Source organism: Vitis vinifera, chromosome 15 (genome assembly GCF_030704535.1).
Source record: "Vitis vinifera cultivar Pinot Noir 40024 chromosome 15, ASM3070453v1".
In the NCBI taxonomy this organism is placed as follows: domain Eukaryota; kingdom Viridiplantae; phylum Streptophyta; class Magnoliopsida; order Vitales; family Vitaceae; genus Vitis; species Vitis vinifera.
This window is the reverse complement of record NC_081819.1, coordinates 2,044,995-2,117,083: the sequence shown is the minus strand read 5'-3', so window position 1 is coordinate 2,117,083 and position 72,089 is coordinate 2,044,995. Positions and strand designations below refer to the sequence as shown.

General features: G+C 39.1%; 5 protein-coding genes across 6 annotated transcripts; 3 read left to right on the top strand and 2 right to left on the bottom strand.

Moving 5' to 3' along the window:
• Positions 1-43,785: 43,785 nt before the first annotated feature.
• Positions 43,786-47,911, top strand: LOC100260952 (uncharacterized). Of its 2 annotated transcripts, none has more exons than XM_010662862.3 (12): positions 43,786-44,084; positions 44,738-44,854; positions 44,967-45,191; positions 45,291-45,373; positions 45,450-45,550; positions 45,673-45,796; positions 45,967-46,121; positions 46,261-46,397; positions 46,489-46,659; positions 46,823-47,047; positions 47,182-47,415; positions 47,513-47,911. In XM_010662862.3, the coding sequence occupies exons 1-12, from the start codon at positions 43,962-43,964 to the stop codon at positions 47,693-47,695; spliced, it is 1,878 nt and encodes a 625-aa protein (XP_010661164.1). In that variant the 5' UTR covers positions 43,786-43,961; the 3' UTR covers positions 47,696-47,911. The 2 variants fall into 2 exon arrangements, with proteins under 2 accessions (XP_010661164.1, XP_059599108.1); XM_059743125.1 differs by having other exon boundaries at positions 43,969-44,084; positions 44,743-44,854.
• Positions 47,912-58,610: 10,699 nt separating this feature from the next.
• On the bottom strand, positions 58,611-59,291 carry LOC109124022 (RNA-directed DNA polymerase homolog). Its single transcript, XM_019225512.1, has one exon. It carries the CDS (start codon positions 59,289-59,291, stop codon positions 58,611-58,613), a length of 681 nt encoding a protein of 226 aa, XP_019081057.1.
• A 180-nt stretch (positions 59,292-59,471) lies between these two features.
• On the bottom strand, positions 59,472-60,992 carry LOC100245342 (uncharacterized). Its single transcript, XM_010662919.1, has one exon. The coding sequence runs from the start codon at positions 60,990-60,992 to the stop codon at positions 59,472-59,474; it is 1,521 nt and encodes a 506-aa protein (XP_010661221.1).
• Positions 60,993-68,258: 7,266 nt separating this feature from the next.
• LOC104881743 (uncharacterized) lies at positions 68,259-69,488 on the top strand. Its single transcript, XM_010662920.1, has one exon. The coding sequence runs from the start codon at positions 68,259-68,261 to the stop codon at positions 69,486-69,488; it is 1,230 nt and encodes a 409-aa protein (XP_010661222.1).
• A 300-nt stretch (positions 69,489-69,788) lies between these two features.
• On the top strand, positions 69,789-70,427 carry LOC109124021 (RNA-directed DNA polymerase homolog). Its single transcript, XM_019225511.1, has one exon. It carries the CDS (start codon positions 69,789-69,791, stop codon positions 70,425-70,427), a length of 639 nt encoding a protein of 212 aa, XP_019081056.1.
• The last annotated feature ends 1,662 nt before the right edge of the window (positions 70,428-72,089 follow it).

Sequence of the window (72,089 nt, the reverse complement as noted above, 5' to 3'; positions counted from 1 at the left end):
TTAAATCTTTTTTAATTTGGATTTTATTTTCCTAGTGAAAAAAAAATGAAAAAAATATGAACCTTTGTAGAAGGAAAATAATAGAGTTGTTTTAGGCAAATTTTTGTCCAATTTTTTTTTGTATTAATTGGATCACTATTTGAGTTTCAAGTTATTTTTAAAATTATTACACTCATTAATTCAACACATTAAGTCTTATTTAATTTTGAGTCTATTTGTTTAGTGAAGAAAATCAGAAAAATATGGTTCTATGTATGAAAGAAATAATAGTCATTCTACACCAATTTTTGTCCATAAATTTTTGGTATTAATTAGATCATTATTTGAGTTTTAAGTTATTTTTTAAAAAATATTAGACTCGTTATTGAATTCAACATATTAAATCTTGCTCAATTTGGAGTTTATTTTCCTAATGATTTTTTTTTTTTTGCAAAAATATGATTATACGTAGAGGATAAACTAGACAAGATATTCAAAATGAATTTTGGTCTACGACTTTTTAATGTTATTGAGTTAGATGACTTTTAGCACTAATTAAAATCGATTTTCTAGTTTTAAATTATTTTTAAAAATAAATACATTTTATGTAATAAATATAGTTCGATTTAGAATTTAGTTGATTAATGCAATTTTTTTATTAAGTTAAAGGAAATTCATAAAATAAAATAAAATAAAAAAACATGTGTAATTTAAGGGATATCATATTTAAAGATTTTTCAGTATCAGTATTGGATTATAGGGAGAGAAGAAGAATGATATCATGTTCAATTTTATTTACATGTTATAGGTTTTTAATTTTTTTTATATTTTTTTTTATGTTTTCCTTTTGTTTTTATAAATTAGTGAAAACAACTTCTACTTGTTATCTAAATATTATTCTCTATTTTACTTTATTTTTAAAAACTATAAATAAAGAACAATGACCAAACAGTCTTTTGAATTTTTAAAAATAATTTTCTATTTTTAAAAAAATAAAAAACTACCTTTTAAAAATAAAAACTATTTTTTAATCCCACAACCAAACATGCTCTAAACTGTTTAATCCCATACGGAAAAAATTAATAGTCTAGATGCCTATCCCCATCATCCCAAGGAACACCATCCTAAACCACATGAAAACCGTATCCTAAAGATAAAGATGATACCCAAAACCTCAAAAGATGAAACACCATCCTATACCCAACTAAATGGAAACCATCATGAAGATGATAAAATGCCAAACCATGAAAAAAAAAAAAAAACACATTTTCCTAAATACCACAAAATGGTTGTCATCCCCATCAACCAAAGAATAAAAATAACCTTAAAAGAAAAAAACCCAAACCATCCCATCAACTAAAAAAACACCGTGAAAAAAAATGATCCAAACACTATAATGGAATAATCCAAACCCATATGGATCAACCAAACCATCTTCATCAACCAAAGAAGTACCATGAAAAAGGATTATCTTCGAGACTATTTTCGTGGCACAATTTATATGGGTTTATTTTATCAAAATGCACACAATTATAATTACATGGATATGTAAGCACCGATTATTTTCCGGATTGTCACAGAGCTAGATCTCAAATAACATATGTGTTTATCTATGGGAATACTATAATATCATGATGGCTAGTAAATCAAATAATGATAGCTACTTCTATAAACATGCATGCTATCTTCCATAAAAGACAATAGAATAATGTTGCATGAAGATAATGTTGTATGCATTGTACAGATTAAAGGAAGATATATTAAAGGTAATAGAACTAAATATAACTCCCTCAAGTTCTTTTTCACTCATGAACTTTAAAAGAGGGGTAAAATTAATGTTCAATGAGTAAGATCAAATAATAATTTAGTAAATCTATTCACCAAACCATTTTCAACTACAATACTTAAAAAGCTTATATATAACATTGGAATGTGACAACTCGAGAATCTTCATAGGGAAACAGATTAATGAGGATGTTGTTATATTATAGTCCTTTTCCTTTCATCTAAGTTTTATTCTACTAAGTTTTATTGGTAAGGTTTTAAACAAGTCAATTATAGTACAAAAGTATTAAAGAATATTGTATTATTTTTCCTCCACAATGGATTTTTTTCATAAAGTTTTTTTTTTCTAATATGGTTTTTAATAAGACATGTTCTAAGAGTTGTAAAAACTAAGTTTTTTAATGAAGCATATTCTAAGAGTGGTAGTCACAAAAGAGAGAGTATTATCAACAATTATAGTAGTTTGTGCAATACCATTAGTCTGTTTATATTATCCTAACCTATAAATAAGGATTTCGTATCACCCAAGCTTGTAAATAAGGATTTTTGGTTTAATGAAAGGTCACGAAAACAACTTACTCTCTCTTGTTATTTTCTTTTCCATATTATCTCTTAAATTTTATTTTTATTTTATAAAAAAATATATTTTTATTGTCTTTTATGATGGATATTTTTTTTATATTTATGTCTTATTTTAAAAAATTGAATTAAAAATCATAAGTGAAGATGAATTCAATTTGACATCTAAAAATATTATTAATCTAAACACTAGTTATCTTCTATTTAAATAATAATAATAATAGAAAACAAGTTTAAAATATAAATGAACTTTCCTTTGTTGTTTCCATTTTCTAGAAAATTGAATTGATTTTTTTTTTTAAATATCTCTAAGTGAAAACGATTTTTTGAAAGGTGTTTTCAAAATTTAATTTTTTAAATAAGGAAGTTGAAAGAAAATTTTCCATCAAAAAGTTAAAAATACTCGGGACAATAATTATTTATCTATTTATAAGAAAAATTATGTTTTACAAAAAGAGGTAAAGTATTAAGCAAATGATCTAATTAGAGATCTAAAATAAAATAAAAATGATCAAATCATAAAAATGGTTTATTTTTCTTTTTATAATTATTTAGTCCAGTCTCAATTAATTAACATAAACATTAATTGAACTTTTAAAATGAATTTTGAATAATTAAATTTAATTTTTTTTAAATTTTATACAAAAAGTAAATTATCATTCTAAATCTTCACTTAAAAACATTGTTTTTTCTTTCTTTGATACTAGGGTTGTTCAATAGTTTTTAATAACGAAAAATAAAAAAACATGTTTGAAAACATCGGGTTTTTTTTTCTTTGGTACTAGTTTTATAACTATTTTTTAATAAATAATAAATAAAAAAAAACATGTTTCAGAATAAAAAAAAAAAATAACTTCTTGTATTAAATAGTAAAGAAATCATTTTTTTAAAACATATTTAGTTGTTTTCATTTGTTTTATGAGGGTTGTTTTAAAAAACATAATGAGATAAATATAAATAATAATTTAAAATAAAATACTACATATAAAAATTATTTTTTTAAAATATTTGGAAACATATAAAACTAATGGTAAATATTTCAGGTGAGCCTTTTTGTAGACCCTCTTTTGGACCAATAGACATTTTTTTTTTATCACTGTTATGGAGGGGGGGGGGGGGTGTTCTTTTCCTCTCACTACCTTCTTACCACCCCAGGAGAGCTTGGTCTTTTGGGGAGAGAGGGCAAGATGGTGAAACACCATCACTACAGAGAGGAATGGGAGACGACTTCCACGGGTAAGCAAGCTGCATGGGACGCGTGACCAAGAACACTGCTACCTCGCCATGGTGGTGGTTAGGAAGGAGATGTCTTTGAATGGGAAACAGTAGAGCTAGTGGAGGCCTGGACAAGAAGCAAGAATAGAGGGGTAAGCTGGGTGTTAGGAGGGCTGAATAAAAAGAATGGAGTGAAGACCAGAAGAAGGAGAAGGAGATCTAGCGGATTAAGGAATGGAAAAAGAAAGCTGGAACTGAGACAACTCAGGAGGTTATGAGTGAGCATTCCAGGTAAAGCCACTATGAGCTTCTTGTCTCTGATTTTCGCACTGTTTCATTCCCATTTTCAGCTACTTTTCTAAGCATTGCTTTGTTGATTGGTGTGGACATTAAGGGCCACTCATTTGCTTTGTCGGGTAGGACTCTATACATGCATGCTCTGTTTTGGTTTATTTTGAGGATTTTTTTATGTTTTATCTTGTAAATATCTAATGCACTACTCCTTGAATTTTATACGTCAAAATGATGTTCTTGTTTCCTTTGGATTCCACGTGCTCCTAGCACTTTGACGGTCCATGACATAGAGCTAAGTTCATACTCTGTTTTTACATTTTTTTTTCTTCCTCTCTGTTTCGTGCTCTGTTTCTTGTTGATGGTGGGATGATATCATCAATGGCCAAGCTACTGGGATTGGAGGAGTGAGGCTATGGGGAAAGTGAACTTAATGGAGTATCCTCCATGCCTGCTGTACAAATCGTGTTCTCATTTGGGCAATCAACTATCTCATCAATAACTAGATTAAAAACACTAGTTGGGATTGCAAGCAACTACAACCCAATTCATCCACCTACAAAAAAATGCCCAGGGTGATTCCCGGGATGAAGAGAACTGATGAGCATGATACAATCAAGTTATTAAATCTGAAGATCTCACTCCCAATTTCCCGATTGTAGATCTATAGGATTGGACAATGATGTCAATTGGTTGGTCGGATGACTAGTAAGGCAATCCATTGAGCTTCATCACTCTATGTCTCTTAGTGGTGATTTCCTGAAAATTGCCAATCACATGAAGCTCCTGCTTGACTTGATGAATCTCATGCCATTCGTTGTTCAGTAACAACACCAACGACAACTGTAGAAGGTGTATTCAAGACTTTCAATAGCCCATCTTCAAAAGCATAAAAGGAACAATAGGCCCTGGAAGTCTCCATCATCTTGTGATTTACATGAAAATTAGCAATTGTATCACTCTGTTGGACCTTTTTACTCTGAAGCACTATATCTGCGCTCATAACCTACTAAAGCAATAAGTGGAAATACCCATGGGTATTGGATGCCCTCTTCTCCATCACTACATGCTTCTATGGCCATGAGGCTGTTGAATCAATTAGTTGGACATGGTTCACTCAGTCAAACTCTGGGTGTTTAAAGCCATAACGTGAGATTAATAGACTGTAAGATGAGGCTCTAATGGAATACATATTACATAGGTTAGCAGAAATCATCATGAATACCAGGTGATCGCGTCAGTAAGTCTAGAGTAGAATGATACAGGAAACAGATTCAGCAATGGGCAATTTTTTTTTTATTGAGGTTAGCAAGTGGGTTTTCCATGGAAGAGGTCCTCACAAGTTTATGAATGTTGGCTACCAACAAGGAAAGGCCACCTTCGATGTACAGTCTCGGGTAGTCCATTCATCTGTTTTCGGCTTCTGCATGGTTTTTATGGGCACATTTTAGTGTGCCACTTTCAAGCACCTCTTTCCGAATATAGTTCCTTGGTTTTGTGGAATGGTGCCTAAGTCAGAAATGAGTACGAGGAATCAATTCAGATACTGAGAAAGCTCATTTCCATCCATCCCTACGTGCATGTGACCCATGCATGAATGGCCACCCAAAGTCTTGGCAAAGCCTCCATCAAAATCCTTCTTTCAGCAAATCCAAACCTCAAGTCGGAAAACTCCATGCCGGAACCTCATTACCATGCTCACCACACCTTAGTCTCTCCTTCTCAGAACCCAAAAACCTGTGGGTTCTCTATCTGGGTTTACTATTTATGCTTTCTAGAGTGAGGGGTGCTGCTCCAAGGAAGTGTATTGATGTGCCATTTAGTAGAAACTATGTGCCTACATGGGTTTTTTATCACATCAAGTCCTATAATGGAGGCTCTGAGATTCAGCTCGTCCTTGAAAAATGCATTGAGATTTTTACTGTTTTCTATCTATCTTCTCAATACTTAGAGCATGATGAAATAGACTTTGAGTTCTCCGGGAACAAGTCCGGTCAACCCTCTATTTTACAAACAAATATCTTCACGGGAAGAAAATGAGCGAGAGAACAGAGAATCTGTCTTTGATTTGGCCCAACCAAGGCTTTCCACTCATACTCAGCTCTTTAGAATGTATATCTGATAGTATTCTTGGTGGATGATGTCCCAATGGCAGTGTTCAATAACAACACATATTTAAGAGTGAAGTTTATATTTCGACCAACCCATGAAGGTATACTCAAGCCAACAAAATGTCAGCAAACAAGCTACTTGCTTCAAGTTGAAATCACCAGCATCTACAGAGTAGCCACCTTGCCCCGGGCCCCACTCTTGTATGGCCATGCATGGGCATTCTTCAGTGCACCACCTAAAGGCGACGCGCCATCCTCTTTGTTTTCTATCTTTTGGTATAGAAATTTAATTTTCAAAACTCTAATTTTAAAAACCCAAATTTTCAAATAATTTTCAAAACTCCAGATTTTCAAATAATTTTAATTTCACTCCGGTTTTCAAATAATTTTAAGTCATTTCTTTTCTTCTTCCTCCCTTAGGGTTTAGAGTCATTGTGGACCCTCACCCGATCCACCGACCGCCGCGACTCGCTATTTTAAAGGTGAAAGGAAAAGCTGGTTTTCGAGTTTTGAAAAATTCGTTCCAGTGAGGAACGACTTTGTTTGGGGTCGCCACTTACTTTTTATTTTTATTTTTACATGGGAAAATTAAGTAAGAATAAAAACCCCAGCATGACTCCAGTAAGGAAAAAGCGGTCTGCGAAAACTAGATTCTGGGTCCGAGGATCAGGTTACCTATCGGGAAGGTACCTCATGCGAGATAGCACTCCTTTAGGCCCGAATCTCAGTCTCTACTAACGAACTGGGCATATGGGAGCATATGAGTCAAAGATCAAACAAACCTTAGGCTAAAAAAATGACATGAATCACATGGACACGCCTAATATTTAGCATACACATACACTCAACAAGTCAAAATCAGAGTGCATCCTTAAGGTCCCTAGCCAAGCGCTGCATAAGAGGTCAGTCAATAAGCTCAAATGCACAACAAATATACATAGCAATCATGCACCAAGCATTCATGTCTCAATCAAGCATCAAATCTCATACCCAAAAGGGAGGGAAACAGGTCGAAATGAAATAAATTGTTTGCTTTCTTTTGCACACATTCCTCTAAATTCCATCAAACCAAACCATGCTCGCTTGACCCACATTCTTCTCATCCATGAAGTGGGCTCACATGAAATCTAACCAAAGCGAACTCTGACCCTAAAGGTGGCCCACAAGTGTCTTGGAGCCTAAGGGCACAAGCCACGATAAAAATGGGAGTCAAAGCATGCTAAAACTAGGGCTGCCCAGCAGAACCTGTTGAACTAGTTCCCAACTGGTCCAACCGATAGGAAAATTTTTTGAAACTTTACGAGCAGATTCCTTGAAGAATAAGGAATCCAACAAAAGAAATGTCACTCAATTTCAAGCCCAGATGAGGGAGAACCGACTAAAACAATGCAACGTGTTTATTAAATGGGGCTGCCTAGCAGGACTTGTTGAATCGGTTCCCACCTGGTTCAAATGATTAATAAAAATTCTTAAACTTTAATAGAAGATTCCTCAAATAATAAGGAATCCAACAAAAAAAAACGACGCTCAATTTTGAGCCTGGATGAGGGAGAACCGGCAGAAACAATGCAATGTGTTCCTTGTAGAAGGCCAAGCCTGAGCCACCCAACCTTATTAAAACTAAGGCCACGGGGCTCATTAATCAACCAACAATGCAGCCCTCCTGAACTCAAGAAACCCATCTAAAAGTTCAGCCACATAGACATCCACATGCAGCCACTTAAATCCCATGAAACCGAACTGAAATTTCATGCACCTGAAGCCTCCCACCTATAACTACTTAAATCCCATGGAACAAACTGAAATTTCAGCCTCCTATAGCCTATGAATCCAGCTGAAATTCAGCCACCTAAAGTCCGCCCAATGTAGCTACTGGAATCACCATGAAGCAAACCAAAATTTCAACTACATGGAACCTCTACATGTAGTCACAAGACCTGGGGTTTAAGTTCAGATTATTGATGGGTAGTCCCAAATTAAAAAAAAAAAAAAGAACAGAGAAGGTCATGGAAAATGAATAAAAGACCTATCAAATGGAAACCCATTTCATGTAGAAGTCGATGAGATCCATGATCAGTGGCACAACTGAAGCCACATCCAAGCTTACCCTTTGATGAAAATAAAAAACAAATGGGAAGAAAGCATAATAGTAACATGATTTCACAACCAAACTATCCAGCAATGTCCAAGAACCACAAGAGCGGATGAAAAATAAAGCAATAAATGGAAACAAGTAAGGGAAACACAACAAATATACCTGCAGGTTCTCCTCTCAAGCAAGAACACGTTCATATGCTAGCTCTACTTTCTCGCTCTCCACTTCTTGCTTTCTCAGCCCTTCTCTCAAAACCTCCTCTGTTCTCAGACCTCTGTTTTTTTTCTTTCCTTATTTTTCCCGTTCTCTCTATTTTCCTCAAAACCCCTCAAACTTCTCTTCCCATCTCTGTTTTTTTCTTTCTCTCTAGGTGCCAAACCCTCAAAGACCTATAGAATCATTCCCCACACTTTTGTTTTTCTTCTACAGAGTCTCCTTTAGGATCTCTCCAAAAAAACCCCTTTTCTCTTCCCAATTTCCCCTCTTTTCCAAAAACCTCTCAAACTTCTTCTTCTCAGCATCCACACCACACCCTTTTCTTCCCATTCAGCTCTGGAAAGATCACCTTCAGCTTTGGAACTTCCCAACACATTCAGTTCCCCCATTTCCCAAGGTGGGCAGCTGCCCTCTCATTACTTCATAATTCCTTGCCCACCAAGAATCCTCATGGATTCAAGGTGGGTTGCAACCAACCCGAAAAATGGCCCAAATCGGAGATAAAACCATCCTCCTAACCCATCTGGAGCACCAGGGCACAAACTAGCCTGAACAAGGACACCAAAAATGCCAAAAACAGAGCCGTTCGCAAGCAGCCCCGAATAACCGGTAGACCGCCTAAAAAAAAACTTGACGAACCGATTGAAATGGTTGACCATCCGGTCGACTGGTTGAGGAAAATTTTAAAATTTTGATAGAATATTCCTTGAAGAATAAGGAATCCAACACAAAAAAAATGCACAATTCCGAGTTCGGATGAAGGAGATATGATCAAAACAAGCCCAAGTGCTCTGTATTCAAACTTGCTCCCATGAACTCCAACTGAACAAAAGTTTTAGGGAGGCCTCACTTCCTTTCTTTAGCATGATGTGAACAACTAGGGAATTGGCCATGACGACACTCTAAAATGAACTACACACTCTCACTACATTGGACCGCAGATGAACTTACACAAGACTCAAAAATCGATCAAACTCAAAAGAGGGCCATGGCAGTGCCATACGAAAAAAATTGGGTGCAGATGACACCCCTAAGATAAATGCAAGTGTCGAAGGACGAAATTGTGGTTCTACAAATATGCCCCTCTTCAGTAGAGTGAATGAATGAGTGAAACGCAAGTGTGAAGTGCAAGCAATGAATGAGTGAAATGAACTCTAGTGAAGAATTCAAATAACTAACAATTTTGTCCTCACACAACAATAAAGAAGGCTAAGGGAAATGAGTCATGCTGACCGAATGGACTAAGGGATCCAAGCACAATGTCGGAGAAAGCTAAAAGAATCTGGACATGATGCCAAAAAAGACTAAAGAAAACCGAATGTGATGTTGGAAAAGATCAGGAGATCTGGACATGAGGCTGGAGTAGACTGAAGGAAAAGGGATCAAGTCTAGGCGAGTACTAGAGAACCCAAGGAAATCCAGGCACGATGTCGGAGAAGAGATCATATTCGGGCAAGTACCGAAAATGGGTAGAATCCGGGTGAGTACCAAAAAATGGTAGAATCTGAGTGAGTACCGAGAAAATGGTAGAATTCGGGTGAGTACCGGAAAAGGGTCTGGGACAGTACCAGGAAATGGGTAAAATCCGAGTAAGTACTGAAGAAGGATCCAGGCGAGTACCAGAGAAATATATCACTAAAGACCCAATCGTTTGGATAAGCGAACATGACAAAGTATGGGGTATGCCCCAGTGTGCACACCCACTGGGTCGACGAATACGCATGAATCTGATCCCGAGCCATCTCTTAAAAGCAAGCTGTTGTATGAAGAAACCAAGCTAAATATGGGGGCCTACTCAAACACTAATGCCAAGCGTCACTTGGTGAAATGGGCTGCCTGTGTCCCAGTGTAAGAACTTATGCCATCATGCAAGGATAGGGGTATGCCCTAGTATGAATATAATAAACCAACAAGCGAAGGGGATCCTGGACAGTCTCGACTCTCTGCATCATGTGTCTCTGATCATGGACCAAAGGTGAAGAGACAAAACTGTAAAGCAATATGTGATCCTCGATATCCCCCAAGAAATAAAGCTCTGTCAGCATCTCGTACTTCAATCAGTAGATGGAGCCTATCCGATTGAAATGCGTCGAAGCAAACACGAGATCTCATGGCCTCAGGGTGGTCTTACAACTCGAACAGTAATGAAGGCTGGAGGTAAAAGGTGAATGAAACGACGGGAAACAAAGGCCCAAATACCCAATAGATAATGCCAAGCCTCTGTGTGCGCAATGTCAAATATTGGAGGACCATGTGAGTAAGGTGACTCAATCCTACATCCGAATGAACAATGTCCAACGATAGGTGATGTGCACCAAAGAACACATCGTTCATGAAGCGAGATGACGATCGACGAGGGTAAAAGAAGATAAAATGGGATAAGACGAATGATGAATGGGTGTAGAAGAAAATGATGAAACAAGTTGGGATAAAAGTGTAACAATGTGTGATAATGACGAACAACTCATCACATGAACGCCAAATCGAAGCAAGTCACTGTATGACGAGAGTGGTGATATAGATAATGATCCAAGGAACCTAGTGTAAAGGAAACCCAAACCTCACTCCCAATATGTCTCCTAGATCCATGGAGAAAAGGATCGTGCAATGCTCTTAACGACTCTCAGAAGAAGAATAAGTCTCTCAAACCCAAAATGACCTCTGATGATCAAGTCGTGATACTGTTGGCAAACCATGCAGAACCCAAGTATTAATGACATGAACATTGAATGAGCACAAGTCTTTTTTTTTTTTTTTTTTTTTTTTGCGGAACAACTGACAAAGTAAGCCAATGGCCATACCAGCATGATCTAACAAATGTACCTCAAATCCCAAACCCAAATGGTCCACTCAAACTAAAACTCCTGGATCAAAACCTAAGGGTGGAACGTAGGGTGTGACAAGCCTAACCTGCAGCTTCGGGACGAGAGCGCGTCATCATCACACAAGAGAAGATGGAAGCGAAAAGAATAAAAAAGATAGAAACAAAACTCAAAGACAGAAAAAGTGAAGATGCACAATGTAGGAAAGAAGAAATCATGAATGACCCAAAAATGAAACAAAAGAACAATGACACAATGGACTCACAATACTCACCGGTCCAAACAATAAATGCAAAGCGCACAAGAGGAGACCCCCAACCCAGGTGAGAAAAGGTATGCAAGGCTAAGTGAACGAATAGGTCATAATGAATCGTGTGAGGCTCAATGGGCTAGCAATCGGATATATCAATGTGTGGGTGTGCAATAGGGAATATGGCTACTCAAAACAATGGCCACCCATCCTTTGACCATGATCTCACGCATAAAACTTCTTCAACTGATCCACATTGACTGGCTACGAAAACTGATTTTCGTCCAGAATTGTCAACCAGGCAACTCCCTCTCAGGTCAAATCTCGGATAACATACAACTCGCTCCAGCTCGGTCAGAACTCTCTAGGGTCGCTGATCAATCCCATGAGGACCTTCAAAACTAGGTCACCTTTTTGGAATTTCTTGGGCTTAACCCTCTTCTTGAATGCACGGGTCATTTTCTTCTAATAAGCCTGAACATGATTTGCTGCCTTCAATCTCCTCTCATCTAGAAGGCTAAGCTGATCATAATGAAACTGAGCCCACTCGGTCTTGGATATCTGCTGCTCTAATGCTACTCTTAAAGATCCCATCTCAATCTCAATAGGTAGCACTACTTCCATACCATACACCAAGGAGTAAGGCATAGCTCCGGTAGAGGAACAAAAAAAAGTGCGATAGGCCCATAGCGCGAAAAGGAGCTTCTCCAACCAATCCCGAGAAGTCTCAACCATTTTTCTCAAAATCTGCTTAATACTCTTATTCGCTGCCTCAACTGCCCCATTAGTCTACGGCCTATACGCAAACAATCTATGATACTGAATTCCATACTCCTAAACCAATGTATCCACCTCGCCTCTGAAATCCACCCCTCTGTTTGAGATTAGCTCATGAGGGACCTCGTATCGACAGATAATATGTGATATGATGAACTTAGCTACCTTGGCCGCTGTCAATTTGGCGTAAGAAGCGGCTTCCACCCACTTAGTGAAGTAATCAATGGCTACTAAGATGTACTCGTGCCCGCTGGAAGGCTTGGGCGAGATCTTTCCAATAATATCAATACCCCACACTGAAAATGGCCAAGGGAATGTGAGTGCATGCAACTCCGAAGGTGGCATGTGAATGAGATCATTGTGCATCTGGCACTCTAGACACCTCTGAATGAACTGACAACAATCTGCCTCGATAGTCAACTAGAAATAACATGTCCTCATAATCTTTCGGGCCAACATGTGTCCTCCCATGTGTGGGCCACAAACTCCTGCATGAACCTCTCTCATCACTCGATTTGTAGAGGCACGGTCTAGACATAACAATAATAGGCCATCGGGCGATTGTCTGTACAATGACTTTCCACAAATCACAAATCTAGTGGCTAACTACCTCAAAGCTCTCCTATCCTTGACAGTGGTTGGCTCAGGGTAAGCGTCATATGACAGAAATTGATAAATATCATGGTATCATGGTAGTCCATCCTGATCCTCGATATCTCCAATCAGACAACAATAAGCTGGTACGAACCTGGTCTCAATCAGCAATGGTCACACAATCACTCCCGCAGGGATCTCAATCATAGAAGCCAAAGTGGCTAGCGCATCAACAAACTGATTTTCTGCCCTAAGCAAATGTATATATCTCAACTCCTCAAACCTATCAACCAACAAATCCAAATAAGCATGATAAGGTTTCAACTTCTCATCCCGAGTCCTCCAGATACCCTGAGTCTGCTAAATAACCAAGTTGGAATCCCCGTGGATTTCCAATTGTCTAACTCCAAGATCGAGTGCAGTCTCTAGACCTGTAATGCATGTCTTGTAGACAACAACATTATTCGTCAGCCGGTGATGATCAGAGAATGTCAACCGGACTAATCTGGGAATATGATCACCCTAAGGTGATATCAATAGGATGCCAATACCAAACCCCGACTGATTGGCGGCACCATCAAAGTACAACCGCCATCCTGCAATACTAGTCACTGAGACAAACTGCTCATCAGGGAAATCATCGTCAATCGGTCTGTCATCAGATACTGGCAAAAAAGGAAAATGATATGCAACAATGCTCTTTTTTACTGATTTTTGTGTGACATACTGAATATCAAACTCTGTTAGTAGCAATAACCATCTCATGAGCCTACCAGTCAAAACAGGCCTGTCGAACAGATATCTCAAAGGATCTAATCGTGAGACTAATAATATGGAATACTTGGTCACATAGTGTCTCAGCCTTCTAGTGGCCCAAACCAGTGCCAAACAGAGACGCTCAATCATAATGTATCTGCACTCATACTCGAGCATCCTCTTACTTAGATAATAAATGGCTCGCTCTTTTCCTGAATCATCAAGCTGAGCTAACATGCATCCCATGGAAATGTCCGATACTGAAAAATACAGAAGCAAATGGTGCCTTGGCGTAGGCGGTACTAAAATTGGAGAAGAAATGAGACACTCCTTAATCTTCTTGAAAGTGGACTGGCAATCATCATCCTAAACTGTAGGCTGGCTCTTCCTCAGAAAACGGAAGATAGACTCACATATGTTTGTCAATCTGGCAATGAAACGACTGATATACTATAATCTGCTAAGAAAGCCTCTGATCTCTCTCTCAATCCTCGGAGCAGGCATGTTAAGTATGGCTCTGATCTTCTCCGGATCAACCTTTATACCACGCTCACTAACGATATGCCCCAGCAATTTCCCAGAAGTTACCCCAAAGGTGCACTTCTTGGGATTCAATCTTAATCTGAATTGTCTAATCCTCTCAAAGAATCTCTGTAATGCTGCTAAGTGATCTGCCTTGTCTCGAGACTTCACTATCATGTCATCCACATATACTTCAACATCTTTATGCATCATGTCATGGAATAGAGTAGTAGCAGCTCTCTGATAGGTGGCCCCTGCATTTTTCAACCCAAATGGCATAACCCGATAGCAGTAAGTACCACATTCAGTGATGAAAAAAGTCTTCTCCATATCCTCTAGAGCCATTAAAATCTTATTATTCCTAGAAAACCCATCCATAAATGATAACATCAAATGCCCTGCAGTATTATCAACCAACATATCGATGTGTGGAAGGGGGAAATCATCCTTAGGACTGGCCTTGTTCAAATCTCGAAAGTCAACACAAACTCTAACTTTGTTGTCCTTTTTAGGAATAAGGATGACATTAGCCAACCACTCATGATATTCGACCACTGATAAGAAACCAACACTGAGTTGTTTTTGAATCTCTTCCTTAACCTGCAAACTCCATCGAGGGTGTAATCTCCTCAATTTCTGCTTAATTGGTCTATCATGTGGCAGGATGGGCAAGCGATGTTGGACTATAGAGGGATCAAGGCCTCGCATGTCCTCATATGACCATGCAAATACATCCAGGTATGACCTAAGTAGGTCAATCAGTCTGCTCCTCTCGTCAGGAGATAAGAAGGTGCCAATCTTCAGCTCCCTGGGCTGATCAGGGGTCCCGAAATCTACCAACTCAATGCTACCAAAAACAGGTGTTACTTTCCTTTCCTCCAAATCTGAATCAAAATCTGACTGATCACTCAATGGGCCATCTGGGCCTTTCACATCATCAACATCATGTATATATGCCATGGGTGTCAGTGGTATAATTAAAGGAAAATGCAGTGACACGGGTGAATACTCAAAAACACTCATATCATTATTATTTCCACCAGCCACATCATCAAAGTGGGTAACAAACCCGGACATAGTGTCAAAAGAAAGAGGTGGGTCCACAGAATTGGATGCTCCCTCAACAGTAATAACATCAAGAGTAACAACAGTAACAAAGTCATCATCATCTATCTCAAGAATAAAAGCCCCAAACATATCCAAAGTAGAACGAGGCCCGTGCGGGGCTACATCCAAAATACAACCAGTGTCAATCATATCCATCTCATTTGTGCAAGCATCATAAAAAGTCACATCATCAGTGTCAATCACAGAAACTCCGAACAAATTGAAATTAGAGTGGGGACCGTGTGAGACTGCATTGATAATACGACCTACCCCTATCATGTCCATCTCATTGGTACAAGCATCAGGCAGAGTCACTCCATCAGCATCAATCACAGTATCCATAAGTATATCATAATCAGAAACTACCTCTGGGAAGCATACGGAGAACATGCTGGCTTGGTCGGGTGACGGGGGTGCAACTATTATAACATCAGGTGTCTCAAGGATCCTGGTACCCAAATGCATCTGCCCCAAGGTCCATTGGAGGTCCTGAACGTCAATAGCCTCTAAAATACAAATGATCCCCTTCATGTGGGGTGCATGATCTGAACCTTTGACAAAGTAATCAGTCAACTGAAAGGTGTACGAGTAAAGGGGGTAATCAAATGGAACCCCAAACAAATGGGTCCTTACTTTGTTCTTGCGCAGTCGTGCCATGTAACGTGCATCCTCCTCTGTAGGAGTGTAACCTAACCCATAAGGTATGTCATGATCAACCGTGAAAGTAAACTTGTGTGGTCCATGCTGGCGGCGACCCAATCCCAAGCCGGGTGGATAAGACATGCCTCTCATCATGTTAAGCACCAAGGTGCTATTGTACTGGTCGAATGACATAGGCACCATATCTCTGTTGTCATCCTCTAAACTAACAACCTGAACCTCATCGAAAGTAAAGCCGGTCAAATGCAAGTCGTCCTCACTGTGACTAGTCTATAATACTGGCTCGGAATAAGTGACAACATCCCGGTCAGACTGTATCATGATAATGCGACCCTCGTGTATGAACTTCACATTCTGATAAAGGGAAGATGGTATGGTACCAGCCTTATGAATCCAAGGACGACCAAGAAGCAAGTTAAAGGATGACTGAATCCTCAGAACCTGGAAAAGCACTGAGTATTTGACTAGCCCAATCATAACGTGTGAAGTGAGAGTACCCATAATTGTCATTTGATTCCCGTCTTAAGCTCTGATGGTTTGTGTAGATGGCCTAAAATCATATGGAGAAAAGCCAAGAGCAATGGTTGTAGCCAAAGGACAAATGTTCAAGACAGAGTCGTTGTCCAACAGGACTATCGGCACTCAATGGCCTGAACATGCAACACTGATATACAAAGGGCGAATGTGACCTGACCCCTTTGGTGACAAGTCATCGTTGAAAAACACAATGCACGTAGCCTTATCAACTGTCAGAAAGTGAATCAACCCCTCCGGGGTGGTAGCAGTATCAACTCTAATATGGCTAAGGGCTCTGACCAATGCATCTCTATGTGTGCTAGATGAGGCCAATAGGCCCCAAATGGATATGTGAGCCTGCGTAGTGCGCAACTACCATAAAATCTCGTCGTCCTCTCTCTAAAGCTCCTCTTTAGCAGTTGTATCAACAAATGTCCTATCGACAGGTGGAGGATGTACTACTCTCCCGCTCCATGTGACTATCTGAACATCTCTATGAGTAGGTTCATACCCCTTTGGGAACATAATGAAATGTGTCAAAGGCGGCACATGTTGTAAATACACTAGTGAAACTGCGGGTTGTTAGGGAATCTCATCTAGGGCCAACCTGAATGGCTTGGGGACCTACTGTCCATGGGTATATCCACTAAAATCTGAGTCCTCGTACAAACTAATCGGCTGAGGAGCCTCTCCATCCCATCCCATCATAAATACATCACCCTTTGTGTGCTCAATCAAATGGATTCCCCTTGGGGGTGGAGGTACAACTCTAGTGTCATGAGTAGGCAATGGGTCTGTGGTCACTGCGGGTCGTCCCAAATCAACCAAACCCTGATCAATCAAGTCTTGTATAGCATGTCTCAGTGTTGAGCAACTGTTTGTATCATGGCCCGCTCTTTGGTGGTAAGCATAGTGAAGGTCTGTCCTGAATCCTGGTGGGGAAGGCTGTAGTGGTAGTCTAGGCAGTAACGGGGCAATCAATCCCCCCTCAACCAATCTTTGAAATGCTCTACTCAATGACATCCCAAGCTGTGTGAACTGTTTAGCTGGCCTTGGCGGAGGTGGTGCTCTATACTGACGGAACTGCATGGGTGGCCTCTAGAATGCCTGTGTAGCATATACTGGTTATGGCGACGGATGCAGATAAGCAGGCCCTGCTGGCCTAATGGGAATAGCTGGCTTGTACTGATCATGCTGTATCATCTTATAAAAGGTATCTGAAAGCTGTCTCTGAGTCTGAGGCCGACGCGAGGACCTATGCCCCATCATACCAATGGTGCCAACATCTGATGGCCTGGGTCCTGACCACGGCTTCTTCTTCTTTGAGTCTGAGGGGGAAGAACCTGCCCATAATCCTCTAGATATACCCTCCTCGATGCCATAGAGGGCCTGTAGTAAGGAGCCAAAGTCTGTCTGTGGAAAGCCCATGAGATGTCTAGCGTAGCGAGGCTGAAGACTGCCCATAATCATATTGATCTGATCACGCTCTTAGAGTCTGTCAATAATTTGTACTATCTTCTCCCTCCAACGAGAGATGAAGGAGGTAACTGTCTCATCTGGCCTCTGTTTGAGGGCCTCTAACTCTCTCCGGGATACATCAACTACAATATTAAAGGAATACTGTCTGAGAAACTCCTGTGCCAGATCAGTCCATGTCCGACGTCGTGAGGGGTCCAATGAAGCAAACCACCGCTGGGCGGCACCACTTAGGGATAGAGGGAACAACATGATCATCTATGTCTCGTCTAACCTATGTCGGTGCATAATAGCACTGTACAACTGCAAATGAATACGGGGGCACCCGATCCCCGTGTATCTCTCAATGTCTGACATGCCGAACTCAATCGGCAAAGCTGCAACTGGCAGCTGATCATACCCATCCCAACTCATGACTCCATTGGTGACATGCAGTGACCTCACCCTCTGCTCAATCCTCTCAATGCGGGTCTGAGTATCATCTACAACCTATGTAGGGGCCACAAAAAAATGTGGCGTAGTCTCAGTCTAACCATGTAAGACAAAGGCCCCTGCCTGTGGGGCTGACTGAACTGGGGGGGGTGAGGTGAGACTATGTAGTCCGACTGTATGGTAGGTCCAGGTGGTGGCGATGGTAGGGGTGTGGAAGAATCATGTGGGGTGGTCCCCTAAATCGGTACTGGTGGGGCTTGGTGCCCGTCAATCCTCTGACCCAGTCTTAAAATAACATCTTTGAGTGATGCCATAGTATCTGTGATCTCGGCTAGTTGGTCAACAGTAGCATACTGCGGGTCCATATCTCTTTGAACTGATGTCTGTCCCGACTGTCTATACTGGTCTGATCCTCTAACAAGTCTGCCTCCGACCCTGATCCAAGCTCGAGAACCCAGGTTGGTCTCAATCAACAATCCTACAAAAGAAAAGGGGTATGTCAATCCTTGTGACTACCAGTCCAGAAATCAATTTCGTAATGTAATCCCATGACTAAATCCTCCGAGGGAATGAATTATCATGTGATGTTAACAACTAATCTAATACATGGCTCCACGGGTTGGAGCGGGATTCTGACATGGTGATACCTCAAGGGTAAGGTGGCTCAAAAGCCAACAACGGGAAAAGGCAAGTCCTAAAAGCTAGATGACAGTACCCACAAAAGGGATACACAACCTATGATTCTAACCAACAATCAAAGTGACACTCTGGCCATGTAGGTATCCCCGAAATCTAGCTCAGGGCTATATAGGTCTTCATTGCTTGGATATCCGTCATCTCCATAGTGCTCCCAAACATCGATATAACCCTTATGCTAGATCCCATTCCAAACCCCTAGCTTAGTCGAAGGCAAACAGTTGGGAATGACTCCCAAACAATTCAAGAAACCAACAAGGAATAGTCAACCAAGACTAGTGATTCGAAAATAAGAGGATACAAGCGCGCCCCACAAACACAAACGACAAGCAGTCATGCAAGAAAAAGGGCAGTCATGCAGTATGTAGTCATGTGCAAAGAGATACCCTAGAATACAATCTACACACAAGTTAATCATCTAAGTCTATCATGAACCGCAAAACCAAGAACCAACAACAACGAATAAACATGCCACAACCAATCAGGTGAACACACAGGCAACAACTCATCACAAGTGCAAGTCAAATACCAACCTAGTAAGTGATCACCAGTCACCTATAAAGCCTAAGAGTAAATTGGTCAATGAACCATGTGCTCCAATATACCCAACTCAAGTTCAAGTTTGATCCTCTTATAAAACCAGAGATTCTGGGTTCGATCCCCAGTAGAGTCGCCAAATTTGTGGACCCTCACCCGATCCACTGACCAACGCGACTCGCTATTTTAAAGGTGAAAAGGAAAGTTGGTCTTCGAGTTTTGAAAAATTTGTCCTAGTGAGGAACGGTTTTGTTTGGATTAGCCACTTACTTTTTATTTTTATTTTTAATTGGGGAAAATTTAAATAAGAACAAAAACCCCAGCATGACTCCAGTAAGGAAAAAACGGTCTGCGAAAACTAGATTATGGGTCCAAGGATCAAGTTACCTATTGGGAAGGTACCTCATGAGAGGTAGTACCCCTCTAGGCCCGGAACTCAGTCTCTACTAACGAATTGGGCATATAGGAGCATATGGGTCAAAGATCAAACAAACCTTAGGCTAAACAAATGACATGAATCACATGGACCCGCCTAGTATTTAGCATGCACATACACTCAACAAGTCAAAATCAGAGTGCATACCTAAGGTCCCTAGCCAAGCGCTGCATAAGAGGTCAGTCAATAAGCTCAAATGCACAACAAATATACATAGCAATCATGCACTAAGCATTCATGTGAATTCCATTATCCAAAGCCGAAGTGCGTACCTGTGGTTCCCAGCCATGCGTTGCAAGGAAAAGGTGAGGCAAGTAATACAAGCGTAAAACATGCACTCTCAATCAAGCATCAAATCTCATACCCAAAAGGGAGGGAAGCAAGTCAAAATGAAATAAATGGTTTGCTTTCTTTTGCACACATTCCTCTAAATTCCATCAAACCAAACCATGCTCACTTAACCCACATTCTTCTCATCCATAAAGTGGGCTCACATGAAATCTAACCAAACCGAACTCTGACCCTACAGGTGACCCACAAGTGCCTTGGAGCCTAAGGGCTCAAGCCATGACAAAAATGGGAGTCAAAGCATGCTAAAACTGGGGTTGCCCAGTAGAACCTATTGAACCGGTTCCCAACCAGTTCAACCGATTGGAAAAAATTCTGAAACTTTAATAGCAGATTTCTTGAAGAATAAGGAATCTAAAAAAAAAATGGAGCTCAATTCTGAGCCCGTATGAGGGAGAACCGACCAAAACAATGCAACATGTTTATTAAATGGGACTGCCTAGTAGGACCTGTTGAACCGGTTCCCACCTAGTTCAACTGATTGAGAAAAATTCTGAAACTTTTACAACAGATTATTCAAAGAATAAGAAATCCAACAAAAAAAACGGCGCTCAATTCTGAGCTCGGATGAGGAAGAACCGGCTGAAACAATACAATGTGTTCCTTGTAGAAGGCCAAGCCCGAGCCACCCAACCTTATTAAAACTAAGGCCACGGGGCTCATTAATCAACCAACAATGCAGCCCCCCTGAACTCAAGAAACCCAGCTGAAATTTTGGCCACATGGACATCTACATGCGGCCACCTAAATCCCCTGAAATCGAACTGAAATTTCATGCACCTATAGCTACTTAAATCCCATGGAACAAACTAAAATTTCAGCATCCTATAGCCTATGAATCCAACTGAAATTCAGCCACCTAAAGTCCCCCCAATGCAGCTATTGGAATCACCATGAAGCAAATTGAAATTTTAGCTACATGGAACCTCTACATGTGGCCACAAAACCTAGGGTTTAAGTTCGGATTATTGATGGGTAGCCCCAAATTAAAAAAAAAAAAAAACAGAGAAGGTCATGGAAAACGAATAAAAGACCTAACAAATGGAAACCATTTCATGTAGAAGTCGATGAGATCCATGATCAGTGGCACAACTGAAGCCACATCTAAGCTTGCCCTTTGATGAAAATCAAAAGCAAATGGGAAGAAAGCATAATAGTAACACTATTTCACAACCAAACTATCCAGCAATGTCCAAGAACCACAAGAGCGGATGAAAAATAGAGCAATAAATGGAAGCAAGTAAGGGGAAACACAACAAATATACCTGTAGGTTCTCATCTCAAGCAAGAATAGGTTCGTATGCTAGCTTTACTTTCTTGCTCTCCACTTCTTGCTTTCTCAGTCTTTCTCTCAAAACCTCACTTGTTCTCAAACCTCTGTTTTTTTTCTTTTCTTGTTTTTCCCGTTCTCTCTGTTTTCCTCAAAACCCCTCAAACTTCTCTTCCCATCTCTGTTTTTTTCTTTCTCTCTAGGTGCCAAACCCTCAAAGACCTCTAAACTCCTTCCCCACACTTTTGTTTTTCTTCTATAGAGTCTCCTTTAGGATCTCTCCAAAAAACTCCTTTTCTCTTCCCAACGTCCGCTCTTTTCCAAAAACCTCTCAAACTTCTCCTTCTCAGCATCTGCACCACACCATTTTTTTCCCATTCAGCTTTGGAAAGATCACCTTCAGCTTTGGAACCCCCTAACACATTCAGTTCCCCTATTTCTTGAGGTGGGTAGCTGTCCTCTCATTACTTCATAATTCCTTGCCCACCAAGAATCCTCATGGATTCAAGGTGGGTTGCAATCAACCCGAAAAATGGCCTAAATCAGACATAAAACCATCCTTCTAACCCATCTAGAGCACCAGGGCTCGAACCAACCTGAACAAGAGTACCAAAAATGCCAAAAACAAAGTCATTCGTAAGCAGCCCCGATGAACCGGTCGACTGGTTGCCAACCAGTCAACCGCCTAAAAAAAAACTTGACGAACCGGTTGAGGAAAAATTTGAAATTTTAACAAAATATTCCTTGAAGAATAAGGAATCCAACAAAAAAAAATAGTGCGTAATTCCGAGTTTGGATGAGGGAGATATGATCAAAACAAGCCCAAGTGCTCTGTATTTGAACCTGCTTCTATGAACTCCAACTGAACTGAACTTTTGGGGAGACCTCACTTCCTTTTTTTAGCATGATGTGAACAATTATGGAATTGGTCATGACGACACTCTAAAATGAACTACACACTCACACTATATTGGATCGTAGATGACTTTGGCTTTCCAAAAACTGTCTTTTCTAAATAAGGAGTCACACTTAGGGTTTTCCTTCTTATTTTGTTTTCCCTTAAAAATAAAACAAAAATAAGTGGTAACTCCAAGTCTTTTCTAAAAATTATATTTTTCACTAAATAAATTAAAAGTGAGTCTCACCGTTAAATGGGAACGCACATGAAAAACGCAGGTCCACAAAACGGTGACTCTACTGGGGAATCATAGGAGGGTCAAACTTGAACCTAAGTTGAGGCAAATGTGGCGTTTGACTAGTTAGTTGATGCATACCTTCTCCTTGTGTTTTTCTATGCTTGAGTGTTCATAGCACATTGAGAGTTTGATGTGATGATTTCCTCTGATTGATTGCTATATCCATTTGAGACATTGACATGCTAATGATATTGATTGATTTTCTTGATTGTCTTAGCATATTGATTTTTCTTTTTGACATGTATGTTCACATTGTTGTATATCTTGTTGTCTTAGTGTTGACTCCTTTGCTTGTATATTATCTTGATCATCTTTGAGCATGGCATCCTTGTTGCATTCATCTTGATTGTCTTGTTCTCGTTTGGCTTGTGTGTGGACATGAATGATATACTTGTACTTTGTTTAACTCTTTGTTGCATGACTGCTCTTTTTCTATGTGATGCATGTGTTGTTCGTCTGTGTGGGACACACATCTATCCCTTTATCTCCAACTCCCTAGTCTCGGTTGACCTTGTTTCCTTTGATCTCGTATTTGATACGAGACTTGTTACTTTGTTTGCTCTTCGATCGAGCTAGTGATTTGGAGTAAGGTTTAGTGATGGCCTATATCTATGTTTGGGAGCATTCTGGAGGAGACCGACACATTGATGTTGATTGGAGTCCGATCTTTGAAGGCCTATATAACCCAAAGCTAGGTTTCATGGATATTTGTGCGACTAGTGTGTTTCTTTTTCTATTTTAGCTTCATAGGTTTGTCGGATGCACCCACACTGTTCACTGTGCACTTTAGTTGACTATTGAGTACTGAGAGTTGCGAGAGCTTTCACTATAGGAAACCCCTTAGGATGTTGAGCTAGTGCATGTGTGGAGGTGATGACCACCTTGTATGGAAGCGCCCCATCTCTTCAGAAGCGTGCCTAGGGTTGCGTACTGTCAGAGGGTATGATTGCTTCTGCTAAGGATCCTTTAAAGTCCACCCATTTTTCTTCTAGAGCCACCTTGACCCTATCTAGCAAGCCTTAGATCATTCGATCAAGATTCTTTCCCTACACGTGGGTGCATCTGAGAGCTTTCAGAGCCTTTTTAGTTATAGTCTGGATCCAGTACTTCCTTCTTTTGGTCTCTAGTATAAAGTGCTTAGAGATCAGAGCGAATTTGAGTATCAGTTGGACCACTCCTTGTTGTATGGTGTTGCCTTCTTCTTGTTGCTTGTTAAGTAGTCTTTTTTTCTTAAGTTGACACATTCTTTCGATTTGTTGTCACTATGCTTGACATGTTGGGATATGCTCATCCATCATGTTCACCCTTCTAGAATTATCATGGGCCTGATATTTCATTCTTTGATTGATTCATTTGATTCTATTTTCAACTCGATGCTTATCATTTTCACTACAAAAATGTGAAAGACTCGTTTTCACATTCATACATTTTTTAGAGATTTGCCTTGATCACCTTATCATTTTTCTTTATGGAGCTCGGGTTGAAAGTGAATTAAGGATATTTTGTTATAGATTGAGTATCGATCTCGTGATAGTGTTTTTCTTCACACCTCATTCATTGTCTAGATCATTGATAGAATTTATTTAGTCATATTTATAGCCATCTCACACTGGACACTCCTATGACTCTAAAGTTTCTATCATATATCCAAATTTTGATTGTCACCACAGGACTATGTATTGCACCTTGTCATGTATTGGGTTGTGTTGTATCATGCATTGGTCATTGTTTGTTGCATCCTACGTCATTACATGAGTTGTGTTTGAGTCGTTTTGTTTGGTTCTTTTATAGGAGTCTATTTGTAGTCCCAATCTTGGTTCAGTGCCCTGGGTTGAGTTGGAGAGAGGTTGATTCGTATCACAGAGTTGCTATAGAAGGATTCACAGTCGATTTCAATTAGTCAGCTTACCACTTATGTGGCTTCGATTCAAGAGGCATTGATCGGTTTGAGTTAGAAGATGGATACTCAGCAAAGTAAGCATGTAGTGCTCAAGGACACACCATCTAATTTAGTACCACGACCACCTCTACTTGTTCATATGTTAGCTACACAGACTTTGCATACTATTTCACATGATCAGGCTGCTGTCATTCCACCCATTGTCACACTAGTTACCTTTATTGAGGATCCTCACTCTAGTATGGACAGACTCGAGCTAAGGATTAGATGGATGAGAGATCATGATGAGACGATTTCTTGGGATGACACTGATGATATGTCAGTGACCACTTTGCCAATCGGTTTCAGGATGCCTGAGATAAAGAGATATATGGGTGTTGGATGTCCTTATATTCATCTCAAACTTTACAGCATAGTTATGAGGGCTCTTAGTCTAGATGAGGCACAGTTGCTCACTTTGTTCCCATTTTCATTGAGCGACACAACATAGAGATGGTATGCTTTATTAGAGTCATCTCATCAAAGAACTTGGGATGACTTAGCATAGGAGTTTCTAAGACATTATTCATTTAGTAATAATACGAGCATTACACGTAGAAAGCTTGAGTCTCTTAGATATAAATCAAATGAGCCTGTTTCTTCTTTTATCTCTCGTTGGAGGGAGAAGGCTACGAAAATGATTGAACGACCTATCGAGATAGATCAGATGTGCATGTTTTTTACGAGTTTGCAACCTAGGTTTGCTCAACGTTTGAGGGGGATCCCTTTCTAGGATTTCAGATCATTGGTTCGGGCTTTGTTCGATGTAAATGAAGGCATATCTAAAGGATTATGGTTAGATATTACTTCTTCCCCAAATATGAAGGGGAAGAGAGTTATTGGATCATTTGAGAGCAATGGAGGTGTATGTTCTACGAGCTTTCAACATCGATGACCTAGTTATCATCCCTATGCTAGATCATTTCAGATACCTAGGAGTGATTTCCCATCCTCATAGCATCGTCATCCTCAGTTGGTTGAGCAGTATCCTTCTATCCTCATACTACCACAGTACGACCTTTATTTCAGTTTCAGCGTCCACAGACTAGTACCCCGCGACATGAGCAGTTTGGTCCCCATCGGCGACATCAAAGAACTTATTATGATTTGGGGATGTATTTGGATAGAGTTTTTGAGTGACTTAGAGCTATTGGTTTTTTAGTACCATTGACCCTTAGGCTGCCCCCGAGTACTTTGCCTTTGCATTTTTGTGCTCACTAGTTTTGTGCATTTCACCATATGGCAGGCCACCATACTGATTATTGTGTTTCTCTACCTCATACCATACAAGATCTTATTGACAATGGTGCTGTTAGCTTTCCTGTATCGACCATAGATACTGATCTTGGTCCAGATATGACTGCTGATTTCTTTCCAACCTATTCCACACATGTAGTTTCTCCTCCTTCAGGCTTATACCATCATGTTGTAGACACCAAGGGCACTGATATTCACAAGACACTTTGATATTCCAAACCTTGTCGATGTATTTTGGGACTACATTTTAGTTGGTCGTTTGAGTTTTTGTTCTCTTTTGTTTTATATTTAAGTTTTGTTTTATAGTTAGTGATTCGAGTTCGTACTCTGTGTTTCGAGAGTGGACCTTATTGTCCTATTATTTTGCATGATGTACTCTCGTTTCACTTAGTGATATTGTTTCTTCTTGAGTATGTGTTTTTGTTTTTTGTTCTTTTCATTATTGTTTCATATCATGCATTTTATATGTTGTTATCTTGAGTAGCATTATGTGTTGCTTTGTTTTGTCTCTTGCATGTGTTTGTTTAGAGTCTTTGACAATTTGAGTATCGTGACTGGGTCCCGAGTAAAGATTAATGGCATGATGGTTATGGTATAGAGTACATTGAGATTAGACTTTTTCAGTTGTGGTTCACCAAGTTAGACGAGATCGCACCAATTACTCTTACTACTCTTTATGAGATGATGATGGATTTGACATAGAAGATTGAAAGGATTGAGCTTATTTTGTTAGAATATATCCATCGTCATCGAGATGAGCTCCAAGAGTAGTGATGCCTTCATTGCCACATTTGACTTCACCAGCATCTGTTACTTTGGGTGCCTCACTTCCATGACCTCGCCCACATTCAGTGCTCCAGTAGCATTCCTCACCCATTACATTGGCTACATTGACACAACTTCCATCCCAACTTCAAGACCATCCGGTTATTACAGTTCCTCAAGAGCGGCTTCACCCTCGTCGATGATATCAGAGACACTTTTCAAACTTAGGCATACCCTTGAGCAGAGTTTTTTAGACGTTCTAGGCCATGGGATTTTTGGTCCCTTTGGCTCCTAGGCCACCTCCAAATCCTATGCCTTCACAGTTTCGACTTGATCTATATTGTGCATACCATCAGTCTACAGGGCATCACACTAACCGTTGCACTGCTCTACGACATGCCATATAGGACATTGTTGATTCTAGGACATTTGGACATCCTCAGTTTGATATAATTTTTATTCCTACCACATCTTAAGCCATGCATGCAGACACCCCTTCACCAGTAGTCCCTGATCTTATTGACTTAGGTGATTGACTCATGATTGGCTTACCTTGGTGCGATGACACTCAGGTTTTGTTCCCTTTATGGTTAGAGATGTCATGTTAGGACTAATCACTATTTTTTAGTCTTGTTTTACTTTTGACATTTAGAGACTATAACTCAATTCTTGATTATTGTCTTTGTTATCATTCTTTTTGCATGATGTACTCATCAGTTATTCCATTGGATGTCTTTTCTTTTATGAACATATGATTGTGTTTTGTGATATGATGTATTATCCCTTGAGGCATTTATTCACTTGCACCTTAAAGTCTTAAGGCCTGACCTATCAATGATGATGTTGAGCCTATTAGCCTAGGACCAGAGATTTGACTTAGGGAGTTTGAGATTGTGACCCATCTTTTTATGATCAGAGTAGTACCTTACCCACTCTCACACTTTAACTTTTCTTTGACCTACATCCATCCATTGTGAGTTTTACACAGCATCACCCCTGACACCATTATATGACCTTTCCATTCCTAGCTGTTCTAGCTTTGTATATCTCCTCTTTGATCTGACCAGGTAGAGTGTGAGGAGTTTGAACCCAGGATTGATCTTGCATGGCGAAGGATGACTTATGATCTTTGGGTGGCTTACGATGTGAGGATTGGTTGATTGCTTGATAAGATTTTCATTTATTTTACCATGAGTATAGAGGTTGATCCGATATGATGAGAGTTGGCTTGTGATGAGCAGTTGTGCCTGATGAGATCATTGTTTACTTTACTTTGAGAGGATTATCTTTGAGATTATTATGGAGCATTTGGAGTATGGTTTAGCGCACGATTCTAGAGAGTTGACGTGGTTATATTAGATGGGCATCGATCTTTAGTATCGATCATTTAAGGGTTTGAGAGAACGATGTTTGAGACCGTGGTCGTAGGATGGGTGGCCTTCATTTTGTTTAGCTCACTTCCTATTATATTTATTAACATTTGGACCATTTCTAGCCCTTTGAGCCTTGCATGAGCATCATAGCATTTTCTTTCTTATAGCCTTGATCACCTTTTACACTAGGATAGGGGCCCTCCGGTGTATATATGCTTTATTCAGGAGTCTCATGTGCCATGGACTTATTGACTCATCATTATTATTATTATTATTATTATTATTACTATTATTATTATTATTATTATTATTAGTATTAGTATTAGTATTTTGTTATCCTACCATCATTTTTCATCATACCTCATTGTTTATATCCTTTGTTCCATACTTTGTCTTTGTCATCGTGTTTCTTTCTATGCCATGAGTGATGATCTTTCACATTTCAGTGCATGGAAGACGGTCATGTCCCCTTCCATTCTTATTTCATGGACATTGGTTCAGAGATCCTTAGTTGAAAAGGTCATCTTGTTAGAGAGAGTTCACGTACATCATTGTTTAAGAGTATATCCATTTCATTATGTATTCTCAATGGAGCTCGTTTGTTGATATTTAAAGTATGTGCAAGTATAAAAAATAATAATAATAAGCACATGTATGTATGTATGTATACGGTGCCATCCTCCATTGAGTGTATATATTGGTCATTAAGGCTGCTTTATTGAGTTAGTTGCTTATGAAAGTTTGTATGTGAACTTTCAAGAGGTTTTCATATTCTTGCGTCTATCTCGTTATGTATTTTATGTGTGAGAGACAAGTGACCTTTTCCTAGGGACTCCTTTTCCTAGGGACTCCGGATCATTGTCTCATCCATCAGTCCATACATTGATGATTTGACTGTTTATCATATCTTGATTTGAGCATATCAATGCTCATTCATTTTCTTTTGATCTATTTGTTTCTCTCATGGTATTTCATTCACCTTGCCTACATTGTTATTTTTTCATATCAATTTACATTTCATGTTCGATATTTTCCACACATCATTCTTATACATCTTATCAGTAGTTCAATATTCTTCATTTCTTCTATTTCTTTATTGATATATTCATCTTAGACTCTTTTTTTTCCTCACTGATATATTCATATTGAACAGATTTAGGTCCATGACTTATAAGATTTTCTATACATATTGCATTTTATACACGAGGGCATGGGATCTAATTATTGGGTATTTAAGCCTAGTTTTCCTTCATTTCTTAACCCTATTACCCTAACCTACGTTAGGTCTTGGGTCTTAAGACTACCTTGAGGCCATGATATCACACGTTGTGTTTTTTATAACTATCACATGGGCGATATTTGGGAATTGTCGGAGAGCACTTTGATTGTGATGGACCAGGAGTTGTGGTATGACCCTACACTGAGGCATAGCCACCTCAGATAATTTTTATCGGATATGCAACCATTTTGCTTGATACATCTCATTGGGGCACACCTTCCTTGGTCGGGGGTTGATTTTTTTAGATGACCATTATGTCAGGGCATACTTCTCTCAGTCGATGATGGATTTTGAGTCATGGCCATCCCTTGGAGGAGATCAGACGTCTTTTTTCTCATTGGAGCATGAGACATGATTGGTATATTCCATCTAGTCTACTTTACACAGGGGCATATTTCTCAGTTGATGATGGTTTTTGAGGCATAGTTGTTCCTTGGAGGTGATTAGATTCCTTTCACATTGGAGTATGAGATATGACTAGGTGATTTGATTGGATGTGTTTATACGAGAGCATAGCCCTTTTATTGTTATTAACAGATTTTTGAGAAGATTGGATCAGGATACAAACACTTGTGAGAGCTTGCAGCGGAGTTTAGTCATTTCAAAGATTGCCCTATACTGGGGCATAACCCTTTCATTGGCAATTGATCTTAGAGATACCAGCTTACATTTGGGCATGATCATCTCAGAGTGCATTTTTGTTGAGGCATACCACTTTGCTTGATCTTTTTCACATTGGGACATGATATTTCTTTAGGTGAGGTTAAATACTCTCTTCACGTTACCACGATGACTTTGAGGAGTGGAGATTCATTTTGATCAAATGATGTATGATTGGTTGTACTTTTCTCATCGACGTTTGCTTTGGAGATGCTTACACCGAGGCATAGCCCACTCATTGGTGATGGATTTTGTGAGATGACAGTTTATGCCAGACCATACTTCCCAGAGATTATCTTACACTTAAGGCTTACCCATTTTAAGACGATGCATTCATACTGGGGCATAACCACCTTACTGATTTTGACATTGAGAATTGACCATCTGTTTATGATTACTGCTTTCGATGGATTATAGAGATGATGATATTTTTGGGATCAATCTTCTTAGCTCACCTAGTTTGATTTGACTACCCACTTACCTTTGTTGGACATCTAAACATCCTACCTTTGATACCATTACCTGCATCTATCTTGTCAGAACCTTACATATTTCTTTTAAACCCACCTATTTCATCATCCTACATGACTTTATCCCCTTCTCTTGATCAGGAGAGGATGCAGACTAGTCTTGAGTTTTCTGGTCGAGTTTTCACATGCCTTTATACATTAGGTTCAACTTCTTCCATGATGGCATGGCCTATTAGATTGTTGATGTATTTGTGATGATGTTTTCATATTGATAGTTGATATGTTGTGTCTTGCTTTGCTTACATTTCAAACTTTGAGTCTTGGTCAGCATTTGTCTGGTCCATTATTTTAGTTTTGCTTTGTTAGCATGGTTTCTGTGATGTATGGTCTTATCTAAGCATTTATTTTTTTGGTGTTAGACTTTTTCATTACATTGTCATTGAGCATATCCTAGAGTGTCTTGTATGGTGACATTTTATGTCTTATGTTGGTCACCATCTTACACTAGGGCATACCCCCATCTTTAAGTTCATCGGGTCTATTACAAACCTCATCACTACTTGATCTATTTCCTAATTTTTGTGAGTCGTCATACTGGGGCGTACCCCCTTTAGCGCTCTTCTATTGGGGCATACCCCCTTCTTTGAGCTTATCACATCTCATGCTAATTTCATGGTTGTTAGACCCATTTGTTGATTTTTATGAGTTATCATCTAGGGCATCCCTTTACTTTTAATTTGTTTAGGACGTCCATTTTCCATTAGTTTGTTTAGGGCATCCTCTTTTCGTCAGTTTAGGGCATCCCCCTACCGTTAATTTGTTTGGGGCATCCCCAGTTCTTCTAGTTTGTTTAAGTCATTTCCCATTTTCTTCAATTTTTTTAGGGCATTCCCCTACTGTCAGCTTGTCTGGGGCATTCCCCTACCATCAGTTTGTTTAAGACACTCCTTTTTTTCTTTTTTCTTTTTTCAGTTTGTTTAGGGCATCCCCCTATCATCAGTTTGTCTAGGGCATCCATTTTTATTCAATTATCTCACCACTATTGATTAGATATTCATAGGCATGTCAATTATCTTACCACCATGGATTGGACATCCATGGGCATTTTAGTGATTCTCACCATCATAGATCAGACATTTTTAGGCATTTCAGATTCACCACCATAGATTATCATTTATGGGCCTCAATCAACTTTCACCACCATAGATCAGACATCTATAGTCATTTCAGATTCACCACTATAGATCAGACATTTATGGACATTTCAGATTCACCACCATAAATTGTGTATCTATGGGCATTTGTTATAGTTATCTCACCATCATAGATTTTCATCTATGAGGATTTGTTTCGGTTATCTTACCATCATGGATTGGACATCCATGGGCATTTCAGTGATTCTCACCACCATAGATCAAACATCTATGGGCATTTTAGTTTCACCACCATAGATTATCATCTATGGTCCTTGATAAGTTTTTACCACCATAGATCAGACATCTATAGGCATTTCAGATTCACCACCATAGATTATCATCTATGGGCCTTGATCAATTTTCACCACCATAGATCATACATCTATGAGCATTTCAGTTGATTCACCACCATATATTTTCATCCTTGGGCCTTTTAGATTATCACCACCATAAATTTTTATTTGTGGGCCTTTGAGAGTTTCACCACCATAGATTGGCATCTATGGGCATTTCAGTTGATTCACCACCATGGATTTTCATCCTTGGGCCTTTGAGATTATCACCACCATAGATTTTTATCTGTGGGCCTTTGAGAGTTTCACCACCATAGATTGACATCTATGGGCATTTCAGTTGTATCACCATCGTAAGACTTCACCTTTAGGCCTTCTGATTTAGCTTTTTGGTTTGGCTTCTAAAGCCATACTTTTCTTAGTTTAGCATTTATAGTCAACCTTGTCATTCAAAGTTACAACTCCCAACATTCTTAATCACTAGCATTGCACGCCCTATTCTCATAGCTTCACATTTCACCATACTTCTCACTTCGTTGAATATGTGTTTCTCAATTCTTCATCATAGAGCATCACCCATAGACTTTCCTCTCTGTCATGCATGCAACATAAAGCTTTGAGCTCATATCGTGTATTCCTATCATATTGTTGGATACCTTATGCCTTGTGTCCTTGTATGGTACACGTATGGTTTTTTCCTTTGTACATTTTCGTTCTTGTATTCCTTGGTGGTTCAACTGCTACTTGACTTCGACATCGATTTTCGAGTCATTTTTGGAGACTTTTCAGAGGGAGTTCTAGATCCATAGTGTAACTTTAGAGGCACTTTAGGAGTTTCTTTTTTTCTTGCTTAATCCATTCTTACTCGTTTTTGTAAGGTTTTAAAGCCTCTTTTGTTCTTTTGTTGGCTTAAGCGAGTTTGTGTTCTACTTGTGTACCTTTAGGGTTTTTTTTTCTTCAGTAGAGTTCATTTCGTTACACTCATTATTCACACTCTCATTTCATTTCGATGTTCACATTTCTTACACTCGTGAGCTCTACCAAAGAGGAGCATATTTGTATACCCCTCTTTTGGACCAGTTGACATTTTTTATCACTATTATTAGTGGGGAGGGAGGGAGGGGGGCGAGGAGAGGTATTTTTGTTTTATTTGGTTTTTTTTTCTTTTTTCCTCACCACCTTCTTACCACCCCGGGAGAGATTGGTCTTTTGGGGAGAGAGGGCAGAATGGTGAAACACCATCACTATAGAGAGGAGTGGGGGACGACTTTCATAGGTGAGCAAACTGAATGGGACGCGTGACCAAGGACATTGCTACCTCGACATGGTGGTGGTTAGGAAGGAGATGTCTCTGAACGGGAAACAGTAGAGCTGGTGGAGGCTTGGACGAGAAACAAGAATAGAGGGGTGTGCTGGTTGTTAAGAGGGCTGAATAAAAAGGATGGAGTGAAGACCAGAAGAAGGAGAAAGTGATCCGACGAATTCAGGAAGGGAAAAAGGGAGCTGGAACTGAGACAACTCGGGGGTTTATGAGTGAGCATTCCAGATAAAGCCAATACGAGCTTCTTGTCTCTTATTTTCTCACTGTTTCATTCCCATTTTTAGCCACTTTTATGAGCATTGCTTTGTTGATTGGTGTGGACATTAAGGGCCACTCATTTGCTTTGTAGAGTAGGACTCTATACATGCGTGCTCTGTTTTGGTTTATTTTGAGGATTTTTTTCTATTTTCTCTTGTAAATATCTAATGCACTACTCCTTGAATTTGAGATGTTAAAATGATGCTCTTGTTTTCTTTGGATTCCATGTACTCCTAGCTCTTTGATAGTCCATTACATAGAGTTAAGTTCTTACTCTGTTTTTACATTTTTTTTCTTCCTCTCTATTTCATGATCTGTTTCTTGTTGATGGTGGGATGATATCATCAATGGCCAAGCTACTGGGATTGGAGGAGTGAGGCTATAGCATCCTTCGTGCCTGCTGTGCAAATCGTGTTCTCATTTGGGCAATCAACTATCTCATCAATAACTAGATCAAAAACACTAGCTGGGATTGCAAGTAGCTACAACCCAATTTATCCACTTGCAAAAAAATGCCCAAGGTGATTTTTGAGATGAAGAGAACTGATGAGCATGATACAATCCAGTTATTAAACCTGAATATCTCACTCCCAATTTCCCGATTGTAGATCTATAGGATTAGACAATGATGTTAATTGGTTGGTTGGACGACTAGTGAGTCAATCCATTGAGCTTCATCACTCTATGTCTCTTGGTGGTGATTTCTTGAAAAATTTCCAATCACATGAAGCTCCAAGCCCGACTTCATGAATCCCATGCCATTCGTTGTTCAGTAACGCACCAACGACAACAGTAGAAGGTGCATTCAAGACTTTCAATAACCCATCTTCAAAAGCATTAAAGGAACAGTAGGCACTATGGGGATCTGATTTTTTTTCCTTCGAGAATTTGCAATTGGAAGTCTCCATCATCTTGTGATTTACATGAAAATTAGCAACTGTATCACTCTGTTGTACCCTTTTACTCTGAAGCACTATATCTACGCTCATGACCTACTAAAACAATAAGGGGGTGTTTGGTACACGGGAATAGGGAGTGGGAATAGACGTCTCATTCCTTTTCTCCCTTATTCCTATGTTTGGATAAATGTTAAGAAGGCGAAAATGAAATAAAAAATTATTCCGGCAGAAATCAAATCCAACTTATGAGTTGGATTTGCATTCATTAAAAGTAGGTGGTATTCTGATTCATTAAACCTATTTGATAATATAAAATAACCTAAATTACTATTTTACCCTCTTATCTTGTTCTTCAAACCTGATGTTTATCTTCTTTGCAAAGGTAGAGATCCATTCATCATCCACTTCTTATCTTCTTTGCAAAGCTAGAGACCCACTCATCATCCAATTCTCTGCAACAAGTGATTCTTCCAAATTGAATCAATTAAACCTTCCACGATATTTAAAAAAAAAAAAATCAATTTCTAATTTATAGGGTTTTGGATGTTCATTTTGATTGTTGGATCTAGGATTCGTCATTGTTTGCTGCAACTAGGTTCTGAAAACTCCCTTCTACATCTTCGATCAGGTTTACCTTATTTTCTCTTTCTTCTTCTACTTCTTTATATGTGTTTCTTTTTCTCTATAAATCGATTAATTTTTTTTTTTATTAATTTATGTTTGGAATCTTTGATGTTTCTTTATCTTTGAGAACTAGAATGAAGTTTGTGTTTTTTATTTCCTTTTTTGCAAATAAGAAATAGGTATTTGGTAGCTTTGACAATTTATATGTTCTTATATTTTTTTTCACTTTTTTTTTCTTAGTAAAATATAATTCTATAGCTTTTTTTGCATGACAAATTATTTAAAATTTTGATTAAAAAAACGAATATTTAAAATTTTTTAAGGTTATGGATTTTATCGGATATGATACTTGTTGAAAATTAGAATAAATTTGAATTCTTTTATTTCCTCTTTTGAAAATAGGAAAAACATTTGCTAGCTTTGAGAATTTAAATATTATAATAAATAATTTTTTTTTGAAAAATATAATTTTATAACTACTTAAGCATGACAAATTATTCAAATTTTTAATAAAAATAATAATTGAATATTTGTGCATTAGGGTTATACAATTTTTTATGGTTAATTTTTTATTTATTGAGTATATATATATTTTTTTAGTCTTATTATTTAATAACAAAAAACCTCTCAAATTTTATTTTTTTAAATAAAAGTAAAAATAAAAAAATATTTTAAATTATATGTAAGGATATTATTGTAAATTTATTTCTTTTTCATTTCCATTCCTATTATTATCAAACATTGGAATGGAAACCAATAATCATTCCAATCTTGCATTCCTAAGTTCATCCAAATGCTAGAAATGGAATCATCAAATTCATTCCATTCCACTAAGAAATATGAAAGGAAACAAAATATTATTTCCATTCCTTATTCCGACGTACCAAACACCCCCTAAGTGGAAATACCCATGGGTATTGGATGCCCTCTTTTCCATCTCTACATGTTTCTATGGCCATGAGGCTGTTGAATCAATTTGTTGGACATGGTTCACTCAGTCAAACTCTGGGTGGTTAAAGCCATCACGTGAGATTAATAGACTATAAGAATAGGCTCTAATGGAATACATATTACATAGGTTAGCAGAAATCATCATGAATACCAAGTGATCGCGTCAATAATTTGGGAGTAGAATGATACAAGAAAGAGATTCAGCAGTGGGCAATTTTTTTTTATTGAGCTTAGCAAGTGGGTTTTCTATGGAAGAGTTCCTCACAAGTTTATGAACATTGGCTACCAACAAGGAAAGGCCACCTTCGATGCATAGTCTCGGGCATTCCATTCCTCTGTTTTTGGCTTTTGCATGGCTTTTATGGCCACCTTTTGGTGTGCCACTTTCAAGCACCTCTTTCCAGATGAAGTTCTTCTGTTTGATGGAATGGTGCCTAAGTCAAAAATGAGTACGGGGAATCAATTCAAATATTGAGAAAGCTCATTTCCATCCATTCCCATGTGCATGTGACCCATGCATGTATGGCCACCCAAAGCCTTGGAAAAGCCTCCATCACAATCCTTCTTTCAGCAAATCTAAACCTCAAGTCAGAAAACTTCGTTTCGGAACCTCATTACCTTACTCACCACACTTCCTCAGTCTCTCCTTCTCGAAACCAAAAAAACTTGTGGGTTCGCTCTCTGGGTTTACTGTTTATGCTTTCTGGAGTGAAGGGTGCTGCTCCAAGAAAGTGCATCGATGTGCCATTTAGTAGAAACTATGTGCTTACATGGGTTTTTGATCACATCAAGTCCTATAATGGAGGCTTTGAGATTCAGCTCGTCCTTGACAAATGCACAGGGACTATTACTGTTTTCTATCTATCTTCTCAAAACTCAGACATGATGAAATAGACTTTGAGTTCTCTGGGAACAAGTCCGACCAACCCTCCATTTTACAACAAATATCTTCACCGGAAGAAAATTAGAAAGAGAACAGAGAATCTATCTTTGGTTTGGCCCAACCAAGGCTTTCCACTCGTACTCAGTTCTATGAAATATATATCTGATAGTATTCTTGGTGGATGATGTCCCAATAGCAATGTTCAAGAACAACACAGATTTAAGAGTGAAGTTTCTATTTCGACCAACCCATGAAGGTATACACAAGCCAGCAGAAGGTCAGCAAACAAGCTACTTGCTCCAAGTTGAAACCACCAGCATCCATAGAGCAGCCACCTTACACCTCAGGTCCCACTCTTGTATCGCCATACATGGCCACCCTTTAGTGCACCACCTAAAGGCGATGCGTCATCCTCTTTGTTTTTTTATCGTTTGGTATAGAAATTTAATTTTCAAAAATCCAATTTTCAAATAATTTTCAAAACTCCAATTTTCAAATTTAATTTTTAGAACTTCAATTTTCAAAACTCTAGATTTTCAAATAATTTTAATTTCACTCTGATTTTCAAATAATTTTAAGTCATTTCTTTTCTTCTTCCTTCCTTAGGGTTTAGAGTCATAAAAAAAATCTTGTTTTTAATAAACTTGCCATTTTCTCTCTAGGCATGCATTTTCACAAATTTTCTTTAATTTAAAATTTTTTTTTTCAATTTTCTCAATTTTTAATAAGTATGAATGAATTTTTCATCATTCCAAAATAATGGAATTTGTGGGATTAATTCATACAAAATCAATTGGGCTTTGGTGGGGACCTAACATCCATGATATTTTCTGTAAAAATGATTTGAGTGAAGTGCATAACTGCCATTGAGGATTTCTTACTCTGTTTTGTGACACATGCGATATATTTTGTTTTCATTATTGTGCACTAATCTCGTTTCATGATAACGCACTATTACTTGCTACTAAGGTACAATCTCACTTCCACTTTACTTATTCTCATGCATTATTCGTTTTATTATTTGATCATTTCATTAGTATCCATTGATTTCCTTATCAATTTCCACACGTGCTTCACCTTATTTAGTAGAGACTCGTTTTTAGGGACTTAGAAGGGTGCTACGGTCATTTACCATATCTTCCCAATAGGTAACCTAACCCCTAGACTCGACTTTGGTTTTCCACAGACTGTCTTTTCCAAATAAGGAGTCACACTTAGGATTTTCTTTCTTATTTTGTTTTCCCTTAAAAATAAAACAAAAATAAGTGGTGACTCCAAGCCTTTTCTAAAAATTATATTTTTCACCAAATAAATAAAAAACGAGTCTCGTCGTTAATTAGGAACGTGCATGAAAAATGCAGGTCCGGACTTTTATTCTAAAAAAACATCTTAGAATTATTTTTTGAGAACAATTTTCGAAAAAGTTTCAAAATAGACTCTTAGAGTCGGTTTGGGTGTGTGATTAAAAAACAATTTTCTATTTTTAAAAACAAAAATCCATTTTTAAAAATTCATAAGACTGTTAAGTCGTTCTTTGTTTCAAGTTTTTAAAAACAAAGTGATATAAAAAATAGTTTTTAAAGAACAAGTATAAGTTATTTTTACTAGATTTTATAAATAAAAGGAAAATGTAGAGAAATTGAAAAAATCACAAAAAGCAAATGACATTGTTGATTTTGAATGACCCTATTGTTTCTCTTGTAGATAAAATCATTTTTTTTTCACTAGGCAAATAAATTTAAATTAAATATGATATAATGTGCTGGATTCATTAACAAGTCTAGTAATTTCTAAAAATAATTTGATTTTCAAATAATTATCCAATTAATACTATGTATTTATAGATAAAAATTGGTCTATAATAACTCTATTTTTTTTCTTATACAAAAAACTATGTATTAATATATATATATAGATATTACTAGATAAATAAAAAGATTTGATGCATTGGATTTGTTAATGAGTTAAGTAATTTTTAAAAATAATTTGAAATTCAAATAGTAAACTCATTAATACAAAAAAAAAATTATGAATAAAAATCTGTTCATAATATTTTTCTTCCATATAATTATATTTTTGTAATTTTCTTATTGTTTCTCTTATCTACACAACTATATTTTCTTAATTTTCTCATTGGGTAAATATATTCTAAATTAAGCAAGATATAATTAATAATTTAAAATTTTTAAGGAAAAAATATTTTAATTTTTAAAAATAATATGAAATTTAAAAAACTAATCCAATTAATTGCATATTAAATTGAAGCATTCTTAATTGAGTACTAAATGCATCATGTAATGAAAAATTTAACTCATTTACATGTTAAAAAATTCAAATTTATCTGCGATTTCATTTTAAATAAAATATTATTAATTATTATTATTTTTAAATTATTATTATTGTTCTTTTCTTTAGAAAACAAAAACAAAATTAGTTGTGCTTTTGCGAAGATGTAAATAACCATATATTAAAATAATTTTTTTTATAAAAAATATCATTTTTGATTTTATTATAATATTGATATTCATGTTTTACTAAAAACTATTTATTTTTTAAATTTGTTTGTAACATATATATATAATTTATAATACTTTTACAAAATGAAAATAGAAAAATTATTTTTAAAAATTGGTTTTAAAAATAACTGCCCAAACACCCTTGCTTTTATAAAATTATTTTTTTTTAAAAAATGGTTTTTTGTTCTTTAATTTAAACACAATATTTGAAAACAAACATAATAAAACAATGAGTCAAACGAGTTGTAACTCCTCACTCCTTATAACCAATATTTCTCAATATTCTTATACAAAACGGATGGTGTAGAAAAATCAGGGGGCTAATAACAATGTAAATATATTAAAGAATAAATAAATGTGAAAGATGCATGAAAATTATTAGGGATTTTTAGTAATTAAATTATTTATATATATTTTTATAAAAAATTATGGAAATATATATTAAAGAACAAAGAAATATGGGGAAAATAGGAAATTTTAATAAATAAATTATTTAAATTTTTATATAAAAAAAAAAGAATAATATATATATTAAAGAATAAAGAAATAAGGAAAAAGAATGGAAGGAACATAACATGAATTTGTAGTAAATAAATTATTTAGTTTTTTTTATATAAAAATGTATGAAAAAAAAGAAATATAGAAAAAAAGTTTAGTGATAGAGCTATTTAAATATTTTATATCAAAAAAGGAATAATATATATTCTAGAAAAAATAGAAAATTTAGATAAATATAGAAATAGTAGAATAAGTAAATAAATAAGTGGGTGTTTGCTAAACCAATTTAATGACTTAAAGGGACTTGATAACTTAATTTAAGTTAATAAGTAAATTAAGTTTGTTTGGTAAAATAATTTAACGGTATGAATTAAAGTAAAAAACAACTTTAAATAATAAGTAAAAACAATTAACTTATTTTTTCGTTCATATTTTCATTTTTACTTCTTTACCCTCATTTGCCTTAATTGCTTTAATTTTTTTTATTTTTGTTAGTCCACAACCTCCATTATCACTTGATCATTTTTACTATAGTTATAACTTATAAGGATAAATATGTCAATTTGATAATTTAAAATTAATTTTATCAAACAAACTTAATGCTTAAAGTAAAAATTAAATACAAGTTTTAAGTTAATAACTTAGTTATGATTTAACTTAAAGTCAACTTAAATCATCAAGTAATAAATATTAAGTTTTACTAAATACCTTCTAAATTTATTTAGGCTTTTAAAATTTAAAATCTTTAGATATATCCAAAAAACATAGATAAAACTTATGTTTTTAAAATTTATTTTAAAATTTTGAGGTAATAAAATTTTTGCAGTATTTCAAAATTTTTAAATAATTTTTTCATAATAAACTTTAAAGAGTTTTTATTATTTCATGATCTAAAAAAAAGCAGTGGATTATACAGGGCTAAATTATTTTTTATTTTTTATTTTTGAAAAAAGAGTAATTGTGGACCCCGCATTTTGCTCGATGCTTTCCCACTCATTGGTGAGCTCGATTTTTTATTTTGTTTGGTGAAATTTTGATTTTTAGAAAAAGACTTGGAGTCGCCACTTATTTTTGTTTTATTTTTAAAGGGAAAATAAAATAAGAAAGAAAAACCCTAAGTGTGACTCCTGAAGAAAAAAACGGGTCTATGAAAAACTGAGTCTAGGTCCAGGGGTCAAGTTACTCATTGGGAAGGTACGGTGGTGAGCCGTAGCACCCTTCTAAGCCCGTATACGTACGGCCTCTATTAAACGAATTGAGTAAATTGTGGCAATTAATTATACATACCAAGAAAAGTAATCAATATACAAGTCATGATAAAAATTAATATGCACAAAAACAATGATGAAATCTAATTACAAAAATACACAATAAATAATAAGAGGATCATGCGAAATGATTTATTGAATTAAATAAATAAAATATATTAAAAAAAGTTTTAAAGAAATTTTAAAGGATTTTATTAAAAATGATTTTGAATTAATGATTTCCATTTATTTACTTATAAAAAAAATCAATTTATTTTCTCAATTTCAATTGTATTCAATTTTCAAAAAAGCTATTTACACTTATTGTATCAAAAGAATTTATTACAAAATTTCAATTTGGGGACACAAATTATTTTTACTTGCTTTTACTAGAAAATAATAAATTTTTACAATTTTATTTACAAAAGTATTTAGATTCATTTTCATTTAAAAAAATGATTTTTATAAATTATTTAAAATGTCATAACTTTATTTGCAAAAGAAATTTTAATTAAAAAGAAAAATAAAGATTTAAATTCTCTATTTCTGAAAAATATTTTTAATCCCATTTTAATTAAGGAAAAAGAATTTATTTGAAAAAAATATTTTTAGACAATTTTACTACAAATTAATTTTTGGAACAACTTTATTTACAAAACAATTTTTGGACAATTTTTATTAAACAAAGAAATTTTTAAACAATGTCATTAAAAACAATTTTTCAAATTTTATTAAAAACAATTTTTTTGGATTTTTCTTAATGCATTTTTCTGAATTTTTATAAATAATAAATAATAAATAATAAAAAATTCTTTTATTAAAAAGAATATTTTAAAATTAGTATTTTATTATAACATATTCACTGAATTCTTCCTCATTTAAACAAAATTTCTAATTTGTTCGATGTTTAATTATATACACATTCAATAAATATATACACACAAATATTTAAAAGAACTAATTAAAATAAAACAAAACAAAAGTGGGAAATAAAATATGTACCCAAATAAACTTACAACAAGCTTCACGTGTCATTAATTCGTACTCAGCCAACAAGGTTGCAGAATGGGTCCACATACAAAAACAAAAATAACACAAATATAAATATCTAGAGATGCATAAAATCTCAAACAAATATTCAAACCCAAATTCCAATTTCAAATTAGTCTCATAAATTTCGTTAATTAAAATGAGCCCAAATTACTATAGGTCTTAACCTAGAACATCCAAATTAATGACAAAAAATACAAACACAATCAACCAAACCTAAAATTAGACAAATTAAAATAAATTCTATTAGACCTAAATTTAATATTTTATAATCTAAGTCTAGTTTAATATACACCACAATTGTCCCATGTCCAAATTAAACAATTCAAATTGGTCAAGCCCATATCAAATATTAAAATAATCCAACAAATCTCACCTACATTATGGGCCCCAAAATTCACATCAATTAACGAGCCCACATAAAAAAATACATGGTCAAGAGAAATAATATTTCAAGCCTAATCCAATAAGCCCAAACAAATAACAACTTAACAATAGACCCAAGTCCAAATAAACAATATGAAATTGATATAATTCAATATCCTCAAATTAATCACCAAATACAATATGCCCATAAACCCAAATTAACAAATTTCAAATTAATTCACTAACAATAAATTAAATCAAATTACGTATTAATCTACTAACAACAAATTAACCTCAAATTTCATTTTAATTCAACAATCCAAATTTCACAAACAACAATTACTATTAAAATAAAATAACAACAATAATAATAATAACAACAATAACAATAATAATAATAATAATAACAAACGGATGAGATGGGGAGGGGGTCATCGGCCAGTAGTGGCTCGTCAGCGGCGATTGGTCGATGGCCCTACCAGCGACAGTGGGGGTGGATGGGTTTTTGGGAAGCAAAATAAAATTAAATAAAAATTAAAATGGAGGTACGCTGGAAAAGGCATCGGGACGGGAGTGGGCGTTGGGGTCGTGCTGCTGGAAGGGAGGTGTGGTGGAGTGCTGTGAAGGAGGAAGAAGATGGAGAAGGAAAGAAAAGAAACATGGGGGCCGGCGTGTGGGAGTTCGGGGGGAGCAGAGAAAATGAAAAATGGGAAGATCCGCGGGTGGGGTGCTGGCCAGTGGGAGTGAATGGAGGGGGGGGAAAAGTCTTGGGAATTGGGGGTGGGGGGGGGGAGCAGGGAAAGGGAGTTTTTTTGGGGAAAGAGAGAGAAGAGTGGGAGGAAAAAAAAGAAAAGAAAATAAAAAAATAAAAGGGATGAAATGAAGTGGTGGCGGGTGGTGAGGAGGGTGGGAGGAGAGAGAAGAACGTGGGTGGAGGAGAAAAGGGAAGAGAGAGGAGAGATGAAAAATAAAATAAAAATAAATAAAAAAATAAAAAAATATAAAAATATAATATAATATAATAATAATAATAAATAAAATGAATAAAAAAAATTAAAATTAAAAAAAATAAATAAATAATTTATAAAATAATAAAAATTAAAAATTAAAAGGTGAGTGAAAAAAAAAAAACACATATAATTGAGATTTAAAATTTAACTTAAAATTAATATAAAATTAAAATTTGGACTCTACAGTAATAAGTATCAAATAACAAAAAAATATAGAAAAAAAAAAGGTATAATAGGAGTGGGTCTGTATACTCATAATTCTTCAGGCTCTATAAAACCCTGTAGCCTGTAGGTGTCCAACAAGAACCCTGAGTCAAGGGCTTGGGAAAGCGGGTTGTAAAAAAACTGGGGAAAAGCATCTCCAGCAATAAAACCGCAGGTATCTGTCAGAACTCCGAGGAAGAAGAAGAGGAGGTAAAGGGTGTGGCAAGGCGGCAGCCATGTTGGGGGGCATCCTTCGTCCCACCTCACTCTCACTCGCACGGATACGTTTGCTGTATTATTTTTGCCTCCTCTGTCTCATCTCATCCAACCGTCTTCTCGCCGGGACTGGAGCAATAATGGTTACTCTCTCTTTCTCCATTTCTATCATCCATCAATTAATGTATCAGAAACATCCAAGAGTGGGTCTGTTTCGTCCCTGCTGTGATAGAAATTTCAGATTTCATTCTATACGTTTAGAGCTTGTGAACAATCATTTGGAGGCTCTACATGCAAAAAAAAAATTGATAAATAATACTGGTTTACTGAAATTATTATGAATATGAAACGACAGCCAATGTTTATACAAAACCACCATTTAGCTTCAAGAATTGGGGATAAGGAGGAGGTGGTTCTTGTCCTCCTCTGAAATAGTTAGCAGTTTGGAACTACTTTTTCTTTCTTTGGAAATTAGCATTTTCATTGATTTTAGCCACGAAAAGCAAGAAAATTTCTTATAAAATGATAGCCAAACAGCACCTTAGATAGTGGCAGGGGCTTTGATTGGTCATTTACTTTCCCCTTTGTTCCTCAAAGAGTTTTAGGGGAAAAGGGGAAAATGCTTAAGAAGGAAGCCAATTTCCCAACCTTCTCATTTTCCCCCCTTTTAAGAAAATGTGGGAAATGTTGTATACCCAACAAAAATTAGAACAAAGAAGAGCTAGTCCATTTCATTTTTATTTCATTGTTTCTTTAATTTTTACTCCAAGCAAATGTTCTTCTGTTCTTTGATCAGGACAGTGGGGAGTACAGCCCTAAAAGCAATGGTGAATGCTCGGAAAAGATTAATGAAGTCTTACCAGTTAAATGTGCATTTGCAATATTTGATGCTGACTTCTTCAATGATACTAAGGTGATTTTGATGAACTTGTAATTTAGACTATTTATGATCCATTAGCTATGGATTGTATCATCCAAGTTTCATCTCATATATATAATTACTCTTATCTTCTTTTTCCTTTTAGATAGCCGAGATTGAGCAGGGTGCAACCGAGCTGAATATCCCTATATCAAGGGCCAATCGTAAGTTAGTTGCTTCTGTTAATGGAGGTTTACATGATCCATCTTATTTGGTTTTCAATCCTGGGTGGGGAAATGAACAAGTACAAAGCAAAACCAAAAGATTCAGTTGTCCTTCCCTTTCTGGAATACAGAGGCCTGAAGGTGAAGAAGATATTGCCTTCATGACTGTAAGTCTTTCCTACCACCAAATTTTTTATTCACTTTTTTTTTTTTTTTTTTCTTTTCTCTTTTAGTGTTTTGTATATGAAATTGTTGATGTTCACCAGGTTCTTGAACTGGGGGAACTCATTAAGACAAAACAAATTACCTCTGAGGAGCTTACTCAGATTTTTCTTCATAGATTAAAGAGGTAATAAAGCAGAAAAAGAAAGTTTCCTATGTGTCTGTTCCAGTCATCTTTCTTATATGCATTGGGGAACCACTAGGTATAATCTTGTTCTTGAAGCTGTGGTCACTTACACTGAAGAATTGGCATACAAGCAGGCAAAAGAGGCTGATGAAATGCTTGCTCGAGGAATATATTTGGGTACCTCCTTCATCTATTTCTTCTCATCATCATAATCTTAAAGTAAGAGCCGAAGATTTGAAGTTAATATATGGTACAATAAATACCTTGATTCCAGAATGTAATATTGAGTTGTGTTACAGGTCCCCTTCATGGGATTCCATATGGGTTGAAGGATATAATTTCGGTACCCCAATACAAGACTACTTGGGGTTCAAAAACTTTCAAAGATCAAGTTCTTGACATTGAAGCTTCGGTTTACAAGAAGTATTATTTCTTCTTTCTTTACTTTCTTTCCTTTTTCCGAATATGAATCTTAATAAAAGGAAAGGGAGCATGCAGAAAGACAATATATCTTTTTAAACAAAAAGGAGAAACCCGATAACAAATCTTCAGTCATGTTCAGACCATTTAATTTGTGACTCTGATTGGTACAGGTTGAAGTCTGCTGGGGCTGTTCTTGTTGCAAAGCTTGCTACTGGATCACTGGCATATGATGACATCTGGTTTGGAGGTAGGACGAGGAACCCATGGAATATTGAGGAATACTCTACTGGTTCATCCTCTGGACCTGCTGCTTCCACCTCAGCAGGTATCCTTAATTTAGTGCTTGAGCTATTCTAAACTTTAATTTCTGCCCATTTGATTTTCTAGCTTGATTTCTTGTTCCTTTTTATGTTTGAGTCCTCCCCTGACAAAAGCACCAACTAAGAAATTGTTTTCCATCACAGGCATGGTTCCTTTTGCAATTGGCTCAGAAACTTGTGGCTCCATAACCTACCCTGCTGCACGTTGTGGTGTGACTGCATTACGCCCAACTTTTGGTGCTGTTGGTCGAACCGGTGTAATGAGCATATCGGAAAGCTTGGTATCACCATAATCATCTTCACTTTATGTGCTGCATTTGTTCCCTCATTTTGTTCTGGAACCTAAAGATGTATATATATATATATGTTCAGGATAAGATTGGACCATTCTGTCGAAGTGCTGCAGATTGCACAATTATTCTGGATGCTATTCTAGGAAAGGATCCAGATGATCCCTCCTCAAAAGACATTTCCCTTGATGACCCATTCTCAGTAGACATCACAAATCTTACTGTTGGGTATCTGGATGATGCTGAGATGGAGGTAAGAGTGGGACAATGCATTAAAATTAAAATTTTTGAGTTCAAATTATCATTAGATAGATCACTCAGATCTTTGCCAGGTCAAGAACTTTATCAGATTCATGCTGCTTGAAGAGTTACTTTGGATTTTAATATATCGAACTTTCTTGGGATGGCTTTGCCAGGTTGTTCGTATACTTGAATCAAAGGGTGTTAAAATGGTTCCTTTCAAATTGAATTACACTGTCAGCCATGTTCAAGGAATCCTCAATTTTACGATGGACGTTGATATGTTGGCTCACTTTGATGAGTGGCAGCGATCTGGGGAGGATGACTTTTATGAAGCTCAAGATCAATGGCCTGTTGAACTACGCCGTGCACGCATGATTCCTGCAGTAGACTATGTTCAGGTTAGTTCTCTAAGATCTGATTACATCATCGTCAAATGAACTTGTTACTTTGAAATGGGTTGGGATTAAAATTTATAATGTTCTATAATCTTAATCTATTTTATTGTGATTAGGATTTGTGATATTGTTCACAGGCACAGAGAGCACGAGGAAAATTAATTCGGGAAATTAGAGAAAGTTTTACTGTCGATGCTTTCATTGGCAATGCAACTGATTGGGAGAAAGTCTGCCTGGGCAATCTTGTTGGTATGCCTGTTCTTATTATCCCAACAGGTTTTACCAAAATATCTAGCCCGCCTCCTGATGGTAGTCGACGAAGGACCACCATCACCACCGGCATTTATGCTCCTCCAAACCATGATCACGTTGTAAGATCAATGATAAGAGTCTATTTACTGATTTTTCAATTAAGAAAATCAAGTTATAGTAGGTGATGAAGTTTTGTTTTGTTCTCTTTATGTGCAGGCTCTCGCACTAGCCATGGCTTATCAGTCAGTCACCGAGCACCATAGACAACGTCCACCTATCGATGATCTTGGGCCAAATGACTTTATAGTTGATTCCATATCTACACCTGATTACCTATCCTCCCAGACAATTCCATGTTTAGAAGGATCTGTACCTTCTGGTTCAGCTGTCACGATGTAGCTCCCGTGTACCAGCTGCATATTAGTAGTCATCCAGCACATTCAAATTATTTTCAGTGTTGCAATGGAGTCGGTGTTATCAAACCAAGTCATGTAATAAATGTAGTAAACTAATCAACTGCCCATAATGGGCTTTTCCTGAGATTATTTTGGAGATGGGTTTTCGCTTAGGTTTGTATCTTAGGAATGCTTCAATCTGGTCCTTCTTTGTTCTTGAGATGGAGAGTTCACCTTAATGTTTGATTGATTAAATAGAACTTAAAACTAAATAATACTTAATAGTATTAAGTATTATGTTGTTTGTTTTTGTAATATTTTATTTTTATTAAGCTTTAAAAAATAAAGAAAAACCATCATATTATTTTTTCTATTTAGAAAAAAATTAAATATTTTAACTTTTTATATTTTATAAAAAATTTATAATAAGTCATTAAAAAGTAGAAAAACAAACAACTTAAGGTTTGAAAGCAAATTACGAAAAGGTAAAAAACTTAAAATCCTTTTAGTTTTTAAAAAATGACAACTTATGAGCTCCTAATGAGCATTTAATCATTAAAAAAACAATTTAAGAAATTTGTTTGATTTAGAATGCGTTTAGTAATGCTTTTAGAAACCACTTTTAGTATATAAAAAGTGTTTTTTTTTTTTAAAAAAAAAAAAACTTAGAGTGCGTTTGGCAATAATGTTAGGAAGTGTTTCTCCAATTTTTAATACTTGAAATTTTTTATTTTTCAAGTATTAGAAAGATTATAAATACTTTTTAGAATCACTGTTAAATAGATGATTGTTTTTTTAAATATTTTTATAAAAGAGACTTCCACTAAAAACATTTAAAATAAAAACATTATCGAATGCACTCTTTTACGTATTCTTCAATATTTTCCTCCACGTGTCCTCATAAGTGAAACGGAAAATCCAATATTCTTCCAAGAAAATGAATTTAGAAACCTTTAAAATAAGCATACTTTCTTTCTATAGATTGAGTTGTGCACTTTTATTACCATTAAAGTCAAAACCCTTTCTATATTAGAAGTATTTTCCAAAAAGCATTGTTAAGTGGATTCTTCGTACGGGGTCTACCTAATCTTTGCCAAGTTTCGTGTAATTTGCCAAAAAGCTCAACTGTTCTAAGAGCCTTAGGTGATGTTTGTTTTTTTGGCTTTTTACTGAAAACCATTTAGTTTTAGAATTTAGGTTGTTTGTTTTTTTACTTTTTCATGACTTATTATAAACTTTTTACTAAATAGAAAAAGCCAAAATATGTGGCTTTTTCTAAATAGAAAAAATAACACAATGGTTTTTTTTACTTTTTAATACTTAATAGAAATAAAATACTGCAAAAACAAACAACCTAATATTTAATACTATTAAGTATTAAAGTTCTATTTAGAATTAAGTAAAAAAACAAACACTACCTTAGTCTTGGATTTTACTGTTATCAAGAATCACTATAAAAACTCTAACCTTATATTTGATATTTGGAAAATTTAAGAAAAATTAGAGAAAAAAATAGAGAAGAAAAAAAAATTTATTTTTACCATTTTCTTTAAAATCTATTCAACTTATTTTTCTTTCTCTATAAAAAAAAATGTGATTTATTTTCATATGTTCTGATAAACCAAACATGAGACCCTCTTTGGATGTTCAAGTTAATAAATTCTAAGGTACCTCTTTGGTACCTACCGAAATGTTTTTCTAAGCCATTGGATGTTCAATATTACATCTTCGCCATCTATTTTTAATTTGAAATAAAAATTCCACTTCACCAGTTAAGGGAAGAACCGGTTGAGACCTTCTTTCTTTCTCCCTTCTCAACAATTTTGGGTTTAAATAAAATAAATATGAGATAAAAATAAAATTGGAAAAAAATAAAAATAAAAATGATATAAAATTTGAAAACATATTTATTAACAAAAAAATCATCATATATCTTAATTACATTATTTTATTTTTAACAAATTATTAAACATTTACATTCAACATAAAAATGAATATGGTAATATTTTAATATGAAATGAGTATTTTCATTAAAATTCAACATTTTGATAATCATATGTAAAGCTTAGGTAATTAGATTGTCCTAATTTTTTTCTGTACTCTCCAAATTTTACATTTTTTGAATTTAAGGTTTTTAAAGTTAAATTACAATAAAATAAATTACTAATACTCTTTTGAGTTACTAAAAATCAATATGAAAAATGTGATTAGAGTACCAAATATGTATTTATCACATTTTTCATACCGTTCTCATATTTTTCGTACCCTAAATTATTTATATTTTTAAAATTTCATATTTACTTTTTAACTTGAAATAACAATAACATAGTTTAATAATATTATTTTGAGTTATTATTGATAGAATTGTTACAAAAAAAAAAAGAATTAAAAAATTTTTAAATTGGAAAAAATGTAAATTATCCTAAAAAAAATTAGAAAATTAAAACACTAAAAAATTATAGAGGATACGAAAAATGTGAGAAAAGGTATGAAGATTATGAGAAATTCTCACATTTTTCATACCCTACCTCACATTCTTCATAGCTTGAAATTTAACAATTTTTCGATTTTTTTTTTATTTTTTTCCACTTAAAAATACAAATAATATTGTTTATTGATACTAATCAAGCTTAGAAATGATGAAAATTATTTTCAAGGAAATTAAAAAAATTAAAACACTAAGTAATTGTAGAATGTACAAACAATGTGAGAAATGATACAAAAAATGTGAGGAATCCTCACATTCTTAGCACCTTTCATCACATTCTCTTTACCCTCGAAAATTTTACAAATTTTCAAATTTTTAAATTTTTTTTCCACATGGAAATACAATAATATTATTTATTGATACTAACTAAGCTTAGAAATGATGAAAATTACTCTTAAAAGAAATTAAAAAATTACTCTTAAAGAAATTATGGAAGTTCGTACCATCTCTTAGAAAGTTTGTATCCACTCTTAGAAAGTTCGTATCTTATCTTAGAAAGTTCGTATCATCTCTTAGAAAGTCCGTACCCTATCTTAGAAAGTTCGTATCATATCTTACAAAGTTTGTACTCTCTTAGAAAGTTCGTACCCTCTCTTAGAAAGTTCGTACCCTCTCTTACAAAGTTCTTACCATCTCTTAGAATGTTTGTACCCTCTTTTACAAAGTTTGTACCATCTCTTAGAAAGTTCGTACCATCTCTTAGAAAGTTTGTACCCTATCTTAGAAAGATCATTTCTTAGAAAGTTTGTACCATCTCTTAGAAAGTTCGTACCCTCTATTAGAAAGTTCGTACACTCTCTTAGAAAGTTCGTACAATCTCTTACAAAGTTCGTACCCTCTCTTAGAAAGTTCATACCTTGTCTTAGAAAGTTCGTATCATCTTTTACAAAGTTCGTACACTCTCTTAGAAAGTTCGTACCCTCTCTTACAAAGTTTGTACCATCTCTTAGAAAGTTCGTACCATCTCTTAGAAAGTTCGTACCATCTCTTAGAAAGTTCGTACCCTATCTTACAAAGTTCGTACCCTCACTTAAAAAGTTCGTACCATCTCTTACAAAGTTCGTACCATCTCTTATAATGTTCGTACTCTCTCTTAGAAAGTTCGTACCCTCTTTTACAAAATATTCATGACAATTTCATAATAAATGACTAAATGCTCTCAATTTGATTAATAATACTCAGAAAAAAATTAAAAAATCTAGATGTTATAAATCATTACATATTTAAATGTCATTTAACATGACATTTCTACCTACAATAGTTATATGTAAATGGAAAAAAAAAAATCAAATGTTACCTTTTAACACTTGTAATCACTTGACATCCTTCATATAATGTCTTCTTCAAGACATATAAAGCTTCATTTTCAAATTTAATCTATGAACAAAAATTTTTTTTTTATAAAAATATTAATAACAATTTGATAACAAAATTTTATAATAAACTCATAAAAAATTCTAAAATCGTTATTTAACATCACATTTCTTCCTACAACAATTATATTTGGATAAAAAAAAAATCAAATATTACCTTTGACACTTGTAATCACTTGAAATCCTTCATCTTCTTCATATAATACAAATTTTAATTTTTCTCTCTAAAAAAGTTTTAAACTTGATCTTGAAATTTGATTCATCAAAATACATCTTACATATTTTGTAATTTGGTAGTTAAAATTATTTAATGTTTATATTAAACTATTATCCCTTTTTTTATATATGAATAATGAGAGTATAAGAGTAGTCGGTAGGATTTTCTTTTTTTAGATAGAGTTAGGTAATGCAATAAATAACAAATTTATTTGATATTTAATAATAAATTATAAAAAAGTTGTAATATTTAGATATATATGAAATGCATGTAATTATTTCTCACCAACAAGTCATTTTTACCGGTTTAATAAGTTTTTATAAATTTTTTTAATGATATGTGTTGAAGCCTTGCGTCACCGGGGTCCTCGCGGGCACCAGATGGACGCTCCCTCTCAACTGGAGATGATTCCTGCCTCAGTCAACCTGCAAAAGATGTCCGGACAGGATGTTTGGACACACTCTCCGATGGTTTTGTCAGTCATCCCTCTGATGATCAATCTGCTCCTTTTTGCCTGAGTCAGAAAACTTATCTCCCTATTCGCATGAGGACCCTTTTATAATGTCAGAAGCCTTGTCCTCCTTTAATGGTGGGAAGATTTTTTTAGCTTGTCATGATGGCACTGAGGCGGTGGTAGAGTCATCATCGCTCTGCAGGCGGCTGTCAGAAATCGTGGGAGATGAATTGCCGTCATTCCTGTTATTTCGCTCTACAGGTAGCGGAATGCGGGCTGTGACAAGCTGTCTGAAGTGACTCAGTATGGCCCGCGTTTTACAGCCAAGGCCTCCTGGGTCCAGACAACATATCTGGACAAGGGAGAGCACTGTCCGGGTAGAGGATTTGAGAGTGCTGTGTGCCCCCCTGAGGGGACCCGGATAGAGAGCTTGGCATGCCACGTGTCGCCTAGGGGGATGTCGTGCGGGGTTGCCATGTGGGCGTCTGGGGGTGGTCCCTACAATGCCCTCCTTTTAACTTGGCTATTTTGTTCGGGCAGAATAGGCGGGTTAAAAATGATGCTTTTGAAGCTTTGGTTGCTTTTTGAATTTAATGTGCAACATGGTGCTACGGAGGAAAAAAAGAAGGAGAGGACATTTATGGCGAGACGCCACTCTTGGGGGAATTCCCAGGCGGTATGTCGTTTCAATAGTGGTACGGTTGGGCGTTTGGAGTACCGAGGAGCTGCATCCCTTAAATAGGGAATCCAGCCCCTGCGATTGCATTTCTCCCTTCTGCATTCTTCTCGTTCGTATTTTCCTTTGGCCTCTTTGCTTATTCACGCCTGTGACTGCTAGCGGCATTCCTGTTGTAAGGGCGACTGTATCGCGACCTTCGTTCTCGTTTGCAAGTTTGCGCCAGGTACGTTCTGTATTTTTATCTCTTCCTCTTAGGTTTCCTCTTTCTTTGATTTTCCCTTGCTTGTTGGGTATTTTGTTTGCAATTGAAGGTTAGCGGTGGTGTTTAGGGTTTTTCAGGGGGTTTTGCTTTCGCTTTCGGCCCGTTGGGGCTTCTGTTGCCCCCCTGTTTCATTTGCGAGTGATTGAACCTCATGTGGGGTAGAGTCAGGGGTTAGGCTTAGGGTTTTGGCTGTTTTAGGCCTTTTGGGCCTTTTTCTCTCGTGGCTGTGGGGTCGGGTCTTTCTTTTTTACTGTTGGCATTTCACCATGCAGGTTCCGTCTCGGCCCCACGCTTTAACATGCCTACGAAAAAGGATGTGGCTTCGTCCAGTGCAGTTGGGTTTAGCGGAAAGAATGCATCTGGGAAAACCTATTCGGAGAAGCCTACTGACAAGCTGAACGAGAGGCAGTTTTGTGAGGGTTTTTGCATTCCGAACAGCGTTTCCGTTTAGCTTGTGGACAGGGGTAGGGGGGGGCGTGTCCGTTGAGAAAGCTGCCGACAATGCTGTTTACTTTTCTAAGGAGCAATTCAATGCCGGGCTCCGATTTCCTCTTCCATCTCTCTTCAAAGAGTTTCTTCACTTCACTCAAATTCCTTCAGCTTATGTCCATCCCAATATAGTCCGGGTGTTGATGGGGTACAACATTCTGAATATACTGTTCAATTTGGATCTTTTTTGTTGGAAGTCCTCTTTGTTTACACCATAAAGAAGGGGAAGACTGACCTCTTCACCCTGTTTGCCCATATCCCGTCCCTCCAATTGGTGACCAACCTTTCAGATTCGAACAAGGGGGGAGCCAAAGGACATGTACTGGTCAGGGGTCTCTGGGTCGGTCTATCGGAGCACCCGGAAAGGGAGTTTTCCCCCAACCGTTCATTAACATTCCCGGGTAGGGTAGTTTTTCAAGTTTGCCCGGTGTTGGTTTTTTACTTTTGGTTCAGTGCTATCAGATGACTAACCTCTTTTGTTGTGGATAACGCAGGTACATCCAAGAGGGGTCGCTTGGTCGAGTGGGTGGAGAAGGCCTCTTTTGATCGTTTGAACAGGCTGTTTGAGATCACTTCTATTGAGAGGCACTACTAGACACTGCTCTCTGCCCGGAATCTGTTGGCGGTTGTTCGGGAGCCTCAGCCGTACGTTATCAATATTCTTCCTAGGCGACTACCCAAATTTGTAGTGCTCGGGGAACATTTTGTACTGAAGGATTTGCCTTTCTACGAAAGGACTCGCGAGGCTGACGCGAAGGCACGCCAGGAGTGCCTTGACTAGCGATAGGAGAAGAGGCAGGAGGGGACACTGAGGAAAGCACCTAGTGAGAAGGGGCGCGACCCTTCCCCCGCGGCCCGCCCTCCGACCACAAAGGAGAAGAGGAAGAAGAAGAAGAAGAAGAAGAAGACCATTGCGCAGGCTCTCCAGGTGGTGTCTCTGACTCTTGATCTCTCGTCTTCGTTCTCCGAGTCCGTGCCCATCCGGCCGAATAACCCTACTCCGGAGCCTGAGGATACTTCCGGCTCTTCACAGCTCGAGACTTTCCGCCGGGGCCTAGCTCTTCCCAACCTTAGCCAAACTTCGTTGGCCTGAGGGTTGTGCACGATCCGGAGGAAGTAAGAGACATGAACGACCTCAGGACCGGGTTTTTGCAAAGGCACCGCAAACGGCTGTACAATCCCATCGATCTTACTCTTCCTCCAGCCAAGAAGGTCTGCTCTGAGCAAGGTGGGGAGGATCCAACGACGGAGGCTCTTTTATCAGCTACGGCCCATCCGGACGAGGCGGGTTCTAGCGCAACTGCCACAGCTGAGCCGGATGCTGCAGGATCCGGTGCGGCGGTAGCGGTTCAGGTTGTTGCTCCAGGGCCTAGCTCAACAGCTGTTGCTCAACCAGGCACAACTGCTTAGAGCAACGCCCCAACTGCAGTGGAGACCCGTGGGTCAGAGGGGGTTTCGGAGGCAGCAATTGACGAGGAGGCTCCGGATGAGAAGAGTAGTCCCGCTGCGGCGGTTCCTCCAAGCTGGGATGAAATGATGGAGATGTTGAAGGGGGTGCTGTGCTTCACGGATGTGGAGGCTCCTTCCACGAGGATGTCTGATTTCTTCCCACTCACCAAGCAGATCTTCGTGAACATGGGTGGTGATCCTCCTGCCTTTGTTAAGGCGCGACTTCCTTTTGGCACTCCTGAATCCGTCGTGTCTTGCATTCAACATCTACAGGAGTGGACGATCCCTGAGACTGCAGAAGTTGTAATTACTTCTTCGCTATTTTCCTCTTCTTCCTTAGCAGCTGTTACTTCTTTGCATGACATTAGATTTTGTTTTGTTGTTGTCTTGCCCAGGTTGTAGCCGGCATCCGCTATATGATGCACACGCACGAGCAGCTTTTCAAGCGGCTGGAAGTGGCGGAGGCCATGTATGCATTCATTTCCCACCATCCGGGCGGTATTGAGGAGCTGCACTCACAATTGGAGAAGGTGGAGGCTGAATTGGCTGCTGTTTAAAAAGCTGTGGCGGATGGGGCGAAGCAATTGAGTCGGGTTGAAGAGGAGAAGGAGGTTGTCCGGGCTGAGGCGGACACGCTGAAGAAGGAGAAGGAGGCCTTGGCGGGTCAAGTCAATGGAGTGGAGCAGGAGAATCTTCAGTTGAAGAAGGAGATGGATGAACTTCGGGCTAGCCTTGCAGCTCAGAAGAAGGAGATGGAGAATTTGCAGGTGAGCTTGGCGGCTCAGAAGGAGGAGATGGAAGCCGGGTTCGTCGCTCAGAAGAAGGAAATGGAGACGGAATACCAGCGACAGGTAGACGAGATGTATTTCTTTGGCTACCGTTGATGTATGAAGAAAAACGGTATTATGCATGATGTTCCTTCTCTTCCTTCTGATGAAGAGGATGCGATACCCGGGGCCTCTCCTGCTGAGATTTCTTCGTGTGTAGTCTCTATAGTTTTCTTCTTTTTTTGCTGTATATGGGGTGGCCGATTCTATAAAGACAATTTTTCAATCATTTATGAATACATTACATTTCGCTGCTTTTGTTCATCTCTCGTTTCTCTTTATTGATAACATTGCCTAAGGCTAGATACATTCCATGGACGAAGCAGTGGGGTTCCGTCTAGCTTTTGTAGATGATAGGCTCCGCTCTTACCTGCCTTAGTCACAATATAAGGACCTTCCCAATTCGCTTGGAATTTCCCGGCTCCTCTTTCAACGGTGTTTTCAAAAACTTTTCTGAGGACCAGCGTTCCGACCTTGAAGACCCGGGGTCGTGCCTTGCGGTTATAGTGAGCGACCGCTCTTTGTTGATAGTTGGTCATCCGGATGGACGCGTTTTCTCTCACTTTGTCCGCCCAGTCCAGATTCCTTCCTAGTTCCCTATTTATGTCACCCTGCCCTCTTGCATCAGTCAGGATAGTGGGTAGGCCTATTTATGTGGGGATGACTGTATCCATTCCGTATGCGAGGGCAAAGGGAGTGTTCCCCGTGGGTCGCCCGGGTGTGGTTCGATAGGCCCATAGGACGCCGGGCAGTTCCTCCACCCACTTTCCTTTAGCTTGCTCGAGCCTCTTCTTTAAGGCAGTCACCAAGGTTTTGTTCGTTGCCTCTGCCTGTCCATTGCTCTTAGGGTAACGCAGTGTGGAGTACAAATTCTGGATTTTGAGTTCTGAGCAGAAATTCTGGAAGGTGATGCTGTCAAACTGCGGACCGTTGTCGGCAATGATTGCTTGAGGGATCCCAAAGCGGCAAATGATGTTTTTCCACACAAATTTGGTGACATCTTTGTCCTTGATGTTAGCATATGCTTTTGCTTCTACCCATTTACTAAAGTAATCTGTGGCGACGAGCAAGAATTTCTTCTGGGTAGCTGCGGTTGGTAAATGTCCTACTATGTCCATCCTCTATTGCGCAAAAGGCTAGGGGCTAGAGATTGGCTTCAATGTCTCAGATGGCGCATGCGGTATAGGGGCATGCCTTTGGCATTTGTCACACTTCTTGACATAAGCCGCCGCGTCTTTCTTCATAGTGGGCCAATAGTACCCTTGTGAGTGCGCCAGATGCGCCAAAGATCGTCCTTCGGAGTGATTGTCGGATACGCCCTCATGTAACTCTGCTAATACATATCGGGCTTCCAAGCGGTCTAGGCACCTGAGGTAGGGGCCTGTTAAAGATCGCTTGTAAAGGTGCTCCTCGATTAGGGTGAAACGAGCAGCTTGTACCCGGATCTTATGCGCCCGTTTGGGCTCATCAGGTAGAGAGTCTGTCCGGAGGTACCCTACTATGACCTCCATCCACTCTTGGCCGTCTTCCTAGCTCTCCTCAATAGTATTGCAAGTGGGTGCTTCTGTGATTGAGGGATCAGTCTGTACATATATGGGCAATAATATGGCATTTTTGATGGGCAGAGAAGCAGTTATTCCTGCTAGGGCGTCGGCACGTACGTTGTCAGTTCGTGGAATTTTTTCAATGGTCCATTCACCCAACTGCTATAGGGTGTTTCTTACTTTGGTCAGATATCGGGCCATGCATTCGTCCTTGGCCCCGTATTCCTCCTGCACATGTCTCACCACGAGTTGGGAATCGCTGTAGATTCTGAGCTTGGAGACAGATAGTGCAAGGACGAGGTCTAATCCGGACAGGATGGCTTCGTACTCCGCTTCATTGTTCGATACGGGGAATCCCAGCCGGATAGCTTGTTCCAGTTTTTCTCCCGTTGGGGAGAGCAGCAGAAGCCCTACTCCGGATCCTGATGATCGAGAGGCCCCATCAACCTGCAACGTCCACCATTCTTCTTTGTGTGGTTCATTGTCTTGAGCAGGTTTTTGGGAGTATTCCACCATAAAATCAGCCATGACTTGCCCTTTCATGGACAGTCTTGGTTGGTATTCGATCCCGTACTCACTTAATTCTATGGCCCATTGGAGCATTCTTCCAGACAGATCCGACTTGTGCAGGATGTTGCGCAGGGGCTGGTCGGTAAGTATGACTACCGGGTGAGCTTGGAAGTAAGGGCGGAGTTTCTGGGCTGCACTTCGAAGGGCTAAAACCGTTTGCTTTATCTTCAAATACGTTGTTTCTGCGTCGGCCAATGCTCTGCTGACATAATAAATAGGTTTCTGCTCCCCATGCATGGGGCAGCGGAACAAAATAATGCTAATTGCCCAATCTGACATAACCAAATACATATATAACTTTTCTCTAGGGAGGGGGCTGCTCAGTATGGGTGGCTGCGTGAGGTAGTGTTTGATTTTCTCGAAAACGCTTTGGCAGCTGTCCGTCTATCCAATTGTACCGACTTTTCGTAACACCAAGAAGAAGGGTCGCAATTTGTCAGTGAAACGGGCTATGAAGAGCCCCAATGCGACGAGCTTGCCTGTGAGGCGTTGCAATTCATTTTTGCTCCTAGGGGGTGGTGTTTCCATGACTGCCTTAACTTGATCAGGGTTGACTTCTATCCCTCTTTAGCTGACCATGAACCCCAAGAATTTCCCGGCGCTCACGCCAAAAGCGCATTTGGATGGATTTAGCTTCATGTCGTACTTCCTTAGTAGGTGGAAGACTTCTCGCAAGTGGAGCGCATGCTCATCTCGGGTTTTACTTTTAACTACTATGTCATCAATATATACCTCTACTGTGCGGCCAACTAGGGGTTTGAAGATTTTTGTCATCAATCTCTGATAGGTGGCACCGACATTTTTGAGTCCGAATAGCATGACTTTATAACAGTAAAGCCCATACGGTGTTATAAAGGCTGTCTTTTCTTCGTCAGTAAAGGCCATGGGGATTTGGTGGTATCTGGAGAAGGCATCTAGGAAGGAGAGCATTCCTTGTCCGACAGTGGAGTCCACGATCTGATCTATCTGCGGTAGAGGGAAACTGTCTTTCGGGCACGCATTGTTGAGGTTGGTGTAATCGACGCACACTCGCCATTTCCCTTCCTTTTTGGGGACTACCACCACATTTGCTAGCCAGTTCGGATACTCCACTTCTCTAATAAATCCGGCTTCCAACAATTTGTCAACCTCATCTTGAATAATTTTTTGTTTGTCCGAGTGGAACCGCCTAACCTTCTGCCGAACAGGTCTTGATGAAGGCAATATGTTAAGCTTATGAGAGGTGACTGAAGGGTGGATTCCCGTCATGTCAGCATGCGCCCATGCAAAGACGTCGTGGCTTTGTCGGAGGGTGTCTTGGATGTTTTGGGCTTCTTCGGGTGTCAAGAGGGAGTTGATATGTGCGAGATGAGTGTTTTTCTCTGAGATCTAGATCGTCCGTAAGGGGTCTGTTGCCGGGGGATCTTTGTCCGCCGGATTCATTAATTGCTATTGGTCAGATGCGTTGGTGGGTTCAGGGAGGGACTCGCCATCTTTGCTGGACCCAACCTCTCGCGCTATCTGATAGCACTGGCGAGCGGCCAACTGGCTGCCGTATAGGTCGATTTGTCCATCTTCAGTGAGAAAGCTTACCATCTGATGGTACGTGGAAGGGATGGTTTTCATATAGTGCAGCCACGTGCGCCCCAAGATAGCATTGAAGGGGGACAAATCTCCTACCACTAAAAATTGTACATTGAGAGTGACGGGGCCTACTTGGACCGACAACATAATGTCTCCAAGGGAGGTGGTTGCCGCTCCATTGAATCCCGACAAGATCAGCCCAGGGTTTTCTAAGTCGGATAGCTCGAGTCCCATCTGATTAATTACTGATGCCTGTAAAAGATCGACCGAGTTGCCTGGGTCGATTAGGATCCGTCTTACATCAAAGTCTCCTATCCCCAGGAATAAGATGAGGGCGTCACGGTGTGGTTGTAATATTCGTGTGGGATCTATTGGGGGGAAAACGATTGTCCCATCTATTGGTCGGGCGCTCCCGCCAGTTATCCCGGGCCAGATGGAATTGATGCACTCACGCACTGATTTTGCTCGCAACAACCTCTGCTTCTTTCGTTTGGAGTTGTACTCCTCATCCAGTGGTCCTCTGTGGATGTAATTGATGACAGCTTTGGGGACGATTGGGGTCTTGGAGGTCCCAGAGTTGTGATTTCGGGGAGTATCTCTAACTCTGGCTTTTGAGCGGAGGTATTGCTTCAAATGTCCTACTTTTATGACCCTTTCTACCAAATAATGGAGGCTCCTGCATCGCTCCGTTGTGTGACCATGCTCTTTATGGTAAGCACACTTCTTGCTATGATCTCTCTTGGCTGGGTCCGTTCTAATGGGTCCGGGCCACCTAAAGTCGGATAGGTCTTGGATCATAGGGATAAACTTCTCATATGATACGGAAAGGGGCGTGAATGGTGGCAGTTCTAGGCGACTTTGCTCCTCCTGCCTTCGACCAGATGGCCTTGGCCGGTCCGGAAGTTTGGAACTTCTTTCCGCGTCGCTTCTGGATGTCTGTCCGGCAACCAAAATTTGCTGGGTGGCTGCACGCACATCATCTTCCAGCATCGAGTATTTGCTCGCGCGCCGGAACAAGTCATCCATAGTCGTGGGAGGCTTCTTAGCGAGTGATTCAAAGAATGGGGTGCTTGGGCATATGCTTCGCTTGAAGATTTGGAGGACAACATCCATGCTGTAGGCCTCCACTTGTAGCACAGCCTGGTCGAACCGTTTCACGAATTCCCTTAAAGACTCATTCTCCTGCATTTTTATGTTTTGCAGGGTGCTGATGTTCTGTTTATGCTGGGCGGAGCACAGGTATTGCCCCACAAAAGCTTCCGATAGGTCTCGGAAGTTATCAACAGAGTTTGGGGGTAGTCGGTGAAACCATGAGAGAGCCTGACCTTGTAGGCTGGCGGGGAATACTTTGCACAACAACGCGTCGTTTCCTATGTCGAGAGTCATGAGTTGCCGATAATGCGTGATATGGTCGAATGGATCGCTAGACCCATCATACGCAAAAAAATTTGGCACAAGGAATCCCCTTGGGAGGTCGTAATGGATGATATGCGAGCCAAAAGGCGTGGGAGCATGTCATCCAGCCTTTTGCTAATGGAGCTGGAGGGTGGTTCATTTGATGAGTTCTTTCCGACTTGTCGTACCGCTTGGTGTGGGAGGTTGTTCTGAATAGTGGGCGCGACTGGGGGGTTGGGGTACGCTTCCCAGGTTGCGGCCACCGGCGGCCTCGTCTTACCAGGCTCCTACAGCCCTAGCCTTGTGCGCATTGCGTTTGATAACTGGGGTCTTTTATCGTGCTGTCTCTTTGATGAGAGACGGGTAGAGTCTGAGCTTTCGTGTTGGGGAGCTTGGTACGTGGGCGTGGGCCGTTCCTGAGATCGATCATTGCGCACATCAGGGATGACCCCCGCAGTTCCGGGGTATATCGATTCTGGATCAGGCCTTTAGTTCGCCCCCTGGCCTCTTGAGCGTTGGTCACGAGGAGGCCCCGAGGATGAAGCCTAGATGCGTAACACAACGTTTTCTTCTCTCAGTCTCGTCGTTTCCTAGAGGAGAGCTTGCATTTGCCGCTCGCTCTCCAGCTGTCTCCATGGCTTCACGCCATTCGAAATAGCCTTCGTCTCCTCTAGCCAACGAGTGGCTCTTGGAAGGTGTGGACATCTTCGTCGTTGTTTGAGCAAAAATTCCCACAGACGGCACCAATGTTGAAGCCTTGTGTCATCGGGGTCCTCGCGGGCACCAGATGGACGCTCCCTCTCAACTAGAGATGATTCCTGCCTCAGTCAACCTGCAAAAGATGTCCGGACAGGATGTCCGGACACATCCTGATTACTACTAAAAAAAGTGCTATTTTGTAGCTTGTAATTAACTCTTTTAAACACTCTTGAGTAGTAATTATTACCTTTTAACTCAATTGACATGTTAAGGACCCTTGCAATCGTTTCTAATCAAATTGTGTTAAGTTTTGGTGTTTTTGATAGCTTTTAGCTACACCAAAGCAATTTAAGAATGAGGGAGAGCTGCATATAGTTCATGGCAAAGCTTTTGGAAGCTCAAATTCATGAAGAACCAAGCTTTGGAGCTCCATAGCCCTTTGCCAAAGTCGTTTAAAGTAAGCAAGGAAAGAACAATGGAGAAGAGGAAAACAGAGTGAAGAAAATAGAGGACAGCAGATGCAGTCTTCTTTCACACTTTTGGAGCACTTTCCGAAGTTGATGAATTATTGAACTCCTATTGATTTCAACCTTATTTCTTCCACTTTAAGCTTATCACACACCGTGCACACTAGGTTCCGTTTATAAGATGAAAAACTATTTTCCCCCTTGACTTAGGAAAATTTAGACTTGGTACCTTTGACCTCATTTTAATAGTGTTGAGACACCTTATAAAAGGCCAATGAGCCTTTGGAAAAAGAAAGAAAAAGAAAAATGTTTTACTTGCCTTGAAACTCGAGCAAGGTCTGAGGGGTATATGGTAAAAATCTTTAAAACCTGGTGCCCTAAGCCTTCAATGGTTGGGAGTCACCGACCTCAATGCTAGTTACATGGGTGAATAAGTGGAGTTTAACATATTGTAGGTGCTTGGGTATTAAAAATTCATTCTCAAAAGTCCGGGGTGAAATCCGAGGAGTTAGTGGTTGAAAAATCCTTAAAGCTCGATGCCCTAAACCTTGATTGGTTGGGAGTCATCGATGGACCCCCGTTACATGGACAATTTAGAAAAGAATGCCTTCAAGCTTTGCACTCCTACAAGAAAAAATTGTGAAAGAAAAGAGGTGCGTTCTTAGCCTATTGGAGGTTGATTAGTTTGCTAAGCTTTGAAAAGAACTAGGTTGAGGGGAGAGATTAGTTTGACATACCATATCCGGAAACTAATAAATAACACATAGATTTTTGTGGAAGAGTAAGGATTGGACCTTTGGGAGTGGAAATTATTTTGAAGTTTAAATTTGCATAATGCCTACTCTTTATGAATTGTGACTAGGCAAATTATTTGATAGCTCCTATTGAAGTTTGAGTTTTATTTCTTTCATGTTCCATGTGAGAGTTTGATCAGTCATGCCACTTAAACATTTTTTGGAGTGATCAGCATGATTTTGTAAATTTATTACTTTTTTCTCTCCTTCATTGCTAAGGGACGAGCAATATGTCAGTTGGGGGGAGTGATTACTACTAAAAAAAGTGCTATTTTGTAGCTTGTAATTAACTCTTTTAAACACTCTTGAGTAGTAATTATTACCTTTTAACTCAATTGACATGTTAAGGACCCTTGCAATCATTTCTAATCAAATTGTGTTAAGTTTTGGTGTTTTTGATAGCTTTTAGCTACACCAAAGCAATTTAAGAATGAGGGAGAGCTGCATATAGTTCATGGCAAAGCTTTTGGAAGCTCAAATTCATGAAGAACCAAGCTTTGGAGCTCCATAGCCCTTTGCCAAATTCGTTCAAAGTATGCAAGGAAAGAACAATGGAGAAGAGGAAAACAGAGTGAAGAAAACAGAGGACAGCAACTGCAGTTTTCTTTCACACTTTTGGAGCACTTTCCGAAGTCCATTTTCTACATGATATATACCATTTCAAATCTCAGGAAGTCAAGAATCCAACGCTTCAAACTGTGTATGATTTGGAGCTGAAATGAGGAAGATATGGCCTTCGGAAGACAACTGCATCAGTTGAAGGACAATTTCGCACCTTGCGAAATTGGAACTCCAACGTGCGAAATTTAAAGTGGATGGCAGCTGTGCATTCGCGGTGAAGTCCAACATGCGAAAGTGATTTTGCAACTTGCGAACTTGGAGCTTAACGTGCGAAATTGGATTCCAACTTGCGAAATCAACTTGCGAGATTTTCACAAGTCACCATGCAACGTGCGAAATCTACATGCGAACTGGGATATTTGTGCACCGACTCTTTTAGATCTTTTCTTCAGATATTTTTGTATAAATTTCCATTCTTCTCCTTGTAATCCACCAACCATAAGATTTCTTAGCTAGGAAGGTTGGAAAAACTTCTCTGTATATATTCCCTTGCATCCATTGTAATAGATATAGAAGTAAATAGAGATAGATATATAAATATATAGAATAAACAGAGCCTTGCTCTGTTTTTCCTTCTCTTTCATTTTCATTTTCTTGCTAGCCAAACATTCTCTAAGATGTTTTCTCAGAGGATGAGTGGATAGGCTTTTTGTTTCTTGGGTGAAGGAAGCTAGGTGAAAAGTCCAGATGCAAAAGTGGAAAACTCTCGTGCGTTAAATACAGGTAGTTGAAGTTCATAAATGGCTTCTAAATCTAAAGTTTTGCTTTAAATCCCTTAGAATCACTTTGAATGGCCAATACATGGTAAGCTTTAGGTCTCTGTGGATGCTTATTGCTAGAACCATATCAGTCCATTAGTTATCATATACGAGCCATTGGAAAGTGGTTCAAGGTGAAGACCCATAGTGTCTAAAGCCATTAATGGAACTTGACTACCATTTCTATTGACTTTTTATGGATTAAATCTTCATTGTTAAACCTACACCGGTTCGGGAAATAACTATAGGTTAAATCCCCAATGCGAGGAGAAAAATCCGGAATTTCCCACTTTGCAGTTGGCACCTAATCCTAGTAACCTGAAATCCCAAGAAACACCTTTCTTTCTAATTTCTTTCTAGTTAATTTTAGTTACTTTATGTTAGGTTAGCTTAATACCATCCATTTTCATTCAAACTTATGTCTTCTTTTAAAGCTAACAAAGAAATGAAAAAGCACTAATTCAACTTTGAATTAATATCATTTGTGAAGTGAAAATCCATCCCAGTGAACGATCTTAGAGCCACTATGCTATAGTAGCTTTGTCTTTGCTACCCTAGTACATGGTGTAATAGGTTATAAATTTTGTTGATTAATCCCTCAATCAAGGAGCACCAGTTGGACATGAATCAGCTGATACACCAATTAGGCATGAATCACACCCTCCAATGGTTTTGTCAGTCATCCCTCTGATGATCAATCTGCTCCTTTTTGCCTAAGTCAGAAAGCTTACCTCCCTCTTTGCATGAGGACCCTTTTATAGTGTTAGAAGCTCTGTCCTCCTTTAATGGTGGGAAGATTTTTTTGGCTTGTCATGATGGCACTGAGGCGGTGGCAGAGTCATCATGGCTCTGCAGGCGACTGTCAGAAATCGTGGGAGATGACTTGCCGTCATTCCTGTCCTTTCGCTCTGCAGGCGGTGGAATGCGGGCTGTGACAGGCTATCTGAAGTGACTCAGTATGGCCCGCGTTTTACGGCCAATGCCTCCTGGGTCCGGACAACATATCCGGACAAGGGAGAGCACCGTCCGGGTAGAGGATTTGAGAGTGTCGTGTGCCCCCTTGAGGGGACTCAGATAGAGAGCTTGGCATGTCACGCGTCGCTTGGGGGGATATCGTGCGGGGTTGCCACGTGGGCATCTGGGGGTGGTCCCTACAATATGTACTTTACACATGTCATTTTATTATTAGGGTCAAATGTGGGTAGGTACCCCAAAAATGAAGAGCAGGTAAAAGAACAACCCTTCCCTTAATTCTTTCTCAGAACCGAACATAAAAAGGTCACACCTGGAGTCACGAAGTTTACAATTTATGGACCGCTTCCAATTGTGTACCTTGTTTATTCCCAACAAAATGGTGACCGACATCCTTTTCTTCTCCAAATGACACATTGATCCTGCTCTCTCCCTCTAGAAGTAGTAATCCACATGTGTAAAATGATTAATATGACCCTTTTTGGAACCGCTTCACATGGATAGATGTGGACACACACAAAGGAATATAAAATAATTGGTTTCTGGGAATTAAATACTCAACTATCTATAATTAGGTATTAACTTGTCTATTGGACCACATTAAAACCAAAAAATTAAAAATTAAAAATTAAAAATTAAAGTTCAAGTCAAGTCAAATAGACAGATGTCATGTTAGCAGTGGTGAGAAGAACCCATTCCATGGACGCAATAGAAGGGCTTTCAGTTGTTAGACCACCCCATACAGCCTGCTGAGATGGCAAGCCCCATAGCCTGCTGCTATGACCCACTACAAGAAGGAAGAAGACAAATATAGTCAACATACTTCATTATTTAAATTCGGTAAGAGTTTGAGAGACAATTCACCCTCTACTTCTCTTTGAGAGACACCTTCTCTATAAATATTATTTATAGAGAAGTTGTCTCTCAAAGAGAAGTAGAGGGTGAAGCTGTCTTGAAGGACTGGAGGAGATCAGAGGTTAGTTAATCCTCTTAAACTCTTACCGAATTTCTTCTATTGATTTCTTTAATTATGATCTTTCTCTCCAAATCTTCATATCTAATCTCTGTGTCCTCATTGTTAATTTATTGCTCAACAGGTCTAATTAAATTGAGAATATATCCAGAGCACAACCATGCCTATTCACCACGCTACCTGTGGGATCCTCCCTAAAAAGTGCCACGTGGCTCCCTCTCCCTTGGACACGCTGACGACCCCCCTTGTGACACGTGGCATCGCTCATTACACCCGGACGGGAGATGTTCCACCATCTCCGGGTATTATACAGCCGGTGCCTTCCGCTGGATAGGAGAGGAGGGCGATTCAACTTCCCCGGACAAACATGTCCGGATCCTCTGTTAACACTTACCTAGAGAACATCCGCAGCCGACGATTTAGCTTCCCCGGGCATCTTGACTCGTCAGACACTAGCGATTCGCCGGATCCATTTCTGCCCACAATAAAAAAGCAAACTCTGACAATACTGACGACCAAGTCTCCTGAACTGTCACTCATCTTTAATGCAAGATACGCTCGACAAGACATTCCCAAATCTTCTCATATTGCCTGACGCATCCCCGGTACTTAAAATCATAAATTGAGGCGGCATCCGCCGCTTGAATACCCTTTTGACAGTCGTCACCTCGCACCACACACGTCATGATTGCTTCGCCACCCTATGAGCCGCAATCATGATGATGGGACCCGCTAGCACAGCGAGGCCATACTCTTTGACTCATATATAAACTCCAAGGAGACTCTCAGGAAGGTAAGGATCTTTGACGAAACTCACAGAGCAACACTCCCAAAGGAAAACTTTATTTTCCGACAACTTTCAAAAGACTAACTTAATCATCGGAGGGTGTGTCCGGACAACCCATCCGGACATCTTTTTTTTGTAGAAGGAAGGAGGAATTACTACAACGCGTTGATCGAGATTCTGTTGCTGGCGATTACTATTGCAGCAGGGGAATTTTGCCATCAACATTGGCGCCGTATGTGGGAACCTTTCTTCTCAGTAAATCCTATACCTTCCAACTATAAAGATGACTTAGCCCACGAGGAGTCATTCTTCCGCAAGAGGTGACGAAGGTTACTTCGAGTGGAGAAACAACATGGAAAAACGCCAGAGAGAAAACGAACAGCAGATGCAAATTCTGCTTCAAGAAACAAGGAGGCTCAGGGAAGAAAACAATGTCTTGAGGATCCAAGGCTCTTCCCAACCTCAGCGCCATCAGCGGATGCAGGATCCCTATTACGACCAGGAAGCTCCATTCCCCCGAGAGGTGAGCCCAACCCTCGGGACGCATGAAACATGGCCCAACGAAACCTCGGTGCATGCTCACCATGTCCGACGAGACGAAAGTTCAGGCTCTACTCGAGTCTCGTCCAAGAGACAACGCAAGAAAAGGCCTCAAATATCTGACGCAATGCTTGCGCGTCTGGGACCCCAAACACCCTGCAAAAACAGGCCTCACACTACCATATCGCTGGATGCACGCTCCGATCCTTCAAGCTCGCCTACTTTACAGGGACATGCCGCCCGCCCACTCATGGCGCGGGTAGGTAAAGATCTCTCGCACACAGCCCCTCTAGGCTCTATCAGCAGGCATCTGGATGACATGCTCTCCATGCCTTTCAGCTCTCGTATTATTAAATATGAACCCCCAAGAGGGTTCATCGTCCCTAAATTCTCCACATATGACGAATCTAGTGATCCTTTTGATCACATAATGCATTATCGGTAGCTCATGACCCTAGACATAAGGAATGATATGCTATTATGCAAAGTTTTCCCAGCCAGCCTGCAAGGCCAGACTCTCTCATGGTTTCACCGACTGCCCGCGAACTCGATTGACAATTTCAGGGATCTGTCCAAGGTCTTCGTGGGGCAGTACTTATGCTCCGCCAGGCATAAGCAAAATATCAGCACCTTGTAGAACATCAAAATGCAAGAAAATGAAACGTTGAGAGAGTTCATGAAGCGTTTTGGACAAGCTGTCCTACAAGTAGAGTCATACAGCATGGACGCAGTCCTCCAAATTTTTAAATGGAGCATATGCCCAGGGACCCCCTTCTTCGAGTCCCTCGCCAAAAAACCTCCTACATCCATGAACGATTTATTCCGACGGGCGAGTAAATACTCCATGCTAGAGGACGACGTCTGGGCCGCTACACAGCAGGTCCTGGTAGCTGGCCAAGCCATGAGAGGCGAAACCACCAGAAGCTTCAAAGCACCCAACCATCTTGGGTCATCAAATAGGGGGCAAGATGAGCGACGCCCGCCACTCATTCGGACGCCTCTCACCAAGTCGTATGAAAAACTGCTTCCTATAATCCGCGATCTACCCGGCTTCAGGTGGCCAGGACCAATAAGATCGAACCCCTCAGAAAGGGACCGCCATAAAAGATGTGATTACCATAAAGATCATGAGCACACCATTGAGACGTGCAGAAGTCTCCATGGTCGAGGCCCATGCGCCCCAGCGGCTCCTGTTAGAGCAGTAATCAACTACATACACGGGAGACCCTTGGATGACGAGTACAGTTCCAAAAGGAAAAGACAGAGACTGCTGCGAGCAGCCACGGTTCGGGAACACATAAGGTCCATTCGGCCGGGATTGGCCAACGGGAGCATCCATCCCATAGATGGAACCATTGTTTTCCCTACTATAGATCCCGCCCGAGTGCTGCACCCACATCGAGATGCTCTCATCCTAACATTAGGAGTTGGAGACTTCGACGTGAAAAGAATCCTAGTCGACTTAGGTAGGTCCGCGGACCTGTTGCAGGTAGCGGTCATCAAACAAATGGGTTTCATACCCTCCAGCTTGGAGAATCCCGGAAGAACCTTGTCCGGATTCAACGGTTCTTCCACAACCTCACTTGGGGATGTAACACTACTGGTTCAAACCGGGCCAGTCACCCTAAATGTTCTATTTTTTGTGGTTGAGGATTTATCCCCTTTCAATGCCATTTTGGGATGCACGTGGTTGCATGGTATGAAAGACATTCCATCCACATACCATCAAATGGTCAGCTTCATCACCCAAGATGGGCAAATCGATCTTTACAGAAGTCAGCTCGCTGCCCGGCAATGTTATCAGATCGATCGCGAGGCCGGACCCAGCGCCGACCGCGAACACTCCCCCAAAGAAGCAACTGCTTCTAACCAATAGCAATTACAGCACCTGACGAACAAAGATCCCCCGGCAGCAGACCCACTGGAAGCTGTCCAGATATCAGAGGGAGGTGAATGCTTCACGTACGTCAGTACTCTCCTACCGCCAGCCGAAAGGAACGAGCTCCAAAAGGTGCTCTAACAAACTCGCGATATCTTTGCTTGGGCCCACTCGGACATGTCCGGGATACTTCCGAGCATCGCCTCTCACCGGCTCAATGTAATAGCCACCTCAAAGCCCGTTCGACAAAAAATCCGACGATTCCACCCGAACAGGCAAAAAGTCATTCAGGAATAAATGGAGAAATTATTGGACGCCGGTTTTGTAAGAGAGGTGGAGTATCCAGAATGGTTGGCAAATGTAGTGGTGGTCCCCAAGAAGGGAGGAAAATGGCGGGTGTGCGTAGACTACACCAATCTCAATGACGCATACCCCAAAGCCAGTTTTCCACTATCGCGGATAGACCAGATAGTAGATGCCACCTCCGGGCATGAAATGCTATCCTTTTTAGATGCTTTCTCCAGATATCACCAAATTCCCATGGCACCAGGAAATGAAGAAAAAACAGCCTTCATAACCCTTTACGGGCTCTACTGTTATAGAGTCATGCCATTCGGACTCAAGAACGCTGGAGCCACGTATCAGAGGTTAATGACCAAGATTTTCAAGCGGCTGATTGGTGACATTGTGGAGGTGTACATTGACGACGTGGTAGTCAAAAGCAAAACCCGAAGCAAACACACCCAACATTTGCAGAAGGTTTTTCATTTATTGAGAAAATATGGCATGAAGCTTTACCCAGCCAAATGCGCATTCGGTGTAAGCTCGGGGAAGTTCCTGGGGTTCATGGTTACCCAAAGAGGAATCGAAATCAATCCAAATCAGGTGAAAGCGGTCGCGAACACGCTTGCACCAACAAACAAGAAACAGTTGTAACGCCTCACTGGCAAACTCGTCGCTCTCAGACGGTTCATAGGTCGATTCACAGACAAGATGAAGTCTTTCTTCTTGGCACTCAAAGATGTCGACAAATCTGGATGGACGCAAAGCTGCCAGAATGCTTTGGAAGAAATCAAGCGGTATCTTTCTTAGCCTCCCATTCTAAGCAGTCCGCAACCTGGGGAAAGACTATACCTGTATCTGGTAGTTTCCGATTGGGCTGTTAGTGCGGTCTTGCTCTGTTCCTTGTCGCCCCGAGAACAAAAGCCCGTATATTTCATCAGCAAAGCACTTGCCGATGCAGAGACAAGGTATTCAAGGATGGAACAGACTGCCTTGGCGTTGCGCACGACCGCTCAAAAATTGTGTCCCTACTTCCAAGCTCACCCCATAACAGTACTCACCAATCAACCCCTCAGAAACATTCTGCATAAACCGGACATAACGGGACGGATGCTACGATGGGCGATAGAGCTGAGCGAATATGGGATAGATTTTCAACCCAGACTATCCCTGAAGGGACAATTCATGGCAAATTTTATAGCAGAACTGCCTGAAGCGCGTGCCCCGGACAAAGAATTGACTCCGGATGATTGGTGATCTCTGCATGTTGATGGGGCCTCCCGCTCGTCCGGATCAGGAGTCGGACTCCTCCTCAAAGCACCAACCGGTGAACGGTTGGAGCAATCCATCTGTCTAGATTTTCCCGCCTCAAACAATGAAGCTGAATATGAGGTCATCCTATCCGGATTGGGCCTTGCAACCACCCTGAACGCCTCGAAAGTCAAAATCCACAGCGACTCCCAGCTCGTTGTGGGGCAAATATGAAAAGAGTACGAGGCCAAGGACGAGCGCATGGCCAAATACTTATTGAAAGTACAAGAATCACTCAGCCAGCTAGGAGAGTGGATCCTTGAGAAAATCCTAAGGGGAGAAAATGTGCAAGTCGATGCTTTGGCAAGAATAGCCGCATCATTTCCCGTGAAAGAATCAACGCTGCTACCTGTATATGTTCAAGCCACTCCCACCATCGCCGAATCACGCGTTTGCAATGTGAGCCCAAAGGAATTCGACTGGGCGATTGACATCAGAGCCTATTTGCAAAAGGGCACTGCCTGAAGATCTCAAGCACGCCCACAAAGTTCGGGTACAAGCATCCCGCTTTACCCTAATCGGGGATGATCTCTATAGGCGTTCCTTCGAAGGTCCGTACCTCAGATGCTTGATCCAGCCGGAAATCCAATATGTTCTATCCGAACTTCATGAAGGCGCTTGCGGCAACCACTCAAGGAGCCGAACCCTGGCGCACCGGGCGCATTCGCAAGGATATTATTGGCCTACCATGAGGCAGGACGCAGAGATCTATGTCAGGAAATGCGACAAATGCCAAAAACACGCGCCAATCCCACATATGCCTGCTGAGACATTAAACTCAATAACAAGCCCTTGACCTTTCGGGCAATGGGGGATGGATATCGTGGGACCCTTACCCACTGCAGCCGCTCAGAAGAAGTTTCTACTCGTTGCCATCGATTACTTTAGCAAATGGGTGGAAGCTGAAGCCTACGCAAGCATCAAGAACAAGGACGTCAAGAGGTTCGTCTGGAAAAATATAGTATGTCGATTTGGAATCCCTCAAGCGATCATAGCCGACAACGA

What these genes read in the sequence shown, in the direction of transcription:
- LOC100245342 (XM_010662919.1), bottom strand. Translation starts at nt 60,992, where the DNA reads ATGACTCTCGACATAGGAAACGACGCGTTGTTGTGCAAAGTATTCCCC.
- LOC109124021 (XM_019225511.1), top strand. Translation starts at nt 69,789, where the DNA reads ATGGAGAAATTATTGGACGCCGGTTTTGTAAGAGAGGTGGAGTATCCA.
- LOC104881743 (XM_010662920.1), top strand. Translation starts at nt 68,259, where the DNA reads ATGCAAGAAAATGAAACGTTGAGAGAGTTCATGAAGCGTTTTGGACAA.
- LOC109124022 (XM_019225512.1), bottom strand. Translation starts at nt 59,291, where the DNA reads ATGACGGGAATCCACCCTTCAGTCACCTCTCATAAGCTTAACATATTG.
- LOC100260952 (XM_010662862.3), top strand. Translation starts at nt 43,962, where the DNA reads ATGTTGGGGGGCATCCTTCGTCCCACCTCACTCTCACTCGCACGGATA. An exon ending in TGCTCGAGGAATATATTTGG is followed by an intron (nt 45,551 to 45,672) that starts GTACCTCCTTCA and finishes GTTGTGTTACAG; the next exon opens with GTCCCCTTCATGGGATTCCA. An exon ending in GAAGCTTCGGTTTACAAGAA is followed by an intron (nt 45,797 to 45,966) that starts GTATTATTTCTT and finishes TGATTGGTACAG; the next exon opens with GTTGAAGTCTGCTGGGGCTG.